At 40.0% G+C, this 72089-nt stretch overlaps 1 protein-coding gene across 1 annotated transcript; it reads left to right on the top strand.

The window, feature by feature from the left end:
• Positions 1-34401: 34401 nt before the first annotated feature.
• Positions 34402-70070, top strand: PIWIL1 (piwi like RNA-mediated gene silencing 1). Its single transcript, XM_069556924.1, has 18 exons — positions 34402-34459; positions 43534-43659; positions 44166-44380; positions 45933-46013; positions 47224-47421; positions 47917-48028; positions 54130-54256; positions 54478-54595; positions 55382-55496; positions 56739-56926; positions 57293-57365; positions 59104-59304; positions 59410-59513; positions 61209-61279; positions 61459-61612; positions 66637-66762; positions 68890-69037; positions 69201-70070. Exons 3-18 carry the CDS (start codon positions 44331-44333, stop codon positions 69315-69317), a joined length of 1983 nt encoding a protein of 660 aa, XP_069413025.1. The 5' UTR covers positions 34402-34459; positions 43534-43659; positions 44166-44330; the 3' UTR covers positions 69318-70070.
• Positions 70071-72089: the final 2019 nt, after the last annotated feature.

The raw sequence follows: 72089 nt of genomic DNA, 5'->3' as shown, positions 1-72089 counted from the left end.
GAGTGTGACTGTACTTAGTGCCACTGAACTGTACACTTACATTTGGTTAAAAGAGTGTGTTTTATATTAGGTGACTTTTACCACAATTAAAAAAAAAAAAACAAAAAAAGGAACAATATTTATGTATTAAATGGCAACCCACTCCAGTATTCTTGCCTGGAGAATCCCATGGACAGAGGAGCCTGACAGGCTACAGTCCATGGGATCGCAAGAGTCGGACACGACTTAGCGTCTAAACAACCACCATATGCATATAAGTATACTGAATCACTTTGCTGTACATTGTAAATCAACTATACTTCAATAAATAAATAATAATAACCACCATTAATAATTTAGTATTTAACCTTTAAGATCTTAATGTAACAATGTTTTATCCTTATAAAAAGGTACCATTTACACTACTTTGTTTCTGATTATTGCTGTGTGTGCATACTCAGTCGCTCAGTTATGTCTGACTCTTTGTGATCCCCATAGCTGGCCTGGGTCCTCTGTCCGTGGGATTTCCCATGCAAGAATACTGGAGTGGGTTGCTGTTTCCTACTCCAGTGATTATCATCAGGTGCAGTTAAATACCAGCCTGGTGATTGAATCCAAACACGCCCTTGACGTCCGGTCTCTCTTTGGAAGCAGCCAGTTCCCACAAGAAGACCCATGTTCCCATCATGCAGACAGCAGTGATGCTAAAAGATGAACAGCCTGGCGAATTGAGGTAGCGGTTCGTCCTCATCAGTCATCCCAAGTGAGCACAACACTAAAATAGAAAGGGCTTGCTTTCTATGCATGTAGGCAGCCCCACTGCGTCTGAACACATGGTCAAGCCATCACCATTTGCTCCAGCACTGTGACAAATGAAATCTCTATGAAGACCATTTGCAGACATATATTTTAATTGGTAACATTTAACGGATTATGGAGAAGCCAGGAGAAGACGACCTCGAACAGTTCCAAACTAAACATAATCCATATTGTGAATGGAACTTTGAGGTGTGGAGAGGGGCGTTTAAAATCCTTAATATTTCATGAAAGTGATACTGGTGTTTACAGGTTTGGTTTTGATTAAACTTCCAAGCCCTACACATCTCTCCTCCTTCTCCCTTGGCAAGGCATTTAAATAATACTGTAAAAAAGGCTTTGATAATCTTTTTGTTTATCTTTGCGACAAAACTGAGCTCAGATGATTCACAAATCATATTTCTGTAGCTTTAACCCCCTGACCCCCAGGAGAGCTCGGCAGGCTACTATATAATAAAATTCCCCACTGTGGGGGAAGAGCCCAGGGCAAGCTCAGTGCTAATCATGAGAGAGCATGCCTTGCATAACTGCGCTCTGTTTTGATGAAATATTCATCTATATTGATATTGAAGTAATAAAAATTAGTGTTGAAAAGTTCCACAACCCCTTTGCAAGCTCAGTCCTGACATGTTAAATGTCATGCTTTCAAAGGGTCACTGAGATCATGATTTGCTGGGATCTGTTTCTGACCTTGATAATGAAAACTAAACCACGGTTGAAATGTTTTGATCCTCTAGGGTAACGTCAATCACAGATATTGTCTGATTTTTTAAAAATAGAAATAAACTGCTTTTTTTAACCACTTTGAAAGGATTGTATGTCCACACAAACTCAAATGGTTCAAAAATATGTACAGTAGAGAATAGAAATAGTGCATATTACCAGTATCCAGAGTATCTGTCCATCCAGATCTATAGAATCATCTGTGGACTCAAACACACACACACATACACACACACACACACACCAGGATATAGTTCTAAGTATATGGAGAGAAAGAGAGAATGAGATTCTGGAGAGTAAAGGAGAGGAAGAGAGAGATACTAAAGAAGGATTGTCTTACACAGAAGTAGCTTATTCAGTTCAGTTCAGTTCTGTCGCTCAGTCGTGTCCGACTCCTTGCGACCCCATGAATCGCAGCACACCAGGCCTCCCTGTCCATCACCAATTCCTGGAGTTCACTCAAACTCACGTCCATCGAGTCAGTGATGCCATCCAGCCATCTCATCCTCTGTCGTCCCCTTTCTCTCCTGCCCCCAATCCCTCCCAGCATCAGAGTCTTTTCCAATGAGTCAACTCTTCACATGAGGTGGCCAAAGTACTGGAGTTTCAGCTTTAGCATCATTCCTTCCAAAGAACACTCAGGACTGATCTCCTTCAGAATACACTGGTTGGATCTCCTTGCAGTCCAAGGGATGCTCAAGAGTCCTCTCCAACACCACAGTTCAAAAGCATCAATTCTTCGGCGCTCTGCTTTCCTCACAGTCCAACTCTCACATCCATACATGACCACTGGAAAAACCATAGCCTTGACTAGACCGACCTTTATTGGCAAAGTAATGTCTCTGCTTTTGAATATGCTATCTAGGTTGGTCATAACTTTCTTCCAGGGAGTAAGCGTCTTTTAATTTTATGGTTTCAGTCACCATCTGCAGTGATTTTGGAACCCAAAAAATAAAGTCTGACGCTGTTTCTACTGTTTCCCCATCTATTTCCCATGAAGTGATGGGACCAGATGCCATGATCTTCGTTTAGTAAGTGAATTGTGTACCTTTTTTGGATGCCAGTAAACATAGGCCTGTACATAAATTTTAACAGCTCTGTGAATTACTACCATCCATGGCTTAATTCATTCAAACATTCTCCACCAACAGACATTTCTGTTGTTTCCACAGAGCCAGTATTTCAACAACATTTGTTCATTGTGGTTTTTAGGTAGAAGTTGATTCACACTGAGTTCTTCTTGGAGGTAATGACTAGAAGTCAGATTTGAGTAGAATGATCAATTATTTCATGCTTAGCTCTTATCAACTTAGGATGTAAGAATCATTCCCTTAATTTATTATATCAAATCTCCTCAGGGAGCAAAAAGGATTGGCATGGAAAAGAAATGAACCTGACCTAAAAGAGAAGAGTAATGAGGTCAGATTTGGAAAGCCCTCTAAGATCCTAACAGGAGGTGCATATAAAGTATGGTGAATATAGAATGGACATCGATGAAACTGGTATATTTTGCTTGTGCTCACAATGTTGTCCACCACCTGCTTCATTATGGTCTCACATCTCTCGAAAGTGTTTCATTTTTTAAATAGTTCAGTTGGTAGAGAATCCGCCTGCAATGAGGGAGACCTGGGTTCCATCCCTGGGTTGAGAAGATCCCCTGGAGAAGGGAAAGGCTACCCACTCCAGTATTCTGGCCTGGAGAATTCCATGGACTGTATAGTCCATGGGGTCATAGTCAGACAGGACTGAGTGACTTTCACTTTCACTCCTTTCAAACCCAAATCAAGTAACAGTCAAGGAACACACAAGTAACATTAATTACTTTATGTGAATTTCCACCTTGTCATTTCTGTGTATTAATAGATTCATACAGAACATAACACCTATCAAGTATTACACTGAGATTTGTGTCAGCATGGTTGCGATGTCTTGATGTTCTGTGCACTGAAATATGTGTATTTATTTAAGCAAAGAAATACAAACACATGTGCAGGGTTTTTTGCTTAAAAGGGTGGATCACTTAGCAATTAAGAGTGTGCACTTTAGGCTCAAAGAGATCTGGACTCAAAAATCTCCAATTGTCTCTATGGACAAATTGTTTCTTCATCTGAAAAGTAGAGATAATAACAGGGCTTAGCTGGCAGGGGTGTGGTGAGAAGTAAATGAATCCTATTCCTAAGCCACTTAGCAAGTGCCTGATACAAAGCAAAAGTTCAATAAAAAATTCTATGTTATCAGAACGGTGATGATGCCAACAATGAAGGCATAGTTTAAGTGGAAGTTAATGATAAATGTTGGGCACGCTGAGGGATTCGGATGAGCCGTGACATAGTCCATCTTGTATGACTTAAGTGGACTAAATACTGGAGTGACTCACCATCATTCTTTTAGATGGAAAAACTAAACTTTATAAAGATGTCAGTTTCCTCTAAATAAATACGTCCATTTCATACGTCACCAATCACAACAGGACTTTTCCTGGAGCTTAATGCTGGTAATAGCATCTCCGCAAGTTATGACTGTCTTTTAAAGGGAATTTTGGGCCTACCAGATACGGTGCCAAACATTTGTCTACATTATCTCATTTTATCTCCATAACAGCTTAATTGGGGTCTCCTATAATTTGCACATTGAAAGTGTAAAATTCAATGGCTTTTAGTATCTTCAGAGCTATGAGGTCACCACAGTTTTAGAACATTTTCATTGCTGCTGCTGCTGCTGCTGCTGCTGCTGCGTCGCTTCAGTCATGTCTGACTCTGTGTGACCCCATAGACAGCAGCCCACCAGGCTCCTCCGTCACCCCCAAAAGGAACCCTGTGTACATTAACAGTCACTTCTAATTTCACCTCAATTTATTTTCCTACACAATAAATAACCTAATTTCTATCACTATAGATTCACATATTCTGGATACTCCTATATATGGAATCCTTTAATTCTTTTGTCCTTTGTCTTCCTTCATTTAGCATCATGTTTTTGAGGTATACCCAACAAAGTAGCGTGTGTCAGCACTTCATCCCTTGTATTTCCAAATAATATTCCACTGTATGGAGAGACCACATTTTGTTTATCCATGTATCAGTTGATGGATATTTGAGTTGTTTCCATGTTTTTAGTTTTGTAAATAATGCTGTTATAAGTATTCCCATACACGTTTTTGCACGGGTATGTTCTCATTTCTCTTGGGTATAAATCTAAGTGTAGAATTTCTGGGTCAGTCATGGGTGCCTCCATGTTTAATCTATTGAAGAAATTTTAGACTACTTTTCAAAGCAGCTGCACAGTTTACATTCCTGTCAGCCGTGTATGAAGGAACCTATTTCTTCACATCCTCCTGAACACTTGTCTTTTTATTATAATTCCCCAGTGAGTGTGAAGTGGTATCTATCTCATGTGGATTTGATCTGAATTTTCTTGATGTCTAATAACACTGAGTATCTTTTCATATGCTTTTTGGCTCTTTCTAAATTTTCTTTCTCTATGTCTTCTTTGTCCATTTCTAATAAGACCATTTGTCTTTTTTATTATTGAGTTATCAGAGCTCTTTATATATTCTAGATACCATTCCCTAATCAAAAATATGATTTATACATATCTTACCTTGCTCTGTGATTTGTCTTTTCACTTTCTTGACTGTCTTTTGAAGCTCATTTTTTAAAAAATTGATGAAGTTCAGTTTACCTCTTTCAAATTGTTTGTATTTTGGGGGTCATAGTTAAGAAACCATGGCTTACTCCAAAGTCAGGAAGATTTACTTCTATGTTTTTTGCTGAGATTTTTATAGTTTTAGGTCTTACGTTTAGATCTTTAATCCATTTTGAGTTAATTTTTGTAAGCTATGTAAGATAGGGTTTAATTTCATTCATTCCCATGTGGATATTCATTTATCCTAATGCTGTTTGTCGAAGAGATATTCTTTCCTCCTTAAATTATTGTGCCAAACTTTTGAAAAAATAGTTGACAAATAGGTAAGGGTTTATTGCTAAATTTTCAGTTCTGTTTCACCGATCAATGTCTATCATAACACCAGTACCACACTATCTTAATTACTATAGCTTTATTCAGTTCAGTTCAGTTCAGTCGTTCAGTCATGTCCGACTCTTTGAGACCCCATGAACTGCAGCATGCCAGGCCCCCCAGTCCATCACCAACTCCTGGAGTTTACCCAAACTCATGTCCATTGAGTCAGTGATGCCATCAAACCATCTTATCCTCTGTCGTCCCCTTCTCCTCCTGCCCTCAATCTTTCCCAGCATCAGGGTCTTTTCAAATGAGTCAGCTCTTCACATCAGGTGCCCAAAGTATTGGAGTTTCAGCTTCAGCATCAGTCCTTCCAATGAACACCCAGGACTGATCTCCTTTAGGATGGACTGGTTGGATCTCCTTGCAGTCCAAGAGACTCTCAAGAGTCTTCTCCAGCACCACAGTTCAAAAGCATCGATTCTTTGGCACTCAGCTTTCTTTATAGTCCAACACTCACATCCATACATGACTGTTGGAAAAACCATAGCCTTCACTAGACGGACCTTTGTTGGCAAAGTAATATCTCTGCTTTTGAATATGCTGTCTAGGTTGGTCATAACTCTCCTTCCAAGGAGTAAGCGTCTTTTAATTTCAAGGCTGCAATCACCATCTGCAGTGATTTTGGAGCCCAGAAGAATAAATTCAGCCACTGTTTCCGCTGTGTCTCCATCTATTTCCCATGAAGTGATGGGACTGGATGCCATGATCTTTGTTTTCTGAATGTTGAGCTTTAGCAAACTTTTTCACTCTCCTCTTTCACTTTCATCAAGAGGCTCTTTAGTTCCTCTTCACTTTCTGCCATAACGTTGGTGTCATCTGCATATCTGAGGTTATTGATATTTCTCCCAGCAATCTTGATTCTAGCTTGTGCTTCATCCAGCCCAGCATTTCTCATGATGTGCTCTGCATATAAGTTAAATAAGCAGGGTGACAATATACAGCCTTGAAGTACTCCTTTTCCTATTTGGAACCAGTCTGTTGTTCCATGTCCAGTTCTAACTGTTGCTTCCTGGCCTGCATACAGATTTCTCAAGAGGCAGGTCAGTTCAGTTCAGTCCAGTCGCTCAGTCGTGTCCGACTCTTTGCGACCCCATGAATTGCAGCACGCCAGGCCTCCGTGTCCATCACCAACTCCCAGAGTTCACTCAGACTCACGTCCATCGAGTCAGTGATGCCATAGTAAAATTCAAAATCAGGAATTATAAGTCCATCAACTTTGTTCCTCATTTTCAAGACTGTTCTGCCCATTTGGGAGTCTCTTATATTTTCATGTATGTTTAAGAGCTATCTTGTCAACTTTTGCAAAGAAGCCAGGTGGAATTTTAATAAGGATCGTTTTAAATGTCTAGATCAGTCAGGGGGTATTTTCATCTTAACAATATAAGTCTTCTGAACCATGAACATTGCATACTATTCCTTTTCTTAGATCTTCTTTGAAATATGAAAATATTTAATATTTTTAAATAGTCAATTTGAAGTGAAAGAAAATAGCAAAAGTGTTACTCAGTGAGTTGTGTCCAACTCTTTGTGACACCATTGACTGTAGCCTGCCAGGCTCCTCTGTCCATGAGATTTCCCAGGCAAGAATACTGGAGGAGGTAACCATTCCCTTCTCCAAGGGATCTTCCCCACTGAGGGATTGAATCTGGATCTCCTGCATTGCAGGCAGATTCTTTACCATCTGAGCCACCAGGGAAGCCCCAAAGTATGTACTTTATACTTCTTTTGTTAGATAATTCCTAATTATTTTACCCTTTTTGATGCTATGTAAACAGAATTGTTTTTAAATTTTATTTATGGTTTATTCATTGTTGGTGTATAGCAATACAGCTAATTTTTGTATATTGATATTGTATCACATGACTATACTGAACCTCTTTATTAGTTCTAATAGTTTTTCTGGATTCCTTAGGATTTTCTATATACAAAATTTCAGCATCTGCAAATAGAAGAAGTCTTATTACTTTATTTCCAATTTGAATGCCTTTTCCCTCCATTTTCTTGTTAATTATCCTGACTAGAACTTCTAACACAATGTTGAATAGAAGTGGCAAGAGCGGACATTCCTGTCCTGTTCCTGATCCTAGGAGGAAAGCAGCCTTTTACTTTACATATACTAGCTGTGGTTTTTTTCATGGATCCCCTTTGTCAGATTGAAGAAGGTCCTTCCCATTGCTAGTCTGTCAAGTGTTCTATCATGAAAGAATGTCGAATTCTGTCAAATCCTTTTTCTGAATATATTAAAATGACCATATGGTTTTGGTCCTTTAATCTATGGATATGGTATGTTACATTAATTGATTTGTGGATGTTAAATCTACCTTGCATCCCTGGGATAAATCCCACTTGGTCATGGTGTATAATCTTTTTTATATGCCCTGGATTCAGTTTGCTAGTATTGGGGATTTTTGTACCTAGTTCATAAAGTATATTGGTCTGTATTTTTCTTGTGATAGCTTTGACTGATTTTGCCAGCTTTGTAAAAAACAAAACAAAATCCCCAACACTTTGGCAAATGATCCTTCCTATTTTTTTCAAGTTTGTGAATAATTATATTAATTCTTCTTTAGGTATGTGGTTCAACTCACCAGTAAGGAAAATAAAGCAAGAGAGCAAAATGCTTCATCAGATATCAAAAATTCATTTAAAAAACCCAATAACAATTAAAACAGTTTAGCACTGACATAGTTTTATATATAGCTTATTAGAAGAGATTCGGTGATCTGGAATACACACATACACCTATATATTCATGTATGATTGTAGTGTTGGAGTGGATATTGTTCCTGGCTTAACCAGCATCCAATACCCTCTTCTTACTGCCAAACAGAACCTGACTTTGTTCAACACTGTATGCACCTCCACACCTCCCCCATTCAGCTCGGGAAGTCAGGCTGTATCTTAGGGATACATCACATACTTGCTAATGATTGGTTCAAAAAAGGACATGTCACGCTTTCTGGCCAATGAGATGTGAAGAAAGTTGCCACTACCTCTGAACCAATGGGTCTTCAAGGCTGCACAACCACAGTTGTCTCAAGTCCTCCTCAAATTATCATCTTGGAATTTCCCTTAACTATTATTCTGTAATAGTTAAGGCACTTTCTCAGTATATTCCTTTATTGGTTTGGTGAAACACATTCTATAGTCGCTTCCTAAGAAAAGGGAGTAAATTATTGATTCTCTGCATTTCTCAAGCATCTTCCTTTCACCCTTTGACTTGATCAATAGAGACAGTAAGCAGAACATTTTAGGTTGGAAACCACTTTCCTTTGAGATGTTGAAGATACTCATCCCTGACTTCTAGCTTTCAGTGTTGAGGTTGAATCATCTGATGTTGTTTTGATAAGCAGTCCTGGAGACATGACTCTTTTTCTGCCTTGTAGTTACTTTCCTTTTTGTCCCTGATGTTATTGACTTTTGCATCTTACTACTTGGAAGATTTAACATCTTATTGGCCATTTTAATGTTCCTTTCCAAAATGTTTATTCATATCCTTTTCTTGCTCATCTGTGGTACAGGTTGTTGCTCCAAAACATCATTTGGTCTTGTATTTTATTATGATACACTTTGCTGAACAAAAATCTTAGATCTTTAAATATATTTATATATATACACACACACATATATACTCTGTACATATACACACATATATACATATATATTGTGCTGTGCGTAGTCACTCAGTGGTGTCTGACTCTTTGCGACCCCATGGACTGTGGTCTGTCAGGCTCCTCTGTCCATTGGGATTCTCCAGGCAAGAGTACTGGAGTGGGTTGCCTTGCTCTTCTCCTGGGGAATCTTCGCAACCCAGGACTCGAACCCAGGTTTCCTGCATTGCAGGCAGATTCTTTACCATCTGAGCCATCAGGGAAGCCTATATATATTAGGTAGGTAGAAAAGTAATTTTGACTTTGCATGGTTGAACGTTGCTGTTTGATAATGGAATACATTCTTAGATAAATGTGGTTACTTATACATCATTTCCCTGGTGGCTCAGACGGTTAAGCTTCTGTCTACAATGCAGGAGACCTGGGTTCAATCCCTGGGTTGGGAAGATCCCCTGGAGAAGGAAATGGCAATCCACTCCAGTACTATTGCCTGGAAAATCCCATGGACAGAGGAGCCTGGTAGGCTCCATGTAGTCCATGGGGTCGCAAAGAGTCGGACACGACTGAGCGACTTCACTTCATACATCATTTTAATGTTCATTTCTTGCTTTTTTTTTTTTGCTAATGGCTTCTTACTTGCTGTTCATTTTATGTTTATTTTAGACTAGGAAAATGATGTTAGACAAAAGGAAAATTCAAGTGATTTTCTTATTTGAGTTGAAAATGGGTCATAAAGCACCGGAGACAACTCGCAATATCAACAACGCATTTGGCTCAGGAAATGCTAACAAATACACAGTCCACTGATGGTTCAAGAAGTTTTGCAAAGGAGACGAGAACCTTGAAGTTGGGGAGTCTAGCAGGTGGCCATTGGAACTTGACAATGACCAATTGGGAGGATCATCAAAGCTGATCCTCTTACAACTATATGAGAAGTTGTCAAAGAACTCAACATGCACCATTCTCTGGTCATCTGGCATTGGAAGCAAATTGGAAAAGTGAAAAAGCTTGATAAGTAGGTGCCTCATGAGCTGACCACAAATCAAAAATATCGTCATCTCATCTGAGAAGAACACTCAGCAAATTGATGAGATGCACCAAAAACTGCAGTGCCTGTAGCCAGCATTGGTCAACAGAATGGGCCTAATTCTTCTCCATGACAAAGCCCGCAAGTCACACAACCAACACTTCAAAAGTTGAATGAATTGGGCTATGAAGCTTTGCCTCACCTGACTCCTACCAGCTGATTCCCACTTCTTCAAGCATCTTGACAATTTTTTGCAGGGAAAATGCTTCCATAACCAGCAAGAGGCAAAAAATGCTTTCTAAGCGTTTGTCACATCCTCAAGCACAGATTTTTAACCTACATGAATAAACCAATTTATTTCTCATTGACAAAAATGTGTTGAATGTAATGGTTCCTATTTTGATTAATAAAGATATGTTTGGAGCCTAGTTATAATAATTTAAAATTCATGATCCTAAACCAAATTATGTTTGCACCGACTTAATCTATTTCCTGGGTTTTCTAAGTTATAAAGACCTCCTGAACCCTTAGGCTGCAACTTAGAATCCCCAAATTTTCTTCAAATATTTGTGTTTATTTTTTACACTCAAATCTTTAATTCATCAGGGATTTGAATTTGTATACATTGTAAGTTAAATATGCAATGAGGTATTACACTGATTGTGCCACTCATTTATTTAAAAATCTTTTGTCTTATTCAACTGAAAAATCACCTTTACTCTATCAGATTTCATTTATACTGATATCTATTTCTTATTGATCATTCTTCTCCAATGGTCTATTTGTCAATTCCAATGTCAATACCATTTTGTTTGGAATCAAGTTTTCATACTTGGTGAGAAAAGCTAGTGTCTTTTTATTATTTTCCTTTCTTTATGAGGGCTGTTCTAATTTATCCTCTGATATAAATAATATGATCATTTAAAAAGTCTCCCCAATAAAAGATTTAATTGGAATACTTTCAATTTATGAATTAATTTAGAAGAAATGACATTTAAAATTGTTGGAATTTCCCTGCTGATCCAGTGGTTAAGAATACACCTTCCAATGCAGGGGACATGGGTTCTAACCCTAGTCCGGGAAGATCCCACATGTCGCAGGGCAAGTAAGCTCATGTGCCACAACTAGAGCAGCCCGCACTGCAACTAATGAACTTGTGCAGTCTAGACCCCGTGCTGTGCAATAAGAGAAAGCCATATTGTGACTAGAGAGAAGCCCCCACATGCCACAGCTAGAGAAAAAGTCCATGTGATGCAAAGGAGGAGCCCACATGCCACAGCGAAGACCCAGAGCAGCCAAACAGTCTTTCCACCCTAGAATGTGATATGGCCTCCCATTTATTCAGGTCTTATTTTATGACCTTCAGTGTGATTTTACAGTTTCTGCATGTAAGTCCTATGTGCCCAGCCCCCAGTTAGTCACTCAGTCATGTCGGATTCTTTGTGACCCCATGGACTGCAACCTGTCAGGTTCCTCTGTCCATGGAATTCTCCAGGCAGGAAAACTGGAGTGGGTAGCCATTCTCTTCTCTAGGGGATCTTCCTGACCCAGGAACTGAACCCATGTCTCCTAAATCGCAGGCAAATTCTTTATCATCTGAGCCACCAGGGAAGGCCCTACACTTTTTTGCTAAATGATAATACCCAGTGCTAGAGAGGATGCAGTGAAACTTATATCTACTTGGCTGGCAGCAACAGAAAGTAGCCCAATCAACAGTAGCTCTTTATAAAGAGCAAGTTTACAATATACAAAGGGTCCTAAAAAGTGAACATTTTCCTGGGAGAGAATACATGCATTAGAGAATTTATCCTCAATATATTTCCAAGAGAAAGAAAAAGCTATAGGCTAGGTGTGGCATTGTTTACAATGTTGAAAACTTAGAATCAGTATAAAAATGAATTCAAAAGGAGAGAGTTTTTCAACTTATGGCAAACTCACTTAATAGCATAGGTCCTTAAAGTGTCATATGAAATGTATGTAACACGATTGCTACATAATAAGAGGGAAAATGGGAAAGAAAATTGAATGCATAGGGACTTCCCTGGCTGTCCAGTGATTAAGACTTTGCCTTCCAATGCAGGGGGTGGGGATTTGAACCCTGATTGGGGAGCTAAGATGCCACATGCCTTGTAGACAAGTGACCAAAACATAAATCGGAAGCAACATTGTGACAAATTCAATAAAGACTTTAAAAATGGTCCACATTAAAAAAAAAACTTTAAGAAATATGCTTAGTCACTTCAGTCGTGTCTGACTCTTTGCAACGCTATGGATCATAGCCCGCCAGGCTCTTCTATCCATGAGATTCTCCAGGCAAGAATACTGGAGTGGGTTACCATTCACTTCTCCAGGGCATCTTCCTGACCCAGAGATCTATATGTATATAAATGTAGGGGAAAGAACAGATGACAATACACCAAAATGTTACCAAGCAATATTGGTTTCTTGAGATGATAGATGAGCTTTTTCTTCTATTTCCCACACTTTGAAAAATTTCATTATTTATTTTGACAAAGAGTTGGACATGACTGAGCAACTAACACTGCTATTAAAAAAAAAACAGCATTAAAGGTTACTAATAAGGATTAGGGCTTCCCAGATGGCTCTGTGGTAAAGAACCCACTTGCCAGTGCAGGGGATATGGGTTTGGTTCCTGAGTCAGGAAGATCCTCTGGAGAAGAAAATGGCAACCCACTCCAGTATTCTTGCCTGGAGAAGAGTCTGGCAGGCTACAGTCCATGGACAGAAGAGTCTGGCAGGCTACAGTCCATGGGGTCGCAGAAGAGTCAGACAAGACTTACTGACTAAACAACAACAATAATCAGGATTAAATGGAAGAGCAATGGGCTTGAGTTAGCAGGGATGAAGGAATTTTGGAATATTTTCTTTAAAAAGCAATTTGACTAATTTTAAATATATGTAGCAACAAGGGTAAACTGCTAATGATGAGTTTACAAACAGAGGCTCACCTTAAACAGGTAAAAGTAATGTACTATTAACAGTTTATATGCAATATATTATGCAGTTTGAGAACAGCTTTCTCTCTTAAGTAGGTTAAATCTGTCTCTGTAATCTTGCTTGCACCATTGCTTTTCATCTGACCCCCTCCTTAAAGTACAAAGATAAACCCAATTACGATTGCATTATCCCTGGTTCTTGTTAACAAAATTTAACACAGCAAAAATTTCTCATGCATCATCACTTATCAAATGATTAAGGTTTTGTGTTCATTAAAACAAAACCAAAGTAACTGTAACTTTGTGTACCTTCAACACAGGTTCACAGACCCCCATTCTCAGTCCTACACTAAGATTTATTGTGCACCTACTGAAGCAACTTAGCAGCAGCAGCAGCACACTATATGAGGAATAGTTTTAGGTATTTTATGTATTTCATTTAATTTTCTTGACAGTCCTATGAGGCTGGAAATTTGGGTTCCAATATAATAATGAGACACCGGGTATTACAGAGCTGTGACTTGCTCAGGGTCGCACACCCATAGATGTGTATTCCATCATTTACTCATTCAACAGATGTTAACTGAGCCACTGTTTTTGTTTTTACTAAGTATAGGTGATTTACAATGTGTTTTACAATGTGTTAGTTTCAGCAAAGTTAGTTTCACACAGCAAATTGATTCAGTTATGAGTGAATGTTAGTCACTCAGGAGTGTCTTTTGTGACCTCCATGGACTGTAGCCCGCTAGGCTCCTCTGTCCATGGAATTCTCCAGGCAAGAATATTGGAGTGGGAAGCTATTCCCTTCTCCAGGGGATCTTTCCAACCCAGGGATCAAACCCACATCCCCTGCATGTGTTTGTGTGTATGTGTGTGTATACATGTTTTTTTCAGATTAATCTCCATTATAGATTATTACAAATACTCAATTATTTACCCATGCTATACAGTAGGTTCTTGTTTATCTTTTTTTTTTTTTAATTTTTAGTTTTTTATTTTTTAAATTTTAAAATCTTTAATTCTTACATGCATTCCCAAACATGAACCCCCCTCCCACCTCCCTCCCCAGAACATCTTTCTGGGTCATCCCCATGCACCAGCCCCAAGCATGCTGCATCCTGCGTCAGACATAGACTGGCGATTCAATTCACATGATAGTATACATGTTAGAATGTCATTCTCCCAAATCATCCCACCCTCTCCCTCTCCCTCTGAGTCCAAAAGTCCGTTATACACATCTGTGTCTCTTTCCCTGTCTTGCATACAGGGTCGTCATTGCCATCTTCCTAAATTCCATATATATGTGTTAGTATACTGTATTGGTGTTTTTCTTTCTGGCTTACTTCACTCTGTATAATCGGCTCCAGTTTCATCCATCTCATCAGAACTGATTCAAATGAATTCTTTTTAACGGCTGAGTAATACTCCATTGTGTATATGTACCACAGCTTTCTTATCCATTCATCTGCTGATGGACATCTAGGTTGTTTCCATGTCCTGGCTATTATAAACAGTGCTGCGATGAACATTGGGGTACATGTGTCTCTTTCAATTCTGGTTTCCTCGGTGTGTATGCCCAGAAGTGGGATTGCTGGGTCATAAGGTAGTTCTATTTGCAATTTTTTAAGGAATCTCCACACTGTTCTCCATAGTGGCTGTACTAGTTTGCATTCCCACCAACAGTGTAGGAGGGTTCCCTTTTCTCCACACCCTCTCCAGCATTTATTGCTTGCAGATTTTTGGATCGCAGCCATTCTGACTGGTGTGAAGTGGTACCTCATTGTGGTTTTGATTTGCATTTCTCTAATAATGAGTGATGTTGAGCATCTTTTCATGTGTTTGTTAGCCATCCGTATGTCTTCTTTGGAGAAATGTCTATTTAGTTCTTTGGCCCATTTTTTGATTGGGTCGTTTATTTTTCTGGAGTTGAGCTGCATAAGTTGCTTGTATATTTTTGAGATTAGTTGTTTGTCAGTTGCTTCATTTGCTATTATTTTCTCCCATTCAGATGGCTGTCTTTTCACCTTGCTTATATTTTCCTTTGTTGTGCAGAAGCTTTTAATTTTAATTAGATCCCATTTGTTTATTTTTGCTTTTATTTCCAGCATTCTGGGAGGTGGATCATAGAGGATCCTGCTGTGATTTATGTCTGAGAGTGTTTTGCCTATGTTCTCCTCTAGGAGTTTTATAGTTTCTGATCTTACATTTAGATCTTTAATCCATTTTGAGTTTATTTTTGTGTGCGGTGTTAGAAAGTGATCTAGTTTCATTCTTTTACAAGTGGTTGACCAGTTTTCCCAGCACCACTTGTTAAAGAGATTGTCTTTACTCCATTGTATATTCTTGCCTCCTTTGTCAAAGATAAGGTGTCCATATGTGTGTGGATTTATCTCTGGGCTTTCTATTTTGTTCCATTGATCTATATGTCTGTCTTTGTGCCAGTACCATACTGTCTTGATGACTGTGGCTTTGTAGTAGAGCCTGAAGTCAGGCAAGTTGATTCCTCCAGTTCCATTCTTCTTTCTCAAGATTGCTTTGGCTATTCGAGGTTTTTTGTATTTCCATACAAAGCTTGAAATTATTTGTTCTAGTTCTGTGAAAAATGTGGCTGGTAGCTTGATAGGGATTGCATTGAATTTGTAAATTGCTTTGGGTAGTATACTCATTTTCACTATATTGATTCTTCCAATCCATGAACATGGTATATTTCTCCATCTATTAGTGTCCTCTTTGATTTCTTTCATCAGTGTTTTATAGTTTTCTATATATAGGTCTTTAGTTTCTTTAGGTAGATATATTCCTAAGTATTTTATTCTTTTCGTTGCAATGGTGAATGGAATTGTTTCCTTAATTTCTTTTTCTACTTTCTCATTATTCGTGTATAGGAATGCAAGGGATTTCTGTGTGTTGATTTTATATCCTGCAACTTTACTATATTCATTGATTAGCTCTAGTAATTTTCTGGTGGAGTCTTTAGGGTTTTCCATGTAGAGGATCATGTCATCTGCAAACAGTGAGAGTTTTACTTCTTTTCCAATTTGGATTCCTTTTATTTCTTTTTCTGCTCTGATTGCTGTGGCCAAAACTTCCAGAACTATGTTGAATAGTAGCGGTGAAAGTGGACACCCTTGTCTTGTTCCTGACTTTAGGGGAAATGCTTTCAATTTTTCACCATTGAGGATAATGTTTGCTGTGGGTTTGTCATAAATAGCTTTTATTATGTTGAGATATGTTCCTTCTATTCCTGCTTTCTGGAGAGTTTTTATCATAAATGGATGTTGAATTTTGTCAAAGGCCTTCTCTGCATCTATTGAGATAATCATATGGTTTTTATTTTTCAATTTATTAATGTGGTGAATTACATTGATTGATTTGCGGATATTGAAGAATCCTTGCATGCCTGGGATAAAGCCCACTTGGTCATGATGTATGATCTTTTTAATGTGTTGTTGGATTCTGATTGCTAGAATTTTGTTGAGGATTTTTGCATCTATGTTCATCAGAGATATTGGCCTGTAGTTTTCTTTTTTTGTGACATCTTTGTCAGGTTTTGGTTTGTATCTGTTAACCCCAAACTCTTATTAATTTATCCTTCTCCCCTATCCCTGTAGTAACCGTGACTTTTTTTTCTACTTCTGAGTCTCCTTCTGTCTTATAAATAAGTTAATTCATATTGTTGCTTTAGATTCCATATAAAAGTGATATTATATGATATTTGTCTTTCTCTGTCTAATGTATTTCACTTAGTCTGGTAACCTCTAGGTCGATCCATGTTCCTGCAAATGACATTATTTCATTCTTTTTTATTGAGCAACTATTAATATTTTTGTGAGGTTCTAACAGTGGCAGCAAGAAGTGGGAGCATAAGAGGGCTTAGCTACCCCCATAATCCATCAGCTATGACTAGGTCAGTCCAAGTACGTATAAGACTTAGTCACAGCAGTGTGCTTGCCATGCAAACAGGCTTCCAGACATGGACGCCAGGCCCCTTCCCCTCCATGTGTTCCACCACCTCTTCTAAATAGAAATTCTATCTACATCACTGGTATAGATTAGTGCTTAGGCTGCAAAAATACCTAGTGTGGTCAGTCTAGTCCACAGCCAGAGTCTAGAATTCACTAGAGTCCAAAACATTCTGATAACGTATAGGAGATTACACGCACATTCATGTATATATACATATGTGTTTCTAAAACTGAGTCCACAACTTCTAGATTTCCAAAGGTTGCGAACTCCTGATCTCACACACTTACTCCATGGTCTGTCTAATGCTGAAGTCCAAGCTCTGCTCACCATACTGTACATACTCTCTCAAAGTTATATTTTCAGAGTAATACTCTATGATCCTTCTGACTAATTTAGGAAGAAAATCCTCATCACGTACAGTTCTTTACAATAGACCAGTGAAACCTCATGTCATGTAGCTCAATCTAATTGATCCTGATTTTTGTAGCAAACAAAACAGCAGTGTTTGGCTTTTGCTCTTTGAATTAAAGAACTGAAGTGAAGATGGATGAAATTTCAAAGGTGTCAGTACATAAATAATTAATAGTACAGGTGGGGTTGGCCCATTCATGACCCAACTCATTTCTGCCACTGTTATGGGTCAATTCATAAGCTTGACTAATATTTATACTGGTTAAAAGCCTAGAATAGATCAACTATATTATTAAACATAGAGAAAAACTGAAGATTTTACCAACCAATTTAATTTTGTATATGTGATTTTATTAGTCATTCAAACAATCTGAACTGTTTTTTGAATATTTTTTCAAAGTACAATACTCTATAATGTGTGGCCTCCATGTACTACAGACGCTGAAATGCTGTGACAATTTTTGCCAATGTACAAAATAACCTGGATATCAGTACAGGTGGAGATTCATCTCTGTTCAGAATAGAGGCTAATAAATGATGGGTAAATATAACAAGAGCATATATTTTAGGGTACTTCTTTACCTTAAAATAGTTACCCTTGTAGTTTACCAAGGTAGTAGCATGTTTGTCAAAATGCGAGTTTCCCCAAGTAAATTGTGAATTTTATTTCTGCTTCAAAACTCACTCAAAATCATACCTTGGATTCTTAAACTCGATCTTTTCTACTAACATCAGAATCAATTAGAAAGCCTCCTAAAATTTGAGATCACTGTAATCTACAGGCAAAGTTCAATTCTATGGAATCTTTGTTCAGGTTTGGAGCCAGGAGTCTGTACATGTAAGCTTCTCAGGAGGTTCTGACTCACATCCTGGGGTGGAAACATCTTGATGTAGGGTGTCTTGGACTGTAAGAACAACCTGAACTTCCTGATTCAACTGGCTTAAGCCCTGAAGAAGAGTTGCCCCTGGGTTACCCTGCTTAGAGTCACAGCAGGTCTGGACATCACCTACTTCAATGTCCCAAGGCAGGATAGATCAACTCTTCATTTTTTTTCTTTATTTTAGTGACCCCAGCCAACAGCCTCTTGTGGGTATTTGGCCAGAACTGTCTCACATGTCAACATCTAGAAGCATCCACTGGTAAAGATTTTGGGGCCATCACAAACAATTAAGACTAATTTAAAGTGAACCCTAAGTTCCTGGGGGAGGGGTTATGGGTTATGACGGTAACAACGTGGGCCCTTGGGGTCCCTGAAGTGAAGTTGCTCAGTCGTGTCTGATTCTTTGCGACCCCATGGACTGTAGCCCACTAGGCTCCTCCATGGAATTTTCCAGGCAAGAGTACTAGAATGGGTTGCCATTTCCTTTTCCAGGGGATCTTCCCAACCCGGGGATCGAACCTGAGTCTCTTGCATTGCAGGCAGATGCTTTACCGTCTGAGCCATCAATTGCATTTCATCTAAGTCCGGAGCAACACAGCCAGTGGTTACTGGCACTTCCAAGCAAAACAGCATGGTACAAAACAAAAAATGCACAGCTATTAGCAAAAGACAGAAGAAAAGAAAATTCAGAGAGTAGGATCCCCTATTTGAAGGAGAATTAAACACACACGTGAGAGAATGAAGAAGCCAATCATAAGTGACTTACACTCTTCACCTGATTTCTGAAAGGCATGCAAGGATGGAATGAGTGAACTGTTGTTTTTAATCTAAAAGCTATTTATTTATTTGGCTATGTTGGGTCTTAGCTGTGGCAGGCATCAATCTTTGTGCTGTGCATAAGTGCAAGGGCTCTGTAGTTGCCCAGCAGCATGTGGGATTTTAGTTTCCCCACCAGAGATCAAAGCCGATCCCCCACATTGCAGAGCAGATTCTTAACCACTGGGCCACCAGGGAAGTTCCTGAATAAAGTGTTTGTGCTGCATACCAAGTTGCTTCAGTCATGTTCAGCTCTTTGTGACCTCATGGACTATAGCCCACAAGGCTCCTCTGTCCAGGACTTTCCCAGCAAGAATACTGGAGTGGATTGCCCATGCCCTTCTCCAAGGGATCTTCCGGACCCAGGGATCAAACCCACATCTCCTGTCTCCTGCACTGGCAGGCAGGTTCTTTACCATTAGCACCATCATAAGCTGAACACTGTCAGCTGGCTTATTTATTCAAGAAACATTTTCTGAGTTCCTACTCACATGAGGACTCTGTGATGTGAAGCTGAGTGAGATGGGGATTCTGTCCTCCATGAGCTTTCAAAATAATGAAAGAAACTAACATCCATGCACTTTACTGATGGTAGTGAGTGTGATCCTGGATATACCACAGAGAGGAAGGGTTTCGAAAGGAGAATGCTAATCCACAGGGAGAAAAATTAGGGAAAGAAAACTCGGAGGGCTGCCTCAGAGCTGTTTTGAAGTTCATTGCTGCGGGAACTCAGCGTTGGCTTGTGGGAGACAAGTAGGGAGAGAAAGAGCTGGACAAGCAGCAGAGGGCAGGCACTCCAGGTTGCAGACACGGACCTCAACTTACCTCCCAGTAGCCTCCAAGCAATTTTGATCATGCACCCGTAACAGCAAAGTTTGGAACATGTATTTTCAATACTTGTGTATTTATTTATAATATACCATTATACATATAGTAAGTCTCCTCCATATGAACCAGTTCTGTTCCAAAGAGCACATCCATAAATCTAATTTGTTTGTAAGTCCAACAAATTTAGCCTAGATATCCAGCTAACACAATTGGCTATATAGTACTGTACCGTAATAGGTCTATAATACTTTTCACACAAATAATACATAAAAACAAACACAAGAAATAGAACACTTTTAGTCTTATTGTACAGGACCTTGAAAAGTACATTAGTACAGTAGAACAGCTGGCAAACAGAGGCTGGCATCCGGTGAACAAGTAAGAAGAGTTACTGACTGGAGGAGGGAGAGGAGGTGGGAGACAGTAGAGCTGAAGGATGGTCAGCAATAGGAGATGGAGGGTAAGCTGCAATTTCACTCACTCACATCCAGGGCTTGAAATAAGATACTGCACTACTGTACTCTATGTGGAACTTGTACAGTAAAGTACACAAAAGCATAACCGCTTATAGAAGATGCACGCATGTGACAATGTATGCCAGACACACGAACTAACTAAAGTGATTGGACCTGTGAATGCACGTGAGCATCTCTGAAAGCTCAAAACTTCAAAGTTCGCGTATAGGGGAATTACTGTATTTACCATGTGTTGTGCTTTTCTCATGATATTCAGTTCAGTTCAGTTCAGTCGCTCAGTCGTGTCTGACTCTTTGTGACCCCCATGGACCGCAGCATGCCAGGCCTCCCTGTCCATCACCGACTCCCGGAGTTCACCCAAACCCATGTCCATCGAGTCAGTGATGCCATCCAACCATCTCATCCTCTGTCATCCCCTTCTCCTGCCCTCAATCTTTCCCAGCATCAGGGTCTTTTCAAATGAGTCAGCTCTTCACATCAGGTGCCCAAAGTATTGGAGTTTCAGCTTCAGCATCAGTCCTTCCAATGAACACCCAGGACTGATCTCCTTTAGGATGGACTGGTTGGACCTCCTTGCAGTCCAAGGGACTCTTGAGTCTTCTCCAACACCACAGTTCAAATGCATCAATTCTTCAGTGCTCAGCTTTCTTTATAGTCCAACTCTCACATTCATACATGACCACTAGAAAAACCATAGCCTTGACTAGATGGACCTTTGTTGGCAAAGTAATGTCTCTCTTTTCAATATGCTATCTAGGTTGGTCATAACTTTCCTTCCAAGGAGTAAGCATCTTTTAATTTTATGGCTGCAGTCACCATCTGCAGTGATTTTGGAGCCCAGAAAAATAAAGTCAGCCACTGTTTTCACTGTTTCCCATCTATTTGCCATGAAGTGATGGGACCAGATGCCTTGATCTTCGTTTTCTAAATGTTGAGCTTTAAGCCAACTTTTTCACTCTCCTCTTTCACTTTCATCAAGAGGCTCTTTAGTTCTTCTTCACTTTCTGCCATAAAGTTGGTGTCATCTGCATATCTGAGGTTACTGATATTTCTTCCCTCAATCTTGATTCCAGCTTGTGCTTCTTCCAGCCCAGCATTTCTCATGATGTACTCTGTATATAAGTTAAATAAGCAGGGTGACAATATACAGCCTTGACGTACTCCTTTTCCTATTTGGAACCAGTCTGTTGTTCCATGTCCAGTTCTAACTGTTGCTTCCTGACCTGCCTACAGATTTCTCAAGGGGCAGCTCTGGTGGTCTGCTTTCTCATCTCTTTCAGAATTTTCCACAGTTTATTGTGATCCACACAGTCAAAGACTTTGGCATAGTCAATAAAGCAGAAATAGATGTTTTTCTGGAACTCTCTTGCTTTTTCCATGATCCAATGGATGTTGGCAATTTGATCTCTGTTTTCTTTGCCTTTTCTAAAACCAGCTTGAATGTCTGGAAGTTCACAGTTCACGTACTGTTGAAACCTGGCTTGGAGAATTTTGAGCATTACTTTACTAGCGTGTGAGATGAGTGCAATTGTGCAGTAGTTTGAGCATTCTTTGGCATTGCCTTTCTTTGGGATTGGAATGAAAACTGCAGAGTACATTATACATTATATGCAGAGTACATCATGAGAAACACTGGGCTGGATGAAGCACAAGCTGGAATCAAGATTGCCGGGAGAAATATGAATGACCTCAGATACTCAGATGACACCACGCTTATAGCAGGAAGTGAAGAAAAACTAAAGAACCTCTTGATGAAAGTGAAAGAGGAGAGTGAAAAGTTGGCTTAAAACTCAACATTTGGAAAACTAAGATCGTGGCATCTGGTCCCATCACTTCATGGCAAATAGATGGGAAACAGTGAAAACTTTATTTTGAGGGGCTCCAAAATCACTGCAGATGGTGACTGCAGCCATGAAATTAAAAGATGTTTACTCCTTGGAAGAAATGTTATGACCAACCTAGACAGCATAGTGAAAAGCAAAGACATTACTTTGCCAACAAAGATCCATCTAGTCAAGGCTATGGTTTTTCCAGTAGTCATGTATGAATGTGAGAGTTGGCCTATAAAGAAAGCTGAGTGCCGAAGAACTGATGCTTTTGAACTGTGGTGTTGGAGAAGACTCTTGAGAATCCCTTGGACTGCAAGGAGATCCAACCAGTCCATCCTGAAGGAAATCAGTCCTGAATATTCATTGGAAGGACTAATGCTGAAGATGAAACTCCAATACTTTGGCCACCTGATGTGAAGAACTGACTCATTAGAAAAGACCCTGATGCTGGGAAAAATTGAGGGCAGGAAGAGAAGGGGACAACAGAGGATGAGATAGTTTGGTGGCATCACTGACTCAATGGACATGAGTTTGAGTAAACTCCAGGAACTGGTGATGGACAGGGAAGCCTGGCATGCTTCTGTCCATGGGGTTTCAAAGAGTCTGACACGACTGAGTGACTTGTGCTGTGCTTAGTAGTTTCGTCATGTCCGACTGTTTGCAACCTCGTGGACTGTAGCCTGCCAGGCTCCTCTGTCCATGGGGATTCTCCAGGCAAGAATACTGGAGTGGGTTGCATGCCCTCTTCCAGAAGATCTTCCCAGCCTAGGGAGTGAACCCAGGTCTCCCACACTGCAGGCAGATTCTTTACCATCTGAGCCACCAGGGAAGCGCAGGAATACTAGAGTGGGTAGCCTATCCCTTCTCCAGGGGATCTGACTGACCCAGGAATAGAACTGGGGTTTCCCGCATTGCACGTGGATTCTTTACCAGCTGAGCTACAGGGAAGCCCGGTATTTACCACAAACCACTGTATTATGCACATGATAAAACACACTACAAAATGAAAATTCAAAATAAAAATTTGGGTGCAGTGTACTCCAAAATGAAGATCTTTCATTTTAAACATGAAGTTTTTATCTACTAAAAGCTATTTATCCCTGAAATAATTATTAATAATAATAATATTTTTAGGAGAGCAATGTAACTGTCGGATCCAAACAATTCAGCATTTAGGACTGCAAAGCACTTGCACCATGAATAGAGATGTCAGCTCTACGACTCTCTTGTTGTTTGCTTATGTTTGCATTTTTGTTGTTGTTTTTTTTTTCTCTCCCACCCATAGTTTCTATAATCTTTTCAAGCTGCTTTTGCATTTCATGAGGTTTGGTTTGGAGAGAGTTAGATCTTGTTACATGAATCACTGCACACTGGGCCACAGGCAAGCTGCAGCTCATCACAATAGACAACAGGTGGGAGGCAGGATGTCCCTTACCCTTTGTCCATGGGTGTCTCACGCATAGACACAGACACCCCACAAGGCACCCACTGTCATCTACATCTGTAATATTATTAAAGGCTAATTTCTCTTTTTTAAAAAAGAAACTAATTATGAGTAGAAGCTCTTTCCTTACCTCCTACAGCTGTCCTGTACATCCTGCTTACAAGAGCACTGCAGTGGTAGTGATTTCTTCTGTTTTGCTTTGCTTTTTAAGATGAGGAAGACTAGACACTGTGGACATGCCACATGCCAAGGAGAAAGCCCTCGTAGAGAGGAGAGCAGAGGATAAAAGCAAGGACCTGTGATAGAGAGAAATCTTTGAGGAAGCAAGGAGAGGGGTACAGAGCACAGGTGAAGGGGTTCAGCTGAATGAAGCTGATGGAAGTGTGGCCCACAGACGTTCATGGCAATGACCTCACCTTCCTAGGGGCAGCAGAAAGGCCAGTGGGGCAAGGACTACACAGGGGGTTGGTGGAAACTGCGAAGATTCAAGATGGCCTGGAGAGGTGAGGCAGGTGCAATTAAGCAAGAGGAGGAGGCACGTGATGGGCAGAAATGATGCCCAGCTGAAATCCCGGCTGTTGGTAGAAGGAGCACACAGTAGAGAAGCTGGAGACGTGGAGGCGCCGGGGGAGAAGTGATTGCCCCAGGGGCTGGAAAAACTTGGAGCAAAGCGGGGGATTGTAGACTGAATCCATTAATTTGTTATTTAGTCAACGAAGTTTCTTACAAAGCTTGTTGAGGGCTAAGCACCACTGAGTAAAGTGGGAATACCCATGTGGATGCTGGACTTCCCTGGTGCCTCAGATGGTAAAGAATCTGCCTGCAATGTAAGATACCCGAGTTCTATCCCTGGGTCGGGAAGATCCCCTGGAGAAGGAAGTGGCAACTCACTCCAATATTCTTGCCTGGAGAATCCCTTGGACAGAGGAGACTGGTGGGCTACAGTCCATGGGCTTGCGAAGAGTCAGACATGTCTCTTTAAGCATGCAACTAAGATTAAGCAACGAATATTTTCGCTTTTTTCACATGTGGATGCAACACACTCCCTGACCTCATGGAGATTATATTCTATCAGGCTGGATGATAATAAGTAAACTTGTAATGCCAGGTAACAGAAATGACCTTGACAACTGATAGAAGCGTGTCAGGTGTAAAATGCGTGCATGCGTGCTAAGTTACTTCAGTCGTGTCCGACTCTGCGATCCTATGGACGGTAGCCCACCAGGCTCCTCTGTCCATGGGATTCTCCAGGCAAGAATAGTGCAGTGGGTTGCTATGCCCTCCTCAAGGGGATCTTCCCAACTCAGGGATCAAAGCGGTGTCTCTTACATCTCCTGCACTGGCAGGCAGACTTTTTACCACTAGCGCCACCTGGAAAGACCCATAGGAAGTAGAATACTGTGCCCTAAAAATGCTTGGCTACCAGGAACCTCAGATTGCGACTTTACTTGCAAATATGGTCTCTAATTAACTCATTAAGCACCTCGAGATTAAATCATCCTGAATTTAGGGTGAGCTCTAAATCCAGTGACCTGTGTCCTCATAACGAGAGAAGAGGACACAGGGAGAAACCCAAGGAAGTCAAATGAAGATGGAGGCAGAGATCGAAGCAAGGCAGCCAGAAGCCAGGGAACACTTGGAGCCCCCAGAGGCTGGCAGAGGCAAAGATGGATTTTCCCCTATGCGTCTTCAGAGAGCATGCCCCTTCTGGCCTTGATTTCAGACTTAAGCCCTCCAGAATTGTGAACCAATAAATTTCTCGGTTTTAAGCTTGGTTTTAAGCTACCAAGTCTGTGATAATTTGTTACGGAGCTCTAGGACCTATAAACCAGGGCAAGCATTGAGTGATAGGAGGTGGGTAGAGGGCTCTTTCAGATGGGCTCCCAGGGAAAGGGCCCTGGGAGAAGGCTATATTTGTATGGAAAGCAGTGATGGTCTAGTGGAAGAAGTTTCCAAATTGAGAAATGGGATGTGCAAAGGCCCTGTGGTTACAGATGATGGGCTGGTCTGGAGAGTGACCATGGGGGAGGGGAATCCTGTGGATAGGAGCTCAGGGAAGGGCCTTCTGAGGATGGGACATGTAAACAAGACCTGGATGGGAGAAGAAACTTGGAGGCAGGTGCCCTCATAGAGGGAAGATCCAGGTTAGAGCCTCAAGCAGGACTGAGCTTGGCATGTGTGTGACCCCAAAGACCAGTGTGGCAGGGGTGCCGTTGACTGCAGAGGTGGATGGAGGGCATGTTGCAACTAAGACCCAACATGGATAAATAAATATTTTTCAGAGTTATGCTTAAATAAACTCAATCTTCACCCATCGCCCTTCCCTTTCAACAAACATTCGCAAGTATTCAGTGTGTGTGTGTGTGTGTGTGTATCTTGGGACACACATCCACTTTTCCATTCTGCACCTCTGATTAGATCAGTATTTAAGAAGATGGGGAGAAACTGGATAGCTCTGTAGGAAAACAGAAGTAGAAAACCAAGGTAAATATGAAGCATGAGATAACTGATTTAGGAAATTACAATTAAGGAATACATGGTAACTTACTCTGCATTTTTTTTTCTTTTTCAAAGGCTTCATCCATTGCTTTACCTACAAAACCTGGATTAAGATTTTAAAGAGGTTTTATAATCTTGGAATGAAAGGAACTAGATCAAAATGTGCTCTGATTATTTGGTTTCCAGCTTTAAATTTTTCAGAAGCTGATGGGTTACAGAGTATGATCAAAACTCGTCCATGAGGGATTCTGAACTCTCGATGATTGGGCAACTTTCCTCTCCAGCCAGCAGCTCCTACCACCACCTACTAAGACCATGTTACCTAAACTAGTTTTAGGTTAGTTTTGTACCTAAACTAACTTGAGATTTTTTTTCTTCATTGTGTTTCCTTCCACTGGAAAGCTCTTCAGAGCAACTGTCATGAACTCAATGGCTATGGGCTGAACAGAAATCCACAAAGGTTCCTGTTTCTTTGTAAAAACATTAGACCCATCCTTTGGTGGATGAAAGGATTAAAAAAAAAAAAAAAAAGGTCTGTCTGTACCACAGAATACTATTCAGCCATTAAAAGGAAGTAAGCTCTGACACGTGTTACAATGTACATGGATGAACCTTGAAAACAGCTGCTGAGTGAAAGAAGCCAGACACAAAGGACCACGTATGATTCCATTTATATGGAATGAACTAACTAGATAAATAGATTGAAACAGAAAGTAGATTTGTGCTGGTCAGGAGTTCGGAAGATGGAGGGGAGGAATGGGGAGTCATTGCTTAATAGGAACGGGACTTAATTTTGGGGTGATGAAAATGTTCCAGAACTAGATAGAGGGGGCGGTTTCCCAGCACTGTGAATGTACAAAATGCCAGTCAATTCTTTGCTGTGAAATGGTTAACTTTATGTTATGTGTATTTCCTTTCAGTGAAACAAAACAAGCAACCACAGTGAATCTGGCACCTCATTCCGCTTGGTAAGGACAGCCTGGGACCCAGAAGTCACTGACCTTTTCAGGTATGGTGTTTACGCTCCTGTTTGCCGAAGCATCGGCTTCTCTTCCTATTTGGTGATCGGCCCACTTCTGCAGTCTAGCTGGCCTGGGCTTAGTATCAACAATAAGAGGACAGAGTATATTGTATTCATAGCAGCTAGCAGGGTGCATTGAGCAGTGAGGACGTTTGGTTTTTATTGTCGCTCAACGTCTAGAGCCTGGTCTGTCCCTTCAGTGTTATCACCTGTCCCTCCTCTACGTGTCCCATCACTCCTGCTGGCCCAACTGCAATTCCCTGCCCAGGCCCTGTCCATATTTTGCCCATGGTTCCCTGCAAACTCCGTTCAAGGCTTTAACAGCATAATTTCCCTAAGGCATCTCCCAAACCACCCTCCCTCCAACACTCAGATCACTTTCCCCACCCTATATACTTTCAGTGTTGGTTTGCCCCTCCTTGACCCAGTTCCTGGAATGAGAATGTGCATCCACGTGGTTTCCAGTCTCCAGAGTCAGGCACATATATCATCGCTCCCCAAAACTGATGCCACTGGGGCCCTGATCCTGTGGTCAACACAGGAATTTAAAACAATGTTTCCCTGACCTCTCTCTCTTAGTAGCTTTTCTTTCCAAATTGTAGGTAAGATTTGTGAGATGTGATGTTTGAGACATCAGAAGAAAGACAGGTTTTGCCCCCATCCCACTGTATCACAGCTTTTTTAGAAACCAATTACATTGCACATGCCAAGATGCTTGGTGATATTTCAGGCAAACACTGTATCTTCAGAAGTTCCAAGGAGGGACTTCCCTGGTGGCACAGTGGTTAAAAAAACACCCACCTTCCAATTCAGGGAAAGTGAGTTCAATCCCTGGTCAGGGAACTAAGATTCCACATGCTGTGGAGCAACTAAGCACACGAGCTGCAACTACTGAAGCGGGCACCCTCTTGAATCCATGTGACACAACCAGAGAGTCCCTGCACCACAACAAAGATCCCATGTGCTGCAACTATGACCCAATGCGGCCAAATAAATATAAATAAATAAGAATAGTTTAAAAACTATTAAAAAAAAAAAGTTCCAAGGCATACCAGGTATATAGAGACTTATACCCTCTAATGTTAGTGATATTTTTCTACCCTACCTTGAGTTGATGCTCTAAAGATAGATTTCTTGTTCTATTGCTCCATCTGCTGGCAAAATTTCACAGAACAGCTTTCTACTAACATTTTAAGTCTTTCCTAGGAAAGGAGAAGGGCACGACAAAGGATGAGATGGTTGGATGGCATCACCGACTCAATGGACGTGGGTTTGGGTGGACTCCAGGAGTCGGTGATGGACACGGAGGCCTGGTGTGCTGCTGTTTATGGGGTTTCAAAGAGTCGGACATGGCTGAGCGACTGAACTGACCTGAGTAAAGTTCAAATTCATACTGTATTCCAAATTGAGCCATAAAAAAATAAAAGCGAAAACCTTTAAAGGCTATTTTCCCCCAAACTACTTCTCACTTCAAGTGCCTTTCTCATGAATTATTTAACTGTGGGAGATGTCAAGATCATAGATCTTTTTTCAAATTTTTCAAACTCCTCTGAGCATAAGAATCACCTGGTGTCACTTGTTGAAAGAAAATTCCTTGCTTCCAGCCCAGGAAGCAAGATTCCTGGGCTCTTGACTCTACAGAGTCAAGATTACCTGGGAATGTGTGTTTTCTGAACCACCACCACTGCCCCCCAGTGATTTTTTACAATTAAGCTACCATGAGAAACATTGAAATCTAGCCTGTTCCTTTCAGCGCACAGATGAAGCTGTGGGGCTGTGGACTTGGGGAGGTAGCCTGGGGAGACTGCAGCCTTCTCCAACCCCCATCCTGACTCTGACCGAAGTATACACTCTTAAGAAGGAATAAGAAAATGTTTATTGTATAAAAGTCCAATTAAAGCCAGTCCCTAGAAGCACTCCCCTTTGTTTTTGTTCAATTAAGTCATGTCCAACTCTTTGCGACCCCATGGACTGCAACATGCCAGGCTTCCCTGTCCTTCACTGTCTCCCAGAGTTTGCTCAAACTCGTATCCATTGAGTCAGTGATGCCATCCAACCATCTAATCCTCTGTTGCCTCCTTCTCCTCCTGCCCTCAATCTTTCTAGGGTCTTTTCCAGTGAGTCGGCTCTTCAAATCAGGTGGTCAAAATATTGGAGCTTCAGCATAAGTCCTTCCACTGAATATTCAGGGTTGATTTCCTTAAAGATGGACTGGTTTGATCTTGCTGTCCAAGGGACTCTCACAAGTCCTGCTACACCCCACTATAAGGAAGTTACTGAATTGTTACTGGACTTAACTGGTCCCATGGTCACCATCCGTCTCACTTTCCAGCCTGACAAATAATTCCACTCTATTTTACAACATGTAGTTTTAACTGTTTTAGTTTTGTCCAGTGAGGAAATGAATTTCTATTGAGCGCACGGAGCTCACTGTCTCTGCTATCAATGCAGACATTGGACCAGTTATATGAACATGTTCTGCTATTTGTCAGACCTGTAAATTAGTGGGTCCCACCTATGAACGTACAGATCCGGAAGCTCTAGTGGTGGGAGCAGTGCGATCTGTGGTTTTAACCAGCCCTCCAGGTGATCCTGATGCAGAACAAGTTTGAGAACCACTCTCCTCCATGGGAACACGCATGCACTCAGCACCCAAGCTGTTGATCTGGAATGTTATATGTGTAGGTACACAGCCAGCCACCTGGCGTTCCAGCTCGAGAATGCAGTTTTATCTCTTTGGAGGCAAAATTCAAATCTCATTTGTTTATTTGATAAATGAAATCGCTTATTTTAAGAGACCAACCCAAGAGTAAATTTCTTTTTTTAACAGCAGGGCGCTCAAAACACACCTGGTTACAATTTCAGTTTCTCAGTGGCATGTTGAGTGCACAGCCCGGCTTCACGAGCAGGAATAAATCAAGACCACTGCAATCTTTGCTAACTGCTCATCACAGGTGTTCTAGGTACAACTCAGGCAAGGTGTGGGCGGGGTCTGGGCGGGGCTTGTCTGGCCCAGCCTCCTTCTGCATCCTGCCGAAACTGCCATTCCCTGGCAGCCAATCAGTACCTAGCACGGGCCGCTGCCCGCCATGCCGTTAGCTCGGTTGCCACGTGCAGAGCAATTTACTTCTTGAAGTCAGTGTCCATCCGCCCTGAAAAAAGAGGACCCTTCCCATTTCCATTGGCCCCCAGGCCTTTCAATCGCCCAGAGTGGACATCGAGGTAAGAGCAAACCCAGCAGCTCTGCGGGGTCGAGAGGCACAGGGGTCCGTCTGGGCCGGCATCGTGGCTCAAAGTCCCAAGTCCCGGCGCGGAGGAATCTGATGTGAGAAAACCGTTGGCTGCGCCGCGGTAACTGTTAGTGAGGCCCAGGCGTCCGCTAGCTTGGGGAGGTTGCGAGTGCGTAGCTGCAGACCAGCACCGCACGGTTTTTAGCCTCGGGCTCCAGCGTGCGTGCCTGCGGCAAGGCACCCGCCACCGCGGTCCTTTAGCTTGTGCTGAGTCCTGTATTGAGGTGTCCTCTGCCGTCAGTGGGCGGGGGTGGGGGCGGGGAAGAGAGCGGGATCGGGAGAAGGACTGGGTACCGCGGCGGGCAGCCTTGGGGCGCGGGAGGATCGGCTGCATGTTTGGGGTGGACACTAGTGTCTTTGCCCCTGGGGTGGGTATCCACTTGACCTGGATGTCCTTTGTAGCTGGTGGGTGCCTTTGAGCACCAGCTCGGTTTCTCACCTCCAGGTGATGGGAGTGGCTTGTGGTCCAGCCTGGGGGATGTTGAAGTGGGGAGGACACAGCTGAGTCCAGCTCATATGCAGTGGACCCGGGTATGGGATCTACCCGCGCTGTCTGGTTTTGACGCTGTGGGTAGCGGGCTCCAGGGCCCTCAGGCTCAGCTATCATCAGAACCACCTGCAGTGAACAGGGTTTCTGTCTGGGCACTGGGAGTGGGACCCCCATTCCAATCTGCATTTCAATCGGGTGCTGGGTGTTGCCAGTCCAGGAGCACGCTCTGAGAACTACTGCAGTAATTTTTTTAAAAAAATCCCTTATTGGGGGTGGCAGTTCAGCTTATTACTAGGTTTTTACGACGTATGCACGTAGACACTGCTGGGTTGCCATGCTTTGGGCTTAGGTGCAAAGGACTAGACTGATTAGCAGCCGTGTCTAGAGGAGCTCTTGAAATGTGTGTGTGAGAGGGAGGAGGAACTGCTTACCCATGAGATGTGGTAGTTGCTGTAATACACATGCAAACAACTTGGTACAGGAAGGTGAAAGAGATGGCCTTTGCGCTGATCCTTAAAGGATAAGCTGAATTCTTCCATTTCAGAGAGGAGAGTAAGGTGCTTTAGCAAAGGATGTGTGTGCCCTGGGACAGAGTGCATCAAGGAATTTATCATAGCTGGTGCATGGAGGAAAGTAGTGTTTGCTGGAGTCTAAAGCAGAGATCTCCAGATTTGATTCAGTTGACCATCAGTAAGAGACTTGGGCATATATGCCTGTGTGCTCCATGCGTGAGTTATGTATGTATGCGTGCATGCTTAGCTGCTCAATCATGTCAGACTCTGTGACCCCATGGACTGTAGCCCACTAGGTTCTTCTGCCAGGATTATCCCAGCTAGAATACTGAAGTGGGTTGCCATTTCGTCCTCTAGGGGATTTTCCTGACCCAGGGATCAAACCCACGTCTCCTGGGGCCCCTGCATTGGCAGGCGAATTCTTCACTGCTGAGCCACCTGGGAAGGCCCAAGTTATGTATGTATAACAATTGTCATAATATACATAACGTAAATTCAGAATACTTTATAATGGCATTGAAATTAGTTCTAATATGCTGGTTTCTCAGCAGATTATATTGTGTAACCTGCTTTGGACATTGCTGATTAGATCATTAAAGTTTTTACAGGCACGTGAGCTAATGTATTTTTAGTCCTTTAGTGTTTGATAAAGAGGTCTTTAAAAGTGTAGTGTCATTAGATTTGTCTTCCTAGGAAGATTTCCATGGAACAAAAATGTTTAGAAGCTGAGAAAACTCAGAAAAGGCTTATCCTGACTTAAAGCAGAATGATTTAATTGTAAATAGTGTCATAATCTGCCCCTCTTTAGAACCTTAGGTAGTCTCTGTGAATTGAATGTCAAATCCAAGCTCATTACCCTTCAGTCACAATGGGCATCTTTTAGTCCTGCAGACGAGCCAAGCTCTCAACACATAGTCACGAGCTATTCACTCTTGTCTAAAGAGTGGTCCCACTGCTGCTGCTAAGTCACTTCAGTCGCATCTGACTTTGTGCGACCCCATAGGCAGCCCACCAGGCTCCCCCATCCCTGGGATTCTCCAGGCAAGAACACTGGAGTGGGTTGCCATTTCCTTCTCCAATGCATGAAAGTGAAAAGTGAAAGTGAAGTCGCTCAGTCGTGTCTGACCCTCAGCGACCCCATGGACTGCAGCCTTCCAGGCTCTCTGTCCATGGGATCTTCCAGGCAAGAGTACTGGAGTGGGATGCCATTGCTTTCTCCGAGTGGTCCCACCTAACCTTCCAATTCCGAGTCCTCCTGCATCTCAGTTTAAATGTTAGCTTTGTTGCAGACAGACCTCTTCAGTATGTAAATTAGTTCCTGCTTTCCTCTTTGTAAGAACATTCTTCTTTGTTCCTCGTTAAACTTCAATATTTGTAGTTGTGATTTTTTTCCTGCCGTTTCCACAAGGGCTCACATGTGTTGAATGCTCATGGTATGCCAGGCACTTTGTGCTCTATGCGTGTTCGCATTGAGTTGTTCTCAGTTGACCTGTGTGGTATAGGTTGTTATTGCTATTTTACAAATAAAGACACGAGTCACAGGTTATGTGATTTGCTTCACAGATTATGTGAAGAAGAGCCAGTCTGGCTCTGATAATAACCTGATGATACTGCTTTCTACGCTATAGTTGGGAGTGACTTGGTGGAGAATCTTTTATACATGTTAATATATTTGATGCCTGACAGATCCTGGCTTACATTAGGTACTCATTTACAGGGTGCTGTTGAAAAAATGTGGGGGAATTGTTGATCATGTGTGGTAGGAGCAGTAAAGGAGTAGTTTGGAGATGAATGACTCTGTTTCCTTAGAGACAGAGTGGATGCCACTCATCAAGAATGAAATTATGGGACATAAATGATGTGGTTAAAAAAAAAAAGATTAAGCTACATGCAATTGTGGAATGATCCAGGAAGACACAGTAGTGTATGTATGTATAATAATTACTTAAAGGGCCTGGCATAAAGCTTACCATAAGAGTCCTCTTTCATAGATTACATATCTAGATGTGAAAGAACTATTCACCAATATCTTAAGACTTTTTATAATTAATTCAATTGAAAGATGACATATTACATGAAAATAAGTCTTCTACTTCAGTGCTGTCACCTAGCACAGGAGCACTTAAGTTTTGCTGAAGGTGGGGATATTGTCTTAAGAGGCAATATTGGATAGTGCCTTAAGAGGCTAGGAAACTCTGTGATTACCCAGGAGCTTATTTTAGAATCTTAACCAAATCAGTTTAAAGATAGCGTTGTAGAAACACTCAAATATAATTGCAAACACTGAATATTGTCTTCATGATTATTTCCTCTTAAGAAAAAGGAAAATGACTGGGAGAGCCAGAGCAAGAGCAAGAGGAAGGGCTCGTGGTCAGGAGATGGTGCAGCATGTGGGCGCCTCTGCGGTGAGTGTGCCACTCTTTTCTAACTGCAGGGAGAGTCCTTGAGAAACAAACTGGCTAACCCTTCAACAGCTTAGGCTGTCAAATTAAATTTAAAATCTGTGTCCTGTGAAGGAGGTAGGAACTGAACAAGGAAAATCGTGTTCTATGTCCTGAGGGGTATTGGAAGCTGGTTCTTGACTTCACTTGGTAACCCTTCTTGAAGAAATTTCTTCATGATATTTGATTACTAATTTAGATCAGTTTTGGTTGAATGCCTTAGATTTGTTTGACTAGTTATTTCCTCTGATGTCTGTGACCTCTTGACACAAAAAGAATGCTGTTCTTTATTTGCATATAACTGCAGAGTCAGCAGCCTGGTTACATTCAGCCTCGACCTCAGCAGCCACCAGCAGAAGGGGAATTAGTTGGCCGTGGACGACAGAGAGGAACAGTAGGAGCAACAGCGAAGTCACAAGGTGAGGGGAGAGGGAAAGGGCTTCTTTGTGTGTGTCTGTGCGCTTGTAGCAATAGATGGGGAGCAGTTACCAAAATTCTGTTTAAAGAAAAAGGAGTCCCAGCATCTCCCTGAGGCTGTGCAGCCTGCCATTGATTGCAGTGCCTCAGGATTTTCTTGGCAACAAAAAAGAGCAAACACTAGAGCCCCACACGAGCTTTTACAAAGCAGGTAAATTCTAAACTGATTATAAATGTGCTTATTATGCATTAATCAATTTAGAACATTCTCTTGGCTTCTTTAGTGGTTTTATCAAAGCTGTTTATAACTTTGACTTAATAAAATATATTTTCACGTGTGTGGTATTGGTTCCTCCTGTTTCTCAGATGGAGAAACTGAGGTCAAAGTTGTGGCAGCCAGTAGAGGTAGAACGCCGGTTCTGATTCCAAAAATTGTGCTTTTTCCCTGCGTTGTTGCAAACTAATTTTTTTGGATGCTTGGTATAAGATTTTAATAGTTACTAAGTTTGGTTTTAGCATTGGAAAATAAACTCATATATATACGTAGAGAATTAATGTGTTAACAGTGGCTTTTAACACACTGGGATTGGCATGGGAAATGGGCAATAAAAGTGTTGATGCAAATGGAAAACTTGAGAACAAAGTTGGTTTCTTGCTTTCTGCCTTGCAACACAATATGACCAAATATTTAGTCATCACAGAAGAAACCCATGAAATTTAGAAAACATGGATAAATCTAAGATGAACTTGAAGTGGTATGAATTGAACTGTGACAGATACTATCAGTGTCAAGAGACAACTTGGAAACTTACTGAAATTAGAGAACAGCTCATCTTTCTGATACACAGAGCAGTCTTATGAATCTGTGATGGGAAAGTGGACAAAGGAAAGTGCAAATCATTGAAAAGTGCAAAGGGCAGTGAAAATGCTAAGCCTTACCATTAAGTTTAAATTGAACTGGAGCATTTTTTAATCTGGTTATTCTCCATTTTATTTTTTGCCAGTTGTGGCAATTTTAAGACGGGAACTTGTGCTCCATGTAGGATTGTACTAAATTTTGGATGGCGTTTGTAATGTGCGGCAGCATTACACTTTTAGTAGCGGTTATGTTCGTGGTAATTTATCCAGACACTGAATAAGTACATGATTGTGTAAGACTGTTAACTACATTCAAGACCTCAACACTGGAAAAACCTATTCAGTAAGGGTAAAACCCTCTGTACTTTAATAACAATGGAGTACCGATTAGCCATTTTCAAGAATGTAAAAACTTGACTGAAATGAAAACAAGTTGTAAAACAGCTTTGTATTTTTAGTAAGTATGTGTTATTGTTGGTCAGTTGCTAAGTTGTGTCTGACTCTTTTTGACCCCATGGACTATAGCCCGCAGGCTCTTTGGTCAACAGGATTTTTCAGGCGAGAATACTGGAGTGGGTTGCTGTTTTAGGGACTGAACCTGCGTTTCCTGCATTGCAGGCAGATTCTGAGCCACTGGGGAAGCCCCATTGGGCTACATGATGTTTTAATTTTTAAGGTCCTTGATTACAGTTCATTCATGGGAATCTCCGACTCAGTGGACATGGGTTTGGGTGAACTCTGGGAGTTGGTAATGGACAGGGAGGCCTGACGTGCTGCGGTTCATGGGGTTGCAGAGTCGGACATGACTGAGCGGCTGAACTGAACTGATTGAATCACTTTCCTCAATCTTTTTTTAAAAGATTACCTATTTAATCCAAAAAGTGAACAGGGAGATATAATCTGTTCTATTAGAATAAATATGTCACATTAAATTATAAATGTTTCTGATAATAGAAACATAAGGTTGCATGAGTTTCAAATATATAAGCCAAGTAAGAATTTGGTATCCAGCATTATAGCAGGATATATCTCCTCCAACTAAATACCTGTAATGTGCTATATTTTTAAAATACCTTTTGAAATTATCTGATCTGGCAAGATAGTTGGAAAATCTTCAGAGGCCAAAAATGACAAGACTAAATCCAGAGTGGGAATCAAGTGCTGAAACCAGTGACTCCAAAAAACACCTCCAGGTCACTTGCTATTTTCCCTGAACATTCTCTGTATTGATCTTCACTAATACATTTTTTTTAACAATGACTCATGAAATTAAATTTAATTCTATGAAACTCAGTTCCCTACCTATATAAACGTATATGCTTTTAAAGATAAGGGCCATTGTGAGGACTCAGTGATAGTCAGGGTAATGCAAAGCCCTGTTTTACCGTCTTTCCCAGCTCTTGTAAGTATTACGTCTGAGAAGTGCTTCTCACAGTAAGCATTCAAGTATCCACTGTGTTTTAGAAATTAAAATGACAGCCTTAACAGATTTATCACTAACGAGACATTAAGACCTTGAGTTTTCACTCTGTAAAGTGGGATATGGTGACATGAGAGGACTCTTAAATAGCATGTCCTGATTTGTGTTTTTAATAAATCATTCTGGCAGCTGCATTGAAGGGGAGCAAAGTTTCCAGTTGTATCCCTTTTTTAAAAAGTTATTTATTTAATTAGAGGCTAATTACAATATTGTGGTTTTTACCATACATTGACATGAATCAAGCTCTATACGGTCAGCAAAAACAAGATCGGGAGCTAACTGTGGCTCAGATCATGAGCTCCTTATTGCCAAGTTCAGACTTAAATTGAAGAAAGTAGGGAAAACCACTAGACTATTCAGGTATGACCTAAATCAAATTCCTTATGATTATACAGTAAAAGTGAGAAATAGATTTAAGGGACTAGATCTGATAGAGTGCCTGATGAACTATGGATGGAGGTTCGTGGCATTGTACAAGAGACAGGAATCAAGACCATCCCCGTGTAAAAGAAATGCAAAAAAGCAAAATAGCTGTCTGGAGAGGCCTTACAAATAGCTGTGAAAAGAAGAGAAGTGAAAAGCAAAGGAGAAAAGGAAAGATATAAGCATCTGAATGCAGAGTTCCAAAGAATAGCAAGAAGAGATAAGAAAGCCTTCCTCAGTGATCAGTGCAAAGAAATAGAGGAAAACAACAGAATGAGGAAGACTAAAGATCTCTTCCAAGAAAATCAGAGATACCAAGGGAACATTTCATGCAAAGATGGGCTCGATAAAGGACAGAAATGGTATGGACCTAACAGAAGCAGAAGATATTAAGAAGAGGTGGCAAGAATACACAGAAGAACTGTACAAAAAAGATTTTCATGACCAAGATAATCATGATGGTATAATCCCTCACCTAGAGCCAGACATCCTGGAATGTGAAGTCAAGTGGGCCTTAGGAAGCATCACTACGAACAGAGCTAGGGGAGGTGATGGAATTCTAGTTGAGCTATTTCAAATCCTGAAAGATGATGCTGTGAAAGTGCTGCACTCAATATGCCAACAAATTTGGAAAACTCAGCAGTGGCCACAGGACTGGTAATGGTCAGTTTTCATTCCAATGCCAAAGAAAGGCAATGCCAAAGAATGCTCAAACTACGGCACAATTGCACTCATCTCACATGCTAGTAAAGTGATGCTCAAAATTCTCCAAGCCAGGCTTCAGCAATAAATGAACCGTGAACTTCCAGATGTTCAAGCTGGATTTAGAAAAGGCAGAGGAACCAGAGATCAAATTGCCAACATCCGCTGGATCATCGAAAAAGCAAGAGAGTTCCAGAAAAACATCTATTTCTGCTTTATTGACTATGCCAAAGCTTTTGACTGTGTGGATCACAATAAACTGTGGAAAATTCTGAAAGAGATGGGAATACCAGACCACCTGACCTGCCTCTTGAGAAACCTATATGTAGGTCAGGAAGCACCAGTTAGAACTGGACATGGAACAACCGACTTGTTCCAAATAGGAAAAGGAGTACATCAAGGCTGTATATTGTCACCCTGCTTATTTAACTTCTATGCAGAGTACATCATGAGAAACGCTGGGCTGGAAGAAGCACAAGCTAGAATCAAGATTACAGGAAGAAATATCAATAACCTCAGATATGCAGATGACACTACCCTTATGGCAGAAAGTGAAGAGGAACTAAAAAGCCTCTTGATGAAAGTGAAAGAGGAGAGTGAAAAAGTTGGCTTAAAGCTCAACATTCAGAAAACGAAGATCATGGCGTCTGGTCCCATCACTTCATGGGAAATAGATGGGGAAACAGTGTCAGACTTTATTTTTTGGGGAGCTCCAAAATCACTGCAGATGGTGACTGCAGCCATGAAATTAAAAGACGCTTACTCCTTGGAAGGAAAGTTATGACCAACCTAGATAGCATATTCAAAAGCAGAGACATTGCTTTGCCAACAAAGGTCTGTCTAGTTAAGGCTATGGTTTTTCCAGTGGTCATGTATGGATGTGAGAGTTGGACTGTGAAGAAGGCTGAGCGCCGAAAAATTGATGCTTTTGAACTATGGTGTTGGAGAAGACTCTTGAGAGTCCCTTGGACTGTAAGGAGATCCAACCAGTTCGTTCTGAAGGAGATCAGCCCTGGGATTTCTTTGGAAGGAATGATGCTAAAGCTGAAACTCCAATACTTTGGCCACCTGATGCGAAGAGTTGACTCATTGGAAAAGACTGATGCTGGGAGGGATTGTGAGCGGGAGGAAAAGGGGCTGACAGAGGATGAGATGGCTGGATGGCATCACTGACTCGATGGACGTGAGTTTGAGTGAACTCTGGGAGTTGGTGATGGACAGGGAGGCCTGGTGTGCTGTGATTCATGGGGTCACAGCATCAGACACAGCAACTGAACTGAACTGACATGAATCAGCCACGGGTGCACATGTGCCCCTCATCCAAAACCCCTTCCCACATCCTTCCACATCCTATCTCTCTGGGTTGTCGTGGTGCCCCAACTTTGAGTGCCCTGTTTCATGCATTGAAGTTGGACTTGTCATCTTTTTCGCATATGGTAATATACATGTTTCAATGCTGTTTTCTCAAATCATCCCACCCTCACCTTCTCCCACAGGGTCCAAAAATCTGTTCTTTACATCTGTCTCTTTCCCTGTCTTGCATATAGGGTTGTTGTTACCATCTTTCTAAATTCCATATATATGTGTTTACATACTCTATTGGTGTTTTTCTTTCTGACTTACTTCACTGTGTAATAGGTTCCAGTTTCATCCACCTCATTAGAACTTACTCAGATATATTCTTTTTTTTTATAGCTGAGTAATATTCCATTGTGTATGTGTACCACAACTTTCTTATCTGTTTGTCTACTGATGGACATCTAGGTTGCTTCCATGTCCCAGCTATTATAAACGGTGCTGTGATGAACATTGAGGTACACATGTCTCTTTCAATTCTGGTTTCCTCGGTGTGTATGCCCAGCAGTGGGATTGCTGGGTCCTATGGCAGTTCTTTTTCCAGTTTTTTAAGGAATCTCCACACTGTTCTCCATAGTGGCTGTACTAGTTTGCATTCCCACCAACAGTGTAAGAGGGTTTCCTTTTCTTCACCCTCTCCAGCATTTATTGTTTGTAGACTTTTTGAAGGTAGCCATTCTGACTGGGGTGTGATGAAACCTATTTCTCTGATAATGAGTGATGTTGAGCATCTCTTCCTGTGTTTGTTAGCCATCTGTCTTCTTTGGAGAAATGTCTGTTTAGTTCTTTGGCCCATTTTATGATTGGGTCATTTATTTTTCTGGTATTGAGCTGCATAAACTGCTTGTATATTTTTGAATTCTTTGTCAGTTTCGTTTCCTGTTCTTCCATTCTGAAGGTTGCCTTTTCACCTTGCTTATAGTTTCCTTCATTGTGAAAAAGCTTTTAATTTAATTCGTTCCCATTTGTTTATTTTGCTTTTATTTCCATTACTCTGGGAGGAGGGCCATAGAGGATCTTGTTGTGATTTATGTCAGAGAGTGTTCTGCTTCTGTTTTCCTCTAGTTTTATAGTTTCTGGTCTTATATTTAGATCTTTAATCCATTTTGAGTTTATTTTTGTCTATGATGTTAGAAAATGTTCCAATTTCATTCTTTTACAGGTGGTTGACCAGTTTTCCCAGCACCAGTTGTTAAAGAGATTGTCTTTTTTTCAATTGTTAAAAAGATTGTCTTTTTTCCATTGTATATTTTTGCCTCCTTTGTCAAAGATAAGGTGTCCATAGGTGTGTGGATTCATCTCTGGACTTTCTGTTTTGTTCCATTGATCTGTATTTCTGTTTTTGTGCCAGTACCACTGATGGCTGTAGCTTTGTAGTGCAGTCCAGTCAGGCAGGTTGATTGCTCCAGTTCCATTCTTCTTTCTGCAGTTGTATCCCCATTTAAAACAGCTTTTAGATTGACAGTTAATCACCATTTGACTAAAGTGTTAGTCGTAGCAGTACTGTATGTGGAGAGGGGAGCAGACTTCATTATTGTTTATTTTCAGAAACTTGCAGTTAGGTTTTCATATCCATAGCTAATATTTTTTCAAGGGAAACTCAAATTTTTCAGGGAAGAATTCAAATTAAGCATTTATGACCAGTTGTTGCTATCAGTTTAAATTCAGTATACCTGACCTTTGTTAGTGTGGACACCTTAAGCTGAAAGTCTTTAGTATAAAAAGTTCACCAGGGGTTTATTCAGTGGCTGAGTCATGTCTGACTCTTTTGCAACCCCAGAAACTGTAGCCTGCCAGGTTCCTCTGTCCATATAATTTCCCAGGCAAGAATACTGGAGTAGGTTGCCATTTCCTTCTCCAGGGGATCTTCCTGGTCTGTCTTCTGCGTTGGCAGGTGGATTCTTTACCACTAAACCACCAGGGAAGCCCCCAGATACTGAAAGATTTTTAAATGTAGAGACACAGAGAGAACAAATAGACACTAAGGGGGGTATAGGGGGCTGGGGCTGGGGGTGGGATAAACGGTGAGATTGAGATTGACATATGCACACTACTATGTATAACATAGACAATGAGAAATGAGAACCTACTGTATAGCACTGGGAACTCAGTGCTCTGTGGTGACAAAGAGGGGATATATGTATATGTATAGCTGATTCACTTTTCTGTACAGCAGAAACTAACACAGCATTGTAAAGCAACTAAATTCCAATTAAAACAAAAACTAAGATAAAAAGACTTAAAAATAAAGCCCCTGAAAATCTTGAGGCACAAGAACCAGCATATTTAGCAGTACTTGTAAAGTGCTTTATAAATGAAGTTCTTACTTAAAACTTACCACACTCCAGTAAAAATCTATTATAATCAATTTTTCAGGTGTAGAAATTGAAGCTCATATTAAAATAACTTGTTTACAAGATATATCAGGAACCGATATATTTTGTTTAAGCTACATTACTTCTCTTTGAGAAGCTGGCAATTCTAAGCTAATTTTAGCATTTGTGATTAGAAGAGGACTGGTCTCCCTTATCTTTCTGTTCTCCCAAGTCCATGACTTCTGTCACTAAGACTTAAGTTTTGCTCAGAATGTCTGCTTGGGCTCCCTCTTGCCATCATATCCAGATTCCAGGCAAGACTGGCAGCTAGGGGCGTGGAGAATGTAAAAGCCCTTAAGAATATTAATGCCCTTAAGGTGCTTTCTCAAAAATTTCATCCAATAATTTCTGCGAAAGTCTCTTAGGCCATCCTTACGTGCAAGGGAAGTAGAAATTTTAGTCTATTAGGTATGTGTGTGCACTCAGTCACTCAGTTGTGTCCAACCTTTCGTGAGCACATGTACTGTAGCCTGCCAGGCTCCTCTGTCCACAGAATTTCCCAAGCAAGAATACTGGAGAGGTTGCCATTTCCTGCTTCAGGGGATCTTTGCAACTTAGCGCTCAAACCCTTGCCTCCTGCATTGTCAGGCAGATTCTTTACCATTATGCCACCTGGGAATCCCCTATTAGGTGTGTTATTTCCTAAATAAACTTTTAAAATAAGAATGAAATATTGTTTATTGTGTAGTCAGTAGTCTCTGCTACACAAGGTAACATGCATGTTAACTGCAAGCTAGAGTTTAACACTTGTCTATATAGCTTGTATTTGTTCTTTGGTTCACATCATACTAGTTACATGAAGTGTTCAGTTCAGTCGCTCAGTCATGTCTGACTCTTTGCGATCCCATGAACCGGAGCATGCCAGGCCTCCCTGTCCATCACCAACTCCCTGAGTCCACCCAAACCCATGTCCATTGAGTCGGTGATGCCATCCAACCACCTCATCCTCTGTCGTCTCCTTCCCTGCCCTCAATCTTTCCCAGCATCAGGGTCTTTTCAAGTGAGTCATCTCTTCGCATCAGGTGGCCAAAGTATTGGAGTTCAGCTTCAACATCAGTCCTTCCAGTGAACACCCAGAACTGATTTCATTTAGGATGGACTGGTTGGATCTCCTTGCAGTCCAAGGAACTCTCATGAGTCTTCTCCAACACCACCATTCAAAAGCATCAATTCTTCAGCACTCAGCCTTCTTGACAGTCCAACTCTCATATCCATACATGACCACTGGAAAAATTTTATACAAATTAAAAGACTTAATAATTTGGATATTTTAACCACAGTTTTTGCAAGTAACTATGTACTGATAGTTAACCTACCCCAGTAGATGTGTATCATGGTCACAGGATATGCACATGCTCATCCCATCCATTCTGCTGGTTTTTAAGGGAATTGGTGAGGAAATTACATTTTAAACTTCAACATTTTCTAATTCAGGTAGCACATTTAAATTTTATAAACTGCCAATTCTTACAGCTATAATTACATCATAAAAGTTGTGAAAATACTGATATTAAGGCCCTTAGGTGGTATTATACCTAGACAGAAAAATAATTACCCAATCAGCAAATGTATTTTTCTAAGTTCTTGAATCAGTCCAGTCATCTTGATCTTGTAAAGGTATATATGTCCTGTGAGGGAGCTGAGTTTGCCTAGGGTGGTGACAAGAAGGGCTTCATGGAAGAAGTTCTAGCTGAGACGTTACTTCTTTCTTTGGTTGGCAGATACCTAAAACATCCTAGCAGGATTGTTACACACTATGTATAGCACCACAGGAGCCTTTGGATTTCATGCCGTAGTGTACTTTGGGAATTGCATTGTCATGTTGCGTATTACTTAGATGTATTTTTTCTTTGTTATTCTTTTTTTTTAAAAAAAAAAAAAGAACTCCAGATATCTGCTGGATTCCAGGAGTTATCATTAGCAGAGAGAGGAGGTCGTCGTAGAGACTTTCATGATCTTGGTGTGAATACAAGACAGAACCTAGATCATGTGAAAGAATCAAAAACAGGTAGGTTAATCATTAAGAATAAGTTTCATGAGATTACTTTTCAAGTACACAGGACAGTAAATTGAAGCATTTTCACTTAGGTATTTATTTGTATGATGAATTGCTCGGGTGAAAGAGTATGTTTGTTCAAAGACTGCATGGATACTTTTTCCATTTTCCTCTCCTTTTTGGTTTTGAAATAGGTCATAGATGTTTTCAGCTGCACTGAAATATTTTGATACATATTGCATAGATCACTTTTCTCTTTTAAAGCTTTTTGCTATAAAGATTTCATTGGTTCAGTTGTAAATTACTTTAGTCTAGGGATAATTGTTTTCTGAATGGATGCTTCCAGTAATTTATGTAAATAGAATAGTAGTCCCCAAAGTCAGATGTCTGAGAACTTGTGTTGTCTGTTGCTCTTAGGCCTTTGCTTACAGAACTGCATCTGCCTTGGCATGACAGTGAAGATTTCAAGGAAGCATACACTTGATATATCATTAATTGAATGTGACTTACTTTTACAGGTTCTTCGGGTATTATCGTAAGGCTAAGCACTAACCATTTCCGATTGACATCCCGTCCCCAGTGGGCCTTATATCAGTATCACATTGACTATAATCCGTTGATGGAAGCCAGAAGACTCCGCTCAGCTCTTCTTTTTCAACATGAGGATTTAATTGGAAGGTGTCATGCTTTTGATGGAACGATATTATTTTTACCTAAAAGACTACAGCACAAGGTTATTTCAGTTGTTGGAATGGGAAGAGGGAAATGGGGCTTTCCACCTCAAAGCCAAACTGAAACATTCTAGGGTGTCTTCAGAGAAACCCGAGTCTGTTAGGATCCTGTCTGTTAGGATTTATAATGCCCCCAAAGGGTGTTTTGGCATAATTGTATCATTCTCAGATCTACCTGAGTGACTTAATCATTACAATCAAGTAATAATAAAGCACTTAAAATCATTTTCCCATACCCATTCTTTTTTTTTTTTTTTTAACTTTTCTAAATTTTCATGAGCTTGATCTTGATGGCTCAGATTGTTGCCTTATTCAACAGGCTTATGTATTGGGCTTATTTTAACAAAAGTTTGGTTTTCCACTACTCTGGCTTCAGGTTACTGAAGTTTTTAGTCAGACTAGAAATGGAGAGCATGTGAGGATAACAATCACCCTGACAAATGAACTCCCACCTACGTCACCAACTTGTTTGCAGTTCTATAATATTATTTTCAGGAGGTATGTTAGTGTTTTTCTTTTAACATTTTAATAAGAAATTTTAAACATAATCTAAAGTTGAACGGCATGTATAGTAAGTACTTGTATACTTAGTACCTAGATTTGACAGTGATTGGTTAAGATCACTGGGTTACTCTTGAGTTTTAATCATTTTTAGGTGTGATATATGGATATAAATCTCATTTATTTGCTTTAAGCAAGTATCATGGCTTTCACTCCCTTATTTGTGTTGAGATTAGATCTTTTAAATCCTATTTGAGCTCATATTAAGAACACACAGTCTCTCAGAGGTCTGTCACTAACCTTATATTCCTTCTTTCCCACAGTGGGTACCAGTTCAGAAAACAGGGCAGGATTTAGGCCTATTCAGATTTATTTCTTCCATCATAGGACTTATACTGCATGCTCTATAATTTGCTTTCAGTGTGGATGCTCTTTTTTTCTAAATCCAAAATTAGGACACATGTTTTATGAAGACTGCCCTCTATCCCCCTGCTGAGTGGGAAGCAATCTGGATGAGACTGAAATTGGTATGAGAATAGTGAGACATAATACTGGGGTTTGTAATTTACTCTTTTAAGGTGGTCATAAGATATCTGCTACTGATTAATCTTGATAGATATTTACTTGAATTAATGCCATAGGAGATTTACTTTTTTGTAAATGATGGATTGGCAAACTTTTCTTTTTTTTTTTTTTTGCAAAGGGCCAGATGTATCTCAACCATTCTACTTTGCTGTTGAAGCAGAAAAGCAGTCATTGAGCATGTATGATCATGGCTGTGTTCCAATGATGGACACTTTACTGATGGACACTGAAACTTGAATTTCATATAATTCATACATCTTTATGTATATTATAGTTTTGATTTTTTTCTAGACCTTTAAAAGCTGTTTAAAAAAAATAGCTCTTAGGCCACACAAAAACCAGCAGGTAGGCTGGATTTGGCCCACCTACAAGCCATAGTTTGCCAACCTCTGCTGTAAGCAATATGCCATTCTAATTGTAGTATGGGATACTTATCAGTAGTCATTATTCTGACTTTTCAAATTCTAGGCTTTTGAAGATCATGAATTTGCAACAAATTGGACGGAATTACTATAACCCAAGTGACCCAATTGATATTCCAAATCATAGGTTTGTATAAATTGGGAAGTTTCTATTTCTTATGTTTAATCACAGACTTTGAAAGTGATGCTCTATTTTGAAATGATCAGATTTACTATGGCTGTTAAATGGTACCCATCACATTAAATGAACATTTAACTTGGTTTGAACAATAAAGGAGCCATCCCAGAATACCTGGATCTTTAAAGATCATGTGATATTTACTAGTCACAGGGAAAAAGCATAGCGTTTTCCAGCACAAAGTTTATATTTGCTCTTTAGTTGCTCAGTCATGTCCGACTCTTTGCAACCCCATAGACTGCAGCACGCGAGGCTTCCTTGTCCATCACCAGCTCCTGGAGCTTGCTCAAACTCATGTCCATTGAGTCGGTAATGCCATCCAACCATCTCATCCTCTGTTGTCCCCTTCTCCTCCTGCCTTCAATTTTCCCAGCATCATGGTCTTTTCCAGTGACTCAGCTCTTCACATCAGGTGGCCAAAGTATTGGAGCTTCAGTTTCAGCATCAGTCCTTACAGTGAATATTCTGGACCGATTTCCTTTAGCGTTGACTGGTGTGATCTCCTTGCAGTCCAAGGGACTCTCAAAAGTCTTCTCCAACACCACCGTTCAAAAGCATGAGTTCTTCAGCACTCAGCTTTCTTTATGGTCCATCTCTTACATCCATACGTGCTTACACATCCATGTGAATGTGAAGTTGCTCAGTCGTGTCCGATTCTTTGCGACCCCATGGACTGTAGCCTACCAGGCTCCTCAGTCCATGGGATTTTCCAGGCAAGAATACTGGAGTGGGATGCCACTTCCACATCCATACATACACATATTTGCTCATCATCTAAACACATCATAAAAACTCATCACCTAATTATGATTGCTTCAAAAGTTACTGCAGTGTATCAGGATATACACTCATGGTTTAGGTTTATTTATAATAATTGTAGATATTTTCAATTAGACTTTTCAAGTTTTAGATGACTATAACAATTAGTAAAGTTAGTGTATTAATTTAAAATGGAAATTATAATGTTATTATAAAATAACATTCATTGTTGGAGATCTTAAAAAGATCAGTATTTATCTGAAAAAGATAAAAATAAGTAAATTTACTAAAAGACTTATCCTTTTGACCTAGCTAATAAAGGTGAAAAACAACTTGTTACATACAAAGCACATTGGGATATTCATAGGAGTTACTTCATGGCTTTCATTCCGTTTGACAGATTGGTGATTTGGCCTGGCTTCACTACTTCTATTCTTCAGTATGAAAATAACATCATGCTCTGCACTGATGTCAGTCATAAAGTTCTTCGAAGTGAAACTGTTTTAGATTTCATGTTCAACTTGTTTCATCAAACCGAAGAACACAAATTTCAAGAACAGGTGTCTAAGGAACTGATTGGTTTAATTGTTCTCACCAAGTAAGACTTTTAAGAATGCAAACTAATTTTACAAGTCTTAAGATGTTTCGGCTTTCAAGCCCTAAATTGTTAGTTGGAAAGTAGGGTTTAAGATTGAGAGGGGAGAGTAGCACAGAAATGGGAGGGAAACTTACAACCTCTCTCAAGAGTTAAAAGTTTGGGGGGAATATACTTATCTGAAAAGGAGAAATACCCAATTATTTCTATCCTTTTTAGTTATAATTTTATTTTCTAATATTAATTTGGTTACATCCACATCCATCTAGCATCAGTTCAGTTGCTCAGTCATGTCCAACTCAGTAACCCCATAGACTGTAGCACACCAGGCTTCACAGCTGTTAAGAAATTTGTTTCCTGTTCTTTCTATACTATTGCACATTACCAAATGATTTGAAATTTTATTTTCTATAAAGTGTGTGTTGTCTAGTTTTTTCTTTTTTCTTTAACATTTCTATGTGTTTTAATCAAATATTGACAAATCTCAACTGGTCATAGGTATAACAACAAAACATACAGAGTAGATGATATTGACTGGGACCAGAATCCAAAGAGTACCTTTAAAAAAGCAGATGGCTCTGAAGTCAGTTTCTTAGAGTACTACAGGAAGGTAAGACATTAATATTGATTTTTATCTTTTTGATGTGAATTGCTTAGACCTTAGGAGAAATCTGAAATACCTTCAGTAGTATTTTCTAATAGCTAATGAATTTTCTAATACATATGAAACAAGTGGCTCTTAAAGCTGTATATAAATATGTTTATCAAGCCAGTCACAGCATAGTTAGCTCATAAGCAAGTGAGATGTGCTCTTTCCTGGTTCTTTTTCTGAAGTGGATTCAGGATTACATTTGAACTTAACCATGTAGAGGACAAATAGATAATAGATGATAAAAAATACAAGTTAACAGCTTACCATACTGTCTTTCTGTAACTAGCACTTCTTCAAAAACTTCATCTGGCAATGGCAGCTCAAGATCTTTGAACCCTTAGCATCAGTTGTGATAAATCTGCAAATGGGTTAACTCTTAATCTTTGTCTAACATGTTGACAGAATTCAGACAAACTTGTTTCATGGAGATTAGATAGTAAGTTCAGTGGTTGATCTTCTAGCACCAGTTTGTAAAAGATGATTTTGGCACAGTGATCACTAAATTGAAAAAGACACCAGAGGCAAGTAATATTAAGTTTGTACAAAAGTAATTTGTGGCTTTGGACCATGAATTTTAAGTCATCATCAGTTCAGTTCAGTTGATCAGTCATGTCTGACTCTGCGATCCCGTGGACTGCAACACGCCAGGCTTTCCTTTCCGTCACCAACTCCTGGAGCTTCCTCAAACTCGTGTCCATCAAGTCGGTGATGCCATTCAACCACCTCATCCTCTGTTGTCCCCTCCCCCTCCTGCCTTCAGTCTTTCCCAGCACCAGGGTCTTTTCCAGTGAGTCAGTTCTGTGCATCAGGTGGCCAAAGTACTAGAACTTCAGCATCAGTCCTTCCAATGAATGTTCAGGACTGATTTCCTTTAGGATTGACTGGTTTGATCTCTTTGCTGTTCAAGGGACTCTCAAGAGTCTTCTCCAACAGCACAGTTCAAAAGCATTAATTCTTTAGCACTCAGCTTTATTTATGGTCCATCTCTCACATCCATACATGACTATTGGAAAAACCATAGCTTTTACTGAACAGACCTTTGTCAGTAATGTCTCTGCTTTTTAATATTCTGTCTAAGTTTGTCATAGCTTTTCTTCCAAGGAGCAAGCGATGGCTGCAGTCACCATCTGCAGTGATTTTGGAGCCCAAGAAAATAAAAGTCTGCTACTGTTTCCATTGTTTCCCCATCTCTTTGCCATGAAGTTATGGGACTGGGTGCCATGATCTTCATTTTCTGAATGCTGAGTTTTAAGCCAACTTTTTCACTCTCCTCTTTCACTTTCATCAAGAGGCTCTTTAGTTTGTCTTTGCTTTCTGCCATAAGGGTGGTGTCATCTGCATATCTGAGCTTATTGGTATTTCTCCTGGCAATCTTGATTCCAGTTTATGCTTCATCTAGCCCAGCATTTCACATGATGTACTCTGCATATGCATGGTGACAATATACAGCCTTGACATACTCCTTTCCCGATTTGGAACCAGTCCGTTGTTCCATGTCCAGTTCTAACCATTGCTTCTTGACCTGCATATGGATTTCTCAGGAGGAGGGTCAGGTGGTCTGGTATTCCCATCTTTTTCAGAATCTTCCAGTATGTTTGTGAGCCACACAGTCAAAGGCTTTAGTGTCAAGGAAGCAGAATTAGATGTTTTTCTGGGATTCTCTTGCTTTTTCTATGATCCAGTGGATGTTGGCAGTTTGATCTCTGGTTCCTCTACCTTTTCTAAATCCACCTTGTACATCTGAAAGTTCTTGGTTCACATACTGTTGAAGCCTAACTTGGAGAATTTTGAGCATTACTTTGCTAGTGTGGAAGACGAGTGCAATTTTGCGGTAATTTAAACATTCTTTGGCATAGCCTTTCTTTGGGATTAGAATGAAAACTGACCTTTTGCAGTCCTGTGGGCACTGTTGAGTTTTCCTAATTTGCTGGCATATTGAGTGCAGCACTTTAACAGTATCATCTTTTAGGATTTGAAATAGCTCAGCTGGAATTCCATCACCTCCACTAGCTTTGTTCAAAGTGATGCTTCCTCAGGCCTATTTGACTTTGCACTCCAGGATATCTTGCTCTTGGTGAGTGATCACACCATCATGGTTATCTGGGTCATTAAGATCTTTTTTGTACTGTTCTTCTGTGTATTCTTGCCACCTCTTCTTCTTTTTTTTTTTCTCCTGTTTCTATTAGGTCCATACTGTTACTTTTCTTTATTGTGCCCATCTTTGCATGAAATGTTCCCTTGGTATCTCTAATTTTCTTGACGAGATCTCTAGTCTTTCATAACTAGGATCCAACACATCTTTATTAACCAAAATAGGGAGCATTCAAATCAGTACATTTTTGCCAATGAGAAATAAGTTTGTTTATTCCTATAGTGTAAAAATCTGTGCTTCAGGATTAGATGAACTCTTGGAAAGCATTTGCTGCCTTCTGCTGGTTGTGGAAGCATTTTGCCTATAGAAAGTTGTCAAGATACTTGAAAAGGTGGTAGTCAGTTGGCACAAGGTCAGGTGAATATGGCAGATGAGGCAAAACCTTGTAGCCCAATTGTTTCAACTTTTGAAGCGTTGATTATGTGATGTGAGGTTAGGCATTGCTGTGGAGAAGTGGGCCTGTTTTGTTGACTAATACTGGCTGCAGGCTTGCAGTTTTTGGTGCATCTCATCAATTTGCTGAGCATACCTTCCATATGTAATGTTTTCATTGGGATTCAGAAAACTGTAGTGGATCATATGAGCATCAGATGACCAGAAAAATATTTTTTTGGCACAAGTTTGTCTTTGGGAAGTGCTTTGGAGCTGCTTCTCGGTCTAACCACTGTGCTGGTTGTCACCAGTTGTATAAAATCCACTTTTGATATTGTTGCATAGAATAAGAAGACAGTTCAAAACTAGTTTTTTGGTTTGTGGTCAGCTTGTGAGGCACCCATTTGTGGAACTTTTTCACCTTTCCAGTTTGCTTCAAATGCAGAATGACCGTAGAATGGTTGACGTCGAGTTCTGCAGCAGCGTGTGGTATAACTGTAAGAGGGTCAGGTTCAGTGATGCTCTCAGTTGGTCATTGTCCATTTCTGATGCCCGGCTGCTGTCTCCTCATCTTCACATCTCTTGTGTCTTTTGTAAAACTTCCACGGTGTACATTTGTTAGCAGTTCCTGGGCCACATGTATCGTTGTAAGTTGTCTCTGCTGCTTTATGATCCGTTTTGAACTAAAAAAAATATTGCTTGAATTTGCCTTTTGTGTGACATTTCTATGCTGCTGCTGCTAAGTTGCATCAGTCGTGTCTGACTCTGTGCGACCCCAGAGATGGCAGCCCACCAGGCTCCCCTATCCCTGAGATTCTCCTGGCAAGAACACTGGAGTGGGTTGCCATTTCCTTCTCCAGTGCATGAAAGTGAAAAGTGAAAGTGAAGTCGCTCAGTCGTTTCCTACTCTTCGTGACCGCATGGACTGCAGCCCACCAGGCTCTTCCGCCCATGGGATTTTCCAGGCAAGAGTACTGGAGTGGGGTGCCATTGCCTTCTCCAACATTTCTATAGTCTAAAATAAATGTAAGCGGCAAGTAATAAGTCATTAGCAAAAAAACATAAAGCAAGAAATGTACATTAAAATGATGTATAACCACATTTATTTAAGAATGTATTCCAATATCAAATGGCAAAGTTCAACAGTGTAAAACTGCAGTTACTTTTGCACCAACCTAATAGAAAGAACAGCTACTGACTAGAAGAAAAAAAATGTTTCTATAGGAAGGTATCAAATGTTGCAGTGGTCAGAGATGAGCAGATCTGCCTCCTAAATCCTTAGAAGTCACTTCCCATTTGATGTGCTCTGTCAGAAGTGCAGGAAAACACATCAATTAAAATTTAAAGCTTGTTTTTGAAGTACTAAAATTTATATAACTTTTTTTCTACTTTCTGTAGATTATTTCTTTTTTCTAATAAGTAGAATAAATGAACTAGTGTGTGTGTGTGTGTGTGTGTGTGTGTATAAAATGTCAAAAGTATTCATCTGACTGGTGATCTTTGAATGTCTTTTTGCTGAAAAATCCATTGCTGCCTGATCTTCAGCTGCTCTCCTGTGAATGCGAAGATCAGATGCCACTCTGGAGGGAAATGATGTCCTAAGAAGTTGCATGAAGAACTGGTCTTACTCTGGCAAAATGAAAACAGGCAAAGGGTCATCTCAGCTTGATTACCCTACTGCTGTTTTTAACCTCTGAAAATTCCTTGTGGACTTGAACCATGTTTGATCTAGATTCTTCTGAGTGTCAGAGGTTACTGTGACAAACGAGTTCTGGCATTTTTCTGTAGTTCATTTGAATAATCACAATCAGGGATGGGAAGAGTTGGTATACATCAGCAGCAAATACGGAGAGGACACAGTTGAAAGTTGATTTAAACCTGAAGCAAGATCAAGGAAAATTCTCCCCCTCTCTGACTAGTACCGAATCTTACATGCCTGCTTGTTCTTCCACAAGTGACCTTTTAAATGTTGACATACTTCAGGGTTCTGCCTCAGGTCCCCAGTTGCTATATATTTACTCTTTAGGTGATCTCCAGTCTGTGCAAAGACTTCAGATATAATATGTTAACAGTTGGGTGGATTTGAAATATGTGAAAGAAATAAGGCATTCTTAAAACTTCTTAGTGGAAATTTAGTAATAAGTGATGGCTTAGATATTATATGGTGAAGAGAATATCTAGGAAATACCCAAGGGTGGGAGAGAAGGGCTTTTGGAAGGGAAGATCATGGTCAATAACTTTAAAAATCTAATATTAAATAGAAATGAAAGTGCTAGTTCTTCAGATGTAGGGGAAAGTGTTAAAAGAACTGACAGGCTTTCTTTTACGTACTAAGAGTATAAGAGGAAAATCCCACAGCTCTGTCATTAAGAATTATGCATTTTAAGGCCCTTTGGTGAAATAGAGAAATAGGAATACTTCTGAAATCACTACCCACCTTGTGTGTTTACCCAAGTGAATGGTGTGTAAGCAGGGTGACTGTTAATAGACACCTAATAAAAATAGTATGATAAATAATACAGATAAGTGGAGCAGAGGTCACACATGCATGTTCTACTTCGAATTTTTTTTTTTGCCTGGATGATTGGTAAAGAGTTGAGTGTAGGACAGAGTCAATGCAAGCTAAAATTCATGGTCTCTTACTTCATGATGGTAGGTGGCCAGGACCTTGATTGTATGCCAGGAAGAAGGAATGGGCAGGTGGAATAGTCTTCTGGAGAGAGCAACACTCATGAAATGGCTGTGATGGTACTACTGTCTTGTATGCTTATTGCAGATGTGATTTTATTTGAGAATAAAGTTAGAGCTAAATTAACCAGGATAGCGATGCTAGAAGAGGATACAGGAAATGATAGGTCTTCAGGAGATAGGGCCAGAAGCGCTTAGTAAAGGGAACGCAAGAGGTCTAGAACTGTAGCGCTGACCTGGAGGCCAGAGGCCTGTCTCACACATGTTAGATCCTAGACATCAACATGTTTGATCTCTTTACATATTGTAAATCTAATCTTAGACAGTGATTGCATGTGGGCAATCTTAAAAGATGGGGAACCTTAATACTGCTCAGTTGAAATTCAACTGCAAAGTAAACTTTTAACTTTCCCTGATTAACACTGTTCCATAGAGCGCACACATTTTCCCTCCCCGTTTTATTCTTAGCGTGAGACTTCTTTCATGAGCTCATCCTTACTATGAGTAGTTTTAGAGGAATTAACGCTGTTGTGAAGACCTGGAGTTACACAGACTACTGTTTCTGAACCAAGAAGTCAAAAAAATGAAGTAAATAGAAATGTAACAAAAAGTCAAAACTTAGAGCCTTACCATCCTTGACCCTTTAAGTTTATAGGAGAAAAGATGAGTCTATAAATCACAACCTATTTTAGTAGGACCAGAAAGACAGTGTGTTTTACTTGGAAACAGATACTAGCCTTGCTATTAGCATATATGCTTAGTTTTAAAAAGTGAAACTTTTTTGGTCCCTTAACATGTTACTAAAGGCAGTTACTGTAAACAGTGATATCTTTCTTCCCTTAAATAGCAATATAACCAGGAAATCACTGACTTGAAACAGCCAGTTTTGGTCAGTCAGCCTAAGAGAAGGAGAGGCCCTGGCGGCACATTACCAGGCCCAGCCATGCTTATCCCTGAGCTCTGCTACCTCACAGGTATGCTGACTTGTCTTCATCGGATGAAGCCACTGCGTAGCTCCCCTTCAGTTCTAGAAGCCATTAAACATTCCTTTACCGCACCCATCCTCCCCACCACTAGCCCGACCCTTAAAACTGGTTTGTCTCCTGGGAGTTCTTTCACTCATCACCACCCTACATTCCATATAGGTAGACACGATTCTTGTTTCTTTAACTGTATAGTTTTATTCTGTTTAAAGGTTTAACTGATAAAATGCGTAATGATTTTAATGTGATGAAAGACTTGGCTGTTCATACAAGACTAACTCCAGAGCAAAGGCAGCGTGAAGTAGGAAGACTGATTGATTATATTCATAAGTAAGTCATCTATGCTTTACTGGGGTATGTTTTCAGTTCTTTATTTTATGTGGGTTTGGAGGAGTGACTTTCTCAGGGGAATGAAAGAAAGTAATTTTGTTTTTTATGTGTATTTTCAGTATTCAGGGTGGGTTCTTCGTGTTTCTAAGTGAGGCTGCTATTTGTCAGGGAATAATTAGCTCCGTTGGTGAAGAATCACCTGCAGTGCAGGAGATCTGGGTTCAGTTCCTGGGTTGGGAAGATCTGCTGGAGAAGGGATAGGCTTACCCACTCCAGTATTCTTGGGCTTCCCTTGTGGCTCAGCTGGTCAAGAATCTGCCTGCAATGTGGGAGACCTGGGTTCGATCCCTGGGTTGGGAAGATCCCCTGGAGAAGGCAAAGGCTATGCCCTCCAGTATTCTGGCCTGGAGAATTCCACGGACTGTACATGGGGTTGTAAAGAGTCAGACGTGACTGAGTGACTTTCACGTTAAGTTAAACCATGGTATTTCTAATTCTGTTAGAAAAAGAGAATAAAATAGAAAGTGAAATTGTTACAGCATTGTGTGTACTTTGAGGAGGAGATAGTTTGGGCATCAGAATTTTAAATGAAAGGATATTGTGAAGGGAAACATAGACATAATAAGAGAAAAACATATCTGTGTTTCCTAGCATTCTCACCAGTATTTCAATCCTGAAAGAAACATTGACATCTGTTATAGGTTGCAGTGGGTCTCTATTTGCTTGTGTATATTAGTTTTTGCTGTTTCCTTACATTTAATGATAAGCAATATGTTAAATTTACAGAGATGATAATGTGCAGAGGGAGCTTCGAGACTGGGGTTTGAGCTTTGACTCCAACTTACTGTCCTTCTCAGGAAGAATTTTGCAAGCAGAAAAGATTCATCAAGGTGGAAAAACAGTAAGGCAGTTCTTAAAAGTTGTCAGTGAAATCAGGTTTGGTTCAGATTCACAATAAAAAAAGCACAAATAACCTGATTGCATGCCAGTGTAGTCCTTTCCTCTTTTCCCTGACCCACAGCCTCTCTTTTGTCCACTGATCTGAATATGGGAGGAGGAAATGTGGGAACACTCAAGAAAGCAAAGCCTGTTGCTTCTCTTCAAAACCATCTGTGAGACTGAGATGATAGGTGGCTTAATTTTTTAAATAACCTGAATTTTTTAAATTGAGGTATAGTAGAAGTCTCTTAAGTATCTAATTGGGTTGATATTTTGTCTGCCACTGCAGTGAACTTTTACGTGGAAAACTCCCTGTTTATTTAGCTTCATTTTTTCCTGGACCATTTGTTTGTTGCCACTGCTGCTGCTGCTGCTTAAGTCGCTTCAGTCGTGTCTGACTTTGTTTGTTAGGGATATATATGTTTGCACACATACACACGTATATGGATATATATATATATGAAATATTCTGATACCTTTTATATCTTATTTCCAGAAAAGGAAAGCAAGTATTCTAAAATATGTTTTTGTGTAATCGAAACACTACAAGTACCAAAATTTAAAAAATCCCTTTATAAAAAGCTGTGCTCTTCTGTTTTTGAAATGTCCTATGGATAACAACCTAATCATGTAGCTTAATATTTTAATTACTATTTCTTTATTATCCCTTGTAGTAAATATATATTCTTGTATAAGAGTTGCTCAGGAGGTGGGTAGGACATTTAAAAAGCAGGCTTTTCCCTCTGTGATATAGGGCACTGTACTTTGAGTTATGTGTTAGCTTTCTGCCTTACTGTCAGATGTTTTCATAGCTTGCCCTCAGTATCTGACACCTCAGTCATAAAGTCACTTAACTTTCAAGGCCTTGTTTTTTTTATATCTTTATCATAAGGTAAATAGTACCTATCCTTGTAAGATTTTATAAAAGATTTAAAAAAGGGCTATAGCTTAAGATACTGTTATAGGCAGGTGAGCACTGGAGTGGCAGCTGTTAATATGAGTATATTTTAAATAAAATTGCTGTAATCCTTTGAATATATTTTTCTTTTTCCTCACTTAGACCATTTTGTTTATGACTGCAGTTCAAATTAAAAAGTAGTACTTTGAGATTTACACTATGCCATGGTAGAATTATTGAAGAATTTTTGGCTTTATCCCTGAGAACTTGCAATGGAATTTACAATGTCTCTGAACTTTCTTCTAGTTTGATTACAATCCACAATTTGCAGATTGGTCAAAAGAAACAAGAGGTGCACCATTAATTAGTGTTAAGCCACTAGATAACTGGTTGTTGATCTATACTCGAAGAAATTATGAAGCAGCCAATTCGTTGATACAAAATCTATTTAAAGTTACACCAGCCATGGGCATACAAATGAAAAAAGCAATAATGTAAGTTTATCAAGTCATTTCTACTCTGAAAATTGACTCATAGTCATTTGGAAGGTGGGAACTCAAACTGTTAAAACTATTAAAAACATTAAATTATCTTAAAGATCTGATAAAGTTCCTTGTATGGTGGACACAGAAATGTGTTCGAGTCACTAAGAATGAGTGGGACAAAAAAAGGACTATTTCTCAGACAATTGCCATTGAGTGTGTTAGAATTCCTTTTGACTACATGGCTGCTCCTGATATTCTATTTACTAGTTCACCCAGAAGTGTTGCTTGTGTTACAATCTGTGGGAACCTTTTAACACATAGTACATTTTTTTGGTTAACTTTTTCTGAATGTTGAATTACGTATTTCCATTCTAGGATTGAAGTGGATGATAGAACTGAAGCCTATTTAAGAGTCTTACAGCAAAAAGTTACGTCAGATACCCAGATAGTAAGTAGCTAGTTGATATGTAGGCAGTTGACCTGGAATCAGTTGTTTTAAATGGAACATTGGTAAACCTTCAAACTTGAGTTCAGTGTTAAAAGTGTTATAATTAGGTTCCCAAACCAGTCACAAAATACATATTTTAACTTCCTAAGATAGCTCAGTTAATGCTGGCTTTAGTTGGGTGCCTAGGAGCTTGTGTGCTGCAGATGGTAAGGAAGGGATGGAAGAAAACAAGGCCATCTTAAATTTACCCAGACTCAAATGCTCTAATTCTAGAAAATTTCAGAGAGGGAGTAGGGAGGAGAAAAGGTGCAAGGGTAGAAATCAGTACTTGTCCAGCACATGTGGTATAATTAGTATATTTGTAGTTACACTTAGTATAATTAATAAGATGGTGAAGACAAATTTAATGAAACACAATACACCTGTATTGCTTTAAACCTAAGAAATGAGTTGGTTTCTTCTAATGGACTCCTTTTAGTCCTTTGTCTCATACTTAAATGCCACAGGCAGAGTACTATTAAATTGTCTTGAATAATAGAGACACCAAGGGTAGGAAATTTATTTTATTGGGGACTATGGCAAGAAAAATAAAAATCTGGGACTATAAACTGGGGAATACAGCAGTAAGTTAGAGTTGGATTCAGCTCCAGAACTTGAATCCTCAGAATTTGGGCAGATATAGGTGGCTTAGTTGCTTGGTTAATTTTCCAGCCTTTTTATGATGTAATTGACATTTAACATTGTGTGAGTTTAAAATGCACAGTGTGATGATTTGATACATTGTGAAACGATGACCACAGCACGTTAGTTAATACCTCCATCATCTCACGTAATTGCAATTCTTCTTTGTATATGTGGTAATAACCTTTAAGATCCACTCTGTTAGCAGCTTTCAAGTATATAATGTATGTCTAACTGTGATCACCATGCTACACTAGATTCTCAAAACTTTTAACTGGAAATGTTTATCCTTTGACTAACCCCCATTTGGGACAGGCGTCTGTTTAGATCAGTCATTTCAGTTTCCCCAGAATTGCCCATGAACTTCTAGGAAACTTCATAGTTTGATAATACTCCCAAGCCAGAGCTTTGAGAGTTTAAAAGCCGTGATTCTAGGTAGGGCATGAGTAAATGAAAATTGTAAGCATTTTAGAAAAGCTTTTATTTGTCCACCTGTAAGTTATCACTAACTTATTTTGCCCTATTCCCTACTTGTAAATTTTTCCAAGCTGGTAACAGACCATGTTTAACTAACTTCTCAAGTTTTAATGATACTCGGTTTTAAATTGTTTGCCTAACTTGATTTCGTGCTTAGTATATATTACTTAGTTGAATGTAATGAGCATTATGGGCATCCCTGATGGCTCAGCGGTAAAGAACCTGCCTGCGGTGCAAGAGACATAAGAGGCACAGGGAGATCCCCTGGAGGAGGAAATGGCAACCCACTCCAGTATATTCTTGCCTGAAAAATTCCATGAACAGAGGATCCTGGTGGGCTACAGTCCAAAGGGCTGCAAAGAGTTGGACATGACTGAGCACCCAGTTACTCTCAGCGAGCATTATGTAAATGGTAATGTCATACTTACTAGCTCCGTGGCAGAGATGGATAGTAAAGTATTAACATCAGTAAGTGATTATGTGTTTATGAATCACAGGTGGGTTTAGTTTCCTCTCCTTCTCTGAATTTCATTATCAGTTTCCTAGTTCTTTGTAATGAGGACATTTTGTTTGTTTTCAGGTTGTTTGTCTGTTATCAAGTAATCGGAAAGACAAATATGACGCCATTAAAAAGTACCTGTGCACAGACTGCCCTACTCCGAGTCAGTGCGTGGTGGCCCGGACCTTGGGCAAGCAGCAGACCGTCATGGCCATTGCCACGAAGATTGCGCTGCAGATGAACTGCAAGATGGGAGGGGAGCTTTGGAGGGTTGATATGCCTGTGAGTCGGACTCAATTGCTAGACATGAGTTTTGTTATTTTAAAAGATGTATTTTTATTGTATTGGCATTCCATTGTATCTAAAATTACGATGTTCTTGTTAAAGCTGAAGCTAGCGATGATAGTTGGCATTGATTGTTACCATGATACCACAGCTGGACGGAGGTCAATTGCAGGATTTGTGGCAAGCATCAATGAAGGGATGACTCGGTAAGTGGGCTTTGATAGCTGTAGATTAAGTGCTGAACATAGGCAAACAGGACATGAGTGCAGGGGCCAGTGTCTGGGGAGGACCAGAATTGTGTTAATTTTTTAACTTGGTTTCTTTACATTCAGTTCAGTTCAGTTGCTCAGTCGTGTCCAAGTCTCTGCGACCCCATGAATCGCAGGACACCAGGCCTCCCTTGTCCATTACCAACTCCCAGATTTCACTCAGACTCACGTCCATCGAGTCGATGATGCCATCCAGCCATCCCATCCTCTGTCATCCCCTTTTCCTCCTGCTCCCAATCCGTCCCAGCATCAGAGTCTTTTCCAATGAGTCAGTTCTTTGCATGAGATGGCCAAAGTACTGGAGTTTCAGCTTTAGCATCATTCCTTCCAAAGAAATGCCAGGGCTGATCTCCTTCAGAATGGACTGGTTGGATCTCCTTGCAGTCCAAGGGACTCTCAAGAGTCTTCTCCAACACCACAGTTCAAATGCATCAATTCTTCAGTGCTCAGCTTTCTTCACAGTCCAACTCTCACATCCATACATGACTACTGGAAAAACCATAGCCTTGACGAGATGGACCTTTGTTGACAAAGTAATGTCTCTGCTTTTGAATATGCTATCTAGGTTGGTCATAACTTTCCTTCCAAGGAATAAGCATCTTTTTAATTTCATGGCTGCAGTCACCATCTGCAGGGATTTTGGAGCCCCCCCCAAAATAAAGTCTGACACTGTTTCCACTGTTTCCCCATGTATTTGCCATGAAGTGATGGGACCGGATGCCATGATCTTTGTTTTCTGAATGTTGAGCTTAAAGCCAACTTTTTTACTCTCCTCTTTCACTTTCATCAAGAGGCTCTTTAGTTCCTCTTCACTTTCTGCCATAACGTTGGTGTCATCTGCATATCTGAGGTTATTGATATTTCTTCCAGCAATCTTGACTCCAGCTTGTGCTTCTTCCAGCCCAGCGTTTATTGGATCTTTTACGTTAGATCCAATAAAATAGTTAGGAAAGAAACCAGTTATTAGCTACTCTAACCATTTTTAATGTCCTTCACTGGCCCTTAATCTGTAGTGGTCGGACTACATTCTAGGTTATTTTATTATTTGTATTTGGTGAGAGGACGCATCTCTTTAAATGTGACAATCTCTAAAAGCTTCTTTAATAAATTTATTATTTTGAATGTAATTTCAAGTTTCCATGTTAACTTTCTTTTGGAAAACCCACTCAAAGTTTACCCAGTCACTTGTATATCAACATAGTGAAATTATTTTTCAGTGCTTTTCTTAAAACTAATAGAATTGCCAAGAAGAATGAAAATTGAAGCACTGATGTGTTGGCATTACTGGTACTTGGGCGTATTTCAAGGTATTTTATCTTTTAGAAGACTGTCTTTTACCAGGAGTATAGTATTAGTATGTGTCTGTGTATATTGAGGTGTAAACCTAGGAGGCATATCTGGCTATTACAACTTACATTTATTTCCTCCTCGGTGATGGAATTATGGGATTGATTTTTAATGGAAAAAAAAAAAAAAGCTTTGTCTATGAGCGATTTCCTGTATCTTGTTACCTCCGTTTAAGATTTCATCAAGGAAGTTAAAGATAATAAATTGCATAGATATAGAAAAATTCAAAAGTGAAAAAGTTCTGTGTGGCTGTATTCTCACCTCAGCCATGTTTTCTCTGAATAGCTGGTTCTCTCGCTGTGTGTTTCAAGACAGAGGACAAGAGCTAGTAGACGGGCTGAAGGTGTGCTTGCAAGGTAAGCCACCTGTTGTGTGTCAGTCTGCCCTCCAAACTCCAGTCTTCCAGAAGCTATCTTAAAGCTGTGATTCTGGGAAAACAAAAACAAAAACCTGTGCCTGGAGTTTGGTAGAAGCACGTTTTTTTTGTTCTGTGTTAATGTATAATGTATTTAAAACTTTTCTGGCTTTCTTTCAGCTGCTCTAAGGGCTTGGAATAGCTGCAATGAATACATGCCTAGTCGAATTATTGTGTATCGGGATGGCGTAGGAGACGGTCAGCTTAAAACATTGGTGAACTATGAAGTACCACAGTTTTTGGATTGCCTGAAATCTGTTGGTAGAGGTTACAAGTAAGCATATGACATGTAAAGTGTTTTCCTTTTTATAAAACTGCATTTTGTATCTTTGAAAATAACATCACAAGGTGGAAAGGTAAGTGAGAAACTAACTTTATAGGCGCAATAGGACTTGAGGTAATGGAAGGGTTGGGGGGTGGGTGTCTCATGGAGACTGTTTTGTAGAGGAGAGGCTAGAAACGGAGAGTGGAAGTTCCTTCAACGAATGACACATGGAAACACCGTCACTGACCAGCCGCTGCCACTTTTCTCTCCTGCAGCCTTGAAGTATGAGGGTCTGATTATCCCAATGCAGCCGTAGGCATCCACGGCATTGGTTGAAATAAACCTTCCAGATAGTCTTAACGTACTCTTTCTCTACCTCCTTGTACAACAAATACTTGTTTAATTTCTTTGAACTCAGCTGGACTGCTTTTTGATGGTTAGATAATTGGCATGTGTTTGGTGTCCTAGGAGGAGACCGTTAACCTCTGTCCTTTGAGGCAGTCTTCGCAGCCAAGGGGAGCTGTACTCATAACTGAATGCTACTCGGGCTCTCCTTTGAGACCTACATTGGTTTTTGCTTTGCTCTCCTACCAAGGTCCTTTGTTGGTTCTCTCTGGCAGTAAATTGCATGCCATCTCAAGATAGCTGTTCTAATAAGTTACATTGTTTAACTTTTCGCTGTTTTCTTTCTCATATTGTAAGCAAGTTGAGATCAGGGACTGTTGAACAAAGGGCTCAGTGCATAGTATATTTTGTGGAGCTGATTTTTAAAGATGCTTAGAATATCCAGGAGGTATGTTTGTATGTGCTTGCATATGCATATTGTTCAGTTTCTAGATCATGTTTGATGCTTTGTGACCCTATGGACTGCAGCACACCAGCCTTCCCTGTCTTTGACTATATCCTAGAGTTTACTCAAACTCATGTCAATTGAGTTGATGATGCCATCCAACCATCTCATTCTCTGTCACCCCCTTCTCTTCTTGTCCTCAGTCTTTCCCAGCATCAGGGTCGTTTCCAATACGTTGGCTCTTCGAATCAAGTGGCTGGAGTATTGGAGCTTCAACTTCAGCACCAGTCCTTCCAGTGAATATTCAGGGTTGATTTCCTTGGATTGATTGACTTGATCTCCTTGCTGTGTCCATGGGACTCTCAAGAATCTTCTCCAGCACCACTGTTTGAAAGCATCAATTCTTTGGCACTCAGCCTTTTTTTAAAAAAAAATATAAATTTATTTATTTTAATTGGAGGCTAATTACTTTACAGTATTGTATTGGTTTTGCCATACATCAACATGAATCCGCCACAGGTATACACGTGTTCCCCATCCTGAACTCCCCTCCCTTCTCCCTCCCCAACTCTCACATCCATACATGACTACTGGAAAAACCATAGCTTTGAATATATGGACCTTTGTCAGCAAAGTAATGTCTCTGCTTTTTAATATGCTTTCTAGGTTTGTCATAGCTTTGCTTCCAAGGAGCAAGCAACTTAGTTTTGTGACTGCAGTCACCATCCACAGTGATTTTGGAGCCCAAGAAAATAAAATCTGACACTATTTCCACATCTTTTTGCCGTGAAGTGATGGGAGTGGATTCTATGATCTTTATTTTTTGAATGTTGATTTTTAAGTCAGATTTTTCACTCTCCTCTTTCACCTTCATCTAAAGACTCTTCAGTTCCTCTTCACTTTCTACCATTAAAGTGGTATCATCTACATATCTGAGGTTGTTTGTATTTCTCCCGGCAATCTAAATTCCAGCTTGGGAGTCATCCAGCCCAGTATTTCTCATGATGTAAACTGCATATAAGTTAAATAAGCAGGGTGAACAATATACAGCCTTGATGTACTCTTTCCCAGTTTGGGAACAGTCTGTTTTTCCATGTCCAGTTCTAACTGTTGCTTCCTGACCTGCATACAGGTTTCTCAGGAGGTAGGTAAGGTAGTCTGATATTCCCATATCTTTAAGACCGGTCCACAGTTTGTTTTGATCCACACAGAGGTTTTTGCGCAGTCAATGAAGCAGAAGTAGATTTTTTTTTTTAATTCCCTTGCTTTTTCTTTAAGCCAGAGGATCTCTGGATCCAGTTTGATCTCTGGTTCCTCTACCTTTTCTAAATCCAGCTTGTACATCTGGAAGTTCTCAGTTCATGTACTGTTGAAGCCTAGCTTGAAGGATTTTGAGCATAATCTTGCTAGCATGTGAAATGAATGCAGTTGTATGATAATTTGAGTATTCCTTGTCATTGCCTTTCTTTGGGATTGGAATGAAAACTGACCTTTTCCAGTCCCGTGGTCACTGCTGAGTTTTTCAAATTTGCTGGCATATTGAGTGAAGCACTTTCACAGCATCATCTTGTAGGACTGAAATAGCTCTGGAATTCCATCACCTCCATGAGCTTTGTTCACAGTAATGTTTCCTAAGGCCCAGTTTACTTCACACTCCAAGATGTCTGGCTTTAGGTGAGTGACTACACCATCATGGTTATCTGGGTCATTAAGAGCTTTTTGTACAGCTCTTTTGTGTATTCTTGTCATCTCTTCTTAATATCTGCTTCTGCTTCATGCAGAAGACTGATTATTTTTGCCAAACCTTTTCAGCAGCATTTGTTTTCATTATAGAAAATGAGGGTCTTGAAAGTCGTTTGACAGTATCTGGGCTCCATGTGATTTATGCGGCCCATGGGATGAGCATTAAGGACTTATTTCTAGCTAAACTGAAGGGGGCTTCCAAGTCTTTTTTGGCCGATTTCTGAAAGAACCCCTCTGAGTGTTAAACGTTTCTTAAAATGTGATCCTTATGCCAGTAAGTTCTCAGAGCAAGTCAGGGATGTTTTTATCTCTTTTGAAGTAATTGAGTTTCAGATTAAAATGCCAATAGCATTTAAAAATATTTTTTAAATGAAAGTTAATGTTCTTTCCTATCCTCTTAAAATTCTTAATGCTTATATTTTTCATTGGTATTTTGTTCTACTTTGTAAAGTTTTGTAAGTTTTAATTTGTTTTCTCCCTTAGAAAAAGAAAAGTTGCAGGGAGGGAGGATTTAAATTGATTGCCTGTCCTGGTGCATAACAGGCCACTGCGTGCAGTAGATTTCACATTGTCAATTGTGCTGTTCTTTGGGGGCTGCGGAAATTAGTGAGCAAGACAACATGTCTTAGAATTGGTTAGGTTGATCCCAGCTTCGCCTTCATCTGTGAAACGGGATGCACCTCACGAAGGCTGCTGAAAGAAGTGCCAGAATGTTCAGTGTACTTCATAAAATACCCAGTAGGCTCTCAATATATAGTAGGTACTTCATCTGAAAAAAGTTTTGAGTTGCATATAAAGTAAAATAATATCCAAGAATTACCCCTTACTTTTAAGACACAGAGTTTGGATTTTAACATTTGCTGTTATCTTATTTGTTTGTTATCAGTATTTGTTTTTGAATTGAAATGTTGATAATTAGCGTTTTATAAAGATGTGTCAAGGATTAGCTGATTTAGGATGTTTGGTTAAGAACAAATCAAAAAGTCACTTCAACATGCTTGTGACTTTCTTTCTATCAGCACATTTGCAAAGCCATTTCTTGAGATGTCCCAGGACTAAAATCTACTTTGTCTTTGGGTTCCTGAGACGATGGCTTTGTAATATGCAGATCTCTTATTGCTGGGCAGCAGTGGCTCTACTGTGGAAACAGTGATATTTCTAAAAATGTCCTCTGTTTACTGAAGTAAAATCATCTTCCTACCCCTTGTATATTTGCTTACTGCTACCACGAAGCAGCACAAGTTAGGTTTAGCAATGAGTGGAAGTTCCCAATTTGGAATCTTCTGGACCATCAGTCTAGACAGTATACTGTGAACTACCTACCTGAGTCAAACATTACCAGGCAGGTCCATACGGCATGTGAGGTTCTCTGCTTTCCAGTTTTTAGAATAAAGTATATTTGTGCTCTTAAGGAACTAATTTTGTAGCTAGAAAAAGAGCAGAGGAAAGTTAAGGTATTGAAAATCATAATTTTTTATCAAATGCTTATTATACGATAGCACTAAGTGCTTAATATGTTATAATGCATTTATTCCCAAGTGCACGTGTGTATACAGTGTGATTGTATCAGGCAATGAATTTGAAATGAACCTTAAAGGGTTGGTTGGAAAGGGTATTCAAGCCCCGTATGACCTGCTAGTTAAAGGGCTGTCCTCAGGAGAGCCAAGAAGCTTGTTAGAGGCAGTGAATCTAATGTGACACAGAGCTGAAAGCTCACTAGGGGAGAGGAGTGGTATTGACACAGGAAAGAAGCCACCTGAATGGGGTTCGGAAGGGACAGGGTGACAGAGAATGTTCTTGCATCGCTAAGGATCAACTGAGGAGTGATTGAGTGTGAGAGACAGCCACAGAGATCCTCTGATACACTGTCAACTAGTCATTTTGAAAAGCAGAGTAGATTTTGAGACTACTCATATTAGCTTACTTGTCAAAGATTTTACTTTCCACGGGCTTCCCAGGCGGTGCTTGCTAGTGGTAGAGAATCTGCCTGCCACTGCAGGAGAAGCAAGAGACGTGGGTTTGATCCCTGGGTGGGGAAGGTCCCCTGAAGTAGGAAATGGCGCCCTATTGCAGCATTCTTGCCTGGAGAATCCCATGGACAGAGGAGCCTGTCAGGCTACAGTCCATGGGGCCTCAGAGTCAGACACGACTGGGCACACTTACTTTCCATGTAGTAGGAAATGTCCACTGAAAAGGGTTTCAGACTGTGAACTTTAAAGCCATGCTGGGTTTAACATTCTAGTGTGCTAGGTGTGTTACATGCTCGGTTTACTAATTAAAAAACTACATAACCTTGCCATTTTATTTTCTACTCACAGTTTATTCCTGGTCCTAACTCCAGGTCCTTACAAGTTGTGGAATCTTCCTTCACAACTTGGATAAATAATATGCCCAAGAGGGAGGTGCATTTCTTTTTTAATGGAGTGTATGAATGTATGAATGATTCAGTGCCCTGAAAGTATGACTGACTAAATGCAGCTACGTTCATCACCATCTTAAGCCCAAGACTAACGGTCATTGTGGTGAAGAAACGTGTCAACGCCAGATTTTTTGCTCAGTCTGGAGGAAGACTTCAGAATCCACTCCCTGGAACAGTTATTGATGTAGAGGTTACAAGACCAGAATGGTAAGTTCCGTATTAGATGAAGATTGGTTTCTGCTTTGTCTTTTAGCATAACCTCTATGCTTTATTACCTTTTACCATATTTACTTTTTAGTTCTTATACTTTATTTCTTATAAATACTAATACTTGTCATTAGTTTGCCCTAATAATGCCTATGATGTATGAACTTAGTGTCTGACATGGTGAGCAGAGGTTTCTGTGCAGTTTCTCTCTGAGGGAAGAGGGTTATCATTTATGACCTTAGTTATACGTACAGAGTTTAAGAACTGCTGCTGTAGATTGCTGTGGCTTTTTTTTTTTAACATATGTAACCTCATTCATAGATTATTGTTTTCCAGTCAAAATTTTTAGATCCATAATGTACTTGGTTATCCACAGGTTAGAAAATTCCATCTAAAGATACAGTTGCAGATGAGAAAAGTGACTTCTGAGTAAACACTAGGGACTCCTAGGTGGCACAGTGGTAAAAATCCACCTGCCAATGCAGGATACGCAAGAGAAGGTGGGTTCGCTCTCTGGGTCAGGGAGATCCCCTGGAGCAGAAAATAGCAACCCACTCCAGTATTCTTGGCTGGAAAAGTGCATGGTTAGAGGAGCCTGGCAGGCCATAGTCCATGGGGTCACAAAGAGTCAAACATGACTCAGCGACTAAGCATGCATGAGTAAACACTATGTACCTGTGAGCTGCACTCTGCCATGAGAAAGCCACCCAGAACATTCAGGGGCAAATGCTCATGCTCTCAGCACACAGCAGTTCAACTGCAAAGTCATGAAACGGGTCCTCAAGTTTCATTTTGTGGGGGATGGTGTTCAGTGCACTAAGTCACCTTCCTGATGGCAAGTGATTGGTCAGTCCACAGTAACACCCTCCTCACGAGATTGAATAGGACAGTTTCTGTTTTTATGCATAGATTTGTGGAGCCTTTAAAAAAGGGCAGCTTTAATCAAGGTAAAGTGTCAGCCTAAGGGGCAAAGTTTAAATGTGTAGCGTGTCTCCTGCAGGTAAATGAGGCATTACTATACTTAAATTTATGTAGACAAATGATAATGCAGATTTTAGATCTAGTTAGTCCTGTTAGCTGACAGCATATAGAAATATTTATTTCAAGATTCTTTGTCTTAGATTATGTCTGTTTCTCAGGCAGGCAGTAGTTGTCTAAGGATTCTAACCTGTTGGGGAAAATCACTGAGGGAGGACAAAATGGCTAAGAGAATTGACAGTTTCATTTCCTGTAGGACTCTCTCTAATCGTTCAGAATGACCTCACGGTGCTTTCTAACATTACTGCTACTCTGACAACCAAAGCTTAGGCATAACATTGACCTGAAGACAACTTTTTAAAACAATTAGAGTAAAATCCAAGTTGGATTTTAAAGTATCAAAAAACTTGATTACTTTTTACTCAATGTTCTTTAACACTTAATAGCTACTAGTCTACTGAAATACTTGGAGAAGTCTACTTTGAATGATAAGGTGCTTAAGTTGGGAACTAAGGTTTTGATTCTAGTTCTGTTACGATTTCACTGTTCTTTTGGGCACATCATTTAGTGTTTCTGAAAGCCTCATTTTTCCAGATGACCATAATCTGTTGTAGATCAATTCTGATTTTATAATTTATCTCATTTTAAGGGACATAATCAATTTCTTAATATGTTTATCAGGCTGGATTACAGCATCTCTGAATTGATATTTAATTGGTACCTCAAAAAAACCCAAAAAAACCAAAACTGACATCTATTCCTTTGTGTTTGCACGACTTGGTTCTTGATTCTAGAGCCTGTTCCCGCTCAGCTGTCTCCCTCGGACGTGGAGTGGAAACAGTGGCCTGTTGTACAGCGTGCACGGGCATAATTAGCAGCCGGGTCCAACATTCGTTAATGCCCTTAGGCGTCAATGATAGGTGTTTAAAATATTAAAAAAAGTAGTATCTTAAACCTCTTTCACACATAAGCATTCCCAAACGGTTCATGAATAGCAAGTTCTGAATTCAAGGAAGCACATGTTTGGAAAAGATTAGGTTACATTAGTATCCAGGATCTTTCTACTGTAGGAAACTTGAATCATCTTAACTTTAGCTTTGAAAAAGATAAGCCTCATACCCATGTGGTTTTTTCCTTATGTAATTCCAGGTATGATTTTTTTATCGTGAGCCAGGCAGTGAGAAGTGGTAGTGTTTCTCCCACACATTATAATGTCATCTATGATAGCAGTGGCCTGAAGCCAGACCACATACAGAGGTTAACTTACAAGCTATGTCACGTCTATTACAACTGGCCAGTAAGTATTTTTTTATTAATTGATATTTATCCACATCAGTGAGATTCACTTTTCAAAATGGAATTGCTGTGTTTTCAAAGGCTTTTACTGTTAATACTGAGATTTGTAATTTAGAGAAGTTACCTTTAAAGTAATAGAACCTTTTTTTTTTCTTCCACTAAAGGGTGTCATTCGTGTTCCTGCTCCCTGCCAGTATGCCCACAAACTGGCTTTCCTTGTTGGCCAGAGTATTCATAGAGAACCAAATCTGTCACTGTCAAATCGTCTTTACTACCTCTAACCTACAGAAGACGACAAGATGTGGCTACGTTTTTCTTTTTGAAATTATATCTTCGGGATTTTTTTTTTAAGCTCTTACTTTTTTAACTGTTATCTTTCTAGATGAAACTTGGGAAGGAAAACTAGGAAATCTAGAGTCACTTCTAACTTGGCTATTAATTGACTTATTTTATAGGTTAAAAATTAGGATTTACTCTTTTATCTTGTTCTCATAAATGTGAGGATTCTTTGTTTTGAAAAAGTGTGGAGAAGATGCTTTGTACTATAAGCAGAATCTCTTAAACTATTTGAAAAGTAGGGATTTACTTGATGAAAATGTTCTCAGGAGTGAGCAAGTCCTACTTGTAAAGCTACAGTGGCCTTGTTTTTGAAATACTTAGTTTGAATTTAAAGGAGAGAAAAGGAATAAAGTGAAGGGCTCACTACAATCATAAGGTAGGATTTTACTTGAGTATCTGATGATCTCATTTTACAGGAAAAGCTGCCATTAAATAACCTATACAAGGTATAGGAAAAGTGTGAGAGTATGGAGAAGTATGCTTATTTTTTATTTCATTTTGGGGGCTAGGTATTATGGGGGTTAAAAAAGATAGTTGAAAATTTTAAATTTCTGTCCAAAGAAACATTTTAATACCGTTTAATAAAAGAGACCAGTAGTCTATATTAACATTACTATTTTTTTTTTTTTGCAACTGGGACATAATTCCATTTGTTATAAAATAAAATTATAATGATTGTCATCTTATTTGAATAATAGCGGAGTTTTTATTTTTACTGAAAGCATATGCATTTTCTTTCCATGTATTATATTTTTTAAACTGATGAAGAGTACACTCAAAGAGTATGATTCCATTTATTAAAGCTCAGTTACTGTCACTTAATGAATCTGAAACTGAAAACTCGAGTAAAACTCTGTCAGGAAATGCTGCAACCTCAAACTTAACAGTGTAAGACCAGAAATCCATAACTTGAAAGAAAATGCAGACTAAGAAGTCTGTGTATTGTGAAGTTGATAATTGTAATTATTCACATCTATATATGTATAGGAATTTTCAAGGAATTTTGCAAAGAGCAGGCTTGAAGTGAATGAGTAATTATATGCCACGAGGACACCTTTAAACGTTGGTTACAAGTGTAATGAATGTAAATGTTAGTGGCCATGCACAGGCCATAGGAACCATGATTTAAACTAATGCCGTTCAGTAAAGTTGCTTGTCTTAGCATTTTTGTACTTGTTTTCAAATAATTACATTTTGGATTTAGCCTTACATATTGTGAATGAAAACCATTTTATTTTCCTTTTAGTTCTTTGACCTAATAACTGTTGTTAACATTGTTCTTGGCTATCAGCAAAGGTTCCTTAACCTATTTGGTTTCTAAACGTTAGAAGAAACACAGGAGATTGTGAAGTTGCAGAAGAATGCTAAAGACAATAAAATCAGTGAAAGTTGCTAAACAGTGTCACAGTATTAAGGAGTATAAGTCAGTCTAGTTATACAACTGTAAAAGACTTAATTTGAGGCATTTTTTTACGTATGGATTTTTATGACTAATCAGTAACTTAAGTCATTAAAGTCTCATACTTGGCAGGTTTTAAACTGTCCTTTAAAGTTAAAAAGCTTTGTAATATCTTTAAAAACCATGAAAAATCAGTAAATGTGTTGATTCCAGAAAAGTTGCAGTATTCAGAAGACCTTCACTTTCTCATAAAGACTGTTTTTTGCAAGAGACCAAAAAAGTCTCAGTTTAAGCCAAAAAGAGTATTGATTGGCTTTCCTAGTCATCCTACACAGTGGTTCCCAGATGGAATGTTAAACATGACCTCATTGCCTTTGTAATAACACAGGCTACTGGGCTCCAGACCAGACCTAGGAGTCAGAACTTGTAGCGGGGAGACTGGGTGAATTTTTAAATGCATCTCAGATTGTTTGGGGATTTTGGCAAACACCAGTCGAGAAGGTATGTGTAGAACCTAGTTGGTGAAATGATACTAGGGATCTGTCTCTTGCTCTGCTTTTTCTGGGTTTTAATCAGATGGGGTTACAGAGATGGTTACAAAGTCTAGATCTATGTCTCAGCCTCACTGCAATGAAAGGAACATCTCTTCCACAATAGTTGTAGCAAAACTCTGGCTGTTTACACATCCTTGAGTCCCTTGAACACACTACCCTGGTAGACTTGGAGTTGTTACGTAAGATGAGGTTCATACAGAAATGAGTAGAGGAATGGTTCCTCAGAGGAAAATTCGGGGCTATAGTGAGGAGACTGAATGGACAAATGAACATAGTGGATGCTACCGTGTGTCTACTCTGCTTTTTCAGCTGCAGGTTGGCTTGTGATGGAAATATCAGTTGCTCTGGTCCCTTGAAGGATAAGTACAGCCAAGCACCTGTAAGGGAATTGACTGTAGCACTTCCAAAGGATAAAACCCCAAACTCTGAAATCCAGGTTTTTGCCTTAAAAGAGAAACATGCACACCTGAGTTCTACTAAAAGCTTTAGCATTAAAGACACTTTCAGTTCAGTTCAGTCGCTCAGTCGTGGCTGACTCTTTGCGACCCCATGAATTGCAGCACGCCAGGCCTCCCTGTCCATCACCAACTCCCGGAGTTCACTCAGACTCACATCCATCGAGTCAGTGATGCCATCCAGCCATCTCATCCTCTGTCGTCCCCTTCTCCTCCTGCCCCCAATCCCTCCCAGCATCAGAGTCTTTTCCAATGAGTCAACTCTTCGCATGAGGTGGCCAGAGTACTGGAGTTTCAGCCTCAGCA

The sequence above is a fragment of the Ovis canadensis genome, chromosome 17 (assembly GCF_042477335.2).
Source record: "Ovis canadensis isolate MfBH-ARS-UI-01 breed Bighorn chromosome 17, ARS-UI_OviCan_v2, whole genome shotgun sequence".
NCBI classification, from domain to species: Eukaryota; Metazoa; Chordata; class Mammalia; order Artiodactyla; family Bovidae; genus Ovis; species Ovis canadensis.
This window is presented reverse-complemented; position numbering and strand designations above follow the sequence as displayed.

Bases quoted from the DNA above. Each gene is read 5' to 3' on its own strand.
- PIWIL1 (XM_069556924.1), top strand. From the start codon at position 44,331: ATGCTTTTGATGGAACGATATTATTTTTACCTAAAAGACTACAGCACA. The intron at 55,497-56,738 runs GTAAGGCAGTTC...ACTTTCTTCTAG, and splicing joins TTCATCAAGGTGGAAAAACA to TTTGATTACAATCCACAATT. The intron at 61,280-61,458 runs GTAAGCCACCTG...GCTTTCTTTCAG, and splicing joins GCTGAAGGTGTGCTTGCAAG to CTGCTCTAAGGGCTTGGAAT.